The sequence below is a fragment of the Molossus molossus genome, unplaced genomic scaffold, assembly GCF_014108415.1.
Source record: "Molossus molossus isolate mMolMol1 unplaced genomic scaffold, mMolMol1.p scaffold_m16_p_4, whole genome shotgun sequence".
In the NCBI taxonomy this organism is placed as follows: domain Eukaryota; kingdom Metazoa; phylum Chordata; class Mammalia; order Chiroptera; family Molossidae; genus Molossus; species Molossus molossus.
The window spans coordinates 38,525,276-38,597,364 of NW_023425377.1; the positions used below are offsets into that span (position 1 = coordinate 38,525,276).

At 40.4% G+C, this 72,089-nt stretch overlaps 1 protein-coding gene, 1 non-coding gene and 1 pseudogene across 2 annotated transcripts; 2 read left to right on the forward strand and 1 right to left on the reverse strand.

The window, feature by feature from the left end:
* The first annotated feature begins 1,733 nt into the window (after window positions 1-1,733).
* On the forward strand, window positions 1,734-1,897 carry LOC118616613. Its single transcript, XR_004956609.1, has one exon. It is a non-coding gene; the product is annotated as a U1 spliceosomal RNA (small nuclear RNA).
* A 35,846-nt stretch (window positions 1,898-37,743) lies between these two features.
* On the reverse strand, window positions 37,744-49,541 carry LOC118615945 (F-box/LRR-repeat protein 21-like). Its single transcript, XM_036241255.1, has 6 exons — window positions 49,516-49,541; window positions 48,893-49,171; window positions 42,787-43,153; window positions 42,218-42,340; window positions 38,697-38,868; window positions 37,744-38,391 (listed from the first exon to the last, which is right to left on the reverse strand). The coding sequence occupies exons 2-6, from the start codon at window positions 48,904-48,906 to the stop codon at window positions 37,748-37,750; spliced, it is 1,320 nt and encodes a 439-aa protein (XP_036097148.1). The 5' UTR covers window positions 48,907-49,171; window positions 49,516-49,541; the 3' UTR covers window positions 37,744-37,747.
* Window positions 49,542-54,323: 4,782 nt separating this feature from the next.
* Window positions 54,324-55,325, forward strand: LOC118643739 (annotated as a pseudogene).
* Window positions 55,326-72,089: the final 16,764 nt, after the last annotated feature.

Genomic DNA, 72,089 nt, shown 5'->3' on the forward strand with positions numbered 1-72,089 from the left:
GTTATAAGACAAGGTAGAAAAAAATCACTCAATCAGAGAAGTGGAAAGAAAAGATAATTAAAAATATGAGGATAGTTTAAGGGAGCTGTGGGACAACATGAAACATAACAATATCCTCATCATAGGAGTACCAGGGTGAGCATTTTGTGAGCAATGGGTAGACAATCTTTTTGAAGAAATAATGACAGGAAACTTCCCTAACTGGGTAATGGAAAAGTCACATTAGTTCAGGAAGCACAGAGAGTCCCAATCAAGATGAACCCAAAGAGATCCGCACCAAGACACATCATCATCAAAATGCCAAAGGTTAAAGCCAAAGAGAGAATCTTAAAGGCAGCAAGAGAGAGACAGTTACCTACAAGAGGGTTCCCATAAAGCTGTCAGCTGATTTCTCAACAGAAAGACTACAGGCAAAAATAAATGGCATGAAGTATTCAAAGTAATGAAAAGCAGAGATCTGAAACCAAGATTACTCTATCCAGCAAGGCTCTCATTTAAAATGAAGTGGAAATAAAGAGCTTCCCAGGCCAAAAAGAAAAAAAAAAGTCTAAAGGGGTTTATTATCACCAAGCCAGCATCGCAAGAAATGCTAAAGGGACTCCTGTAAAAAGGAGAGAGAGAGAGAGAGAGAGAGAGAGAGAGAGAGAGAGAGAGAGAGAAACATAGGCATAAAGGATTAAAATGGTACCTATCAATAATAAACTTAAATGTAAATGGAATAAATGCTCCAATAAAAGACATAGGGTAGCTGAATGGATAAGAAAACATGATCCATGTATATGCTGTTTACAAGAAACCAACTTCAGAACAAAAGACTCACACAGGATAAAAGTGAAGGTATGAAAAAAAAATTCCATGCAAATAGAAATGAAAAAAAAAAAAAAATGCAGGAGTAGCAATACTTATATCTGACAAAAGACATTTCAAAACAAAGGCCATAACAAGAGACAAAGAAGGCCACTGCATAGTACCAAAAGGATTGATCCAACAAGAGGATATAACCCTGGTAAAAATATATGCACCCAATATAGGAGGATCTAATACTATATAAAAAAACTCTTGGTGAACTTTAAGGGAGATATAGCAATACAGCCATAGTAGGAAACTTTAACATTCCACTGACATCACAGGATAGATATTCCAGATAAAAAATAAACAAGGAAAAAGTGACCTCAAATGACACACTAGATAAGATGGATTTAATTGATACTTATATAAGATATCATCCCAAAGCAGCAGAATATACATTCTTTTCAAGTGCACATGGAACATTCTCAAAGACAGACCACATATTATGACAAAAAATAAGTCTTAACAAATTTTAAAAGATTGAAATCATATCAAGCACCTTCTCAGATCAAAATGGCATGAATCTAGAAATCAACTACAATCAAATAATTCAAATACATTTAAAAAACATGGAGGCTAAATAGTATGTTATTAAACAATGAACGGGTTACCAATGAGATCAAGAAGAAAATAAAAAACTTCCTGGGAACAAATGAAAATGAATACACAACAACCTCAAATCCATTGGGACACAGCAAAAGCAGTCCTGAGAGGGAAGTTTATAGCATTATAGGCTTACTTCAAGAAGCAAGAAAAATCTCAAATACACAATCTAACTTTCCAACTAAAAGAATAATTAGAAAAGCTGAGAGTAAGTAGAAGGAAGGAAATAATAAAGATCAGAGTGGAAATAAATGACATAGAGAATAAAAAATACACACACAATGCCTACCTGGCAGGGGAGATACCATGATCACGAAGGTGTTTTTCCCAGGGTGAGTCTTATCCATTGCACTCCAGATGTGCTGACCCCTGTGATTTCCCCAAATGTGAGAAACTCGACTGCATAATTTGTGGTAGTGGGGGACTGTGTTCATGCTCTCCCCTGACATCAAAAACAAAACAAAACAAAACAAAATACACACACACACACACACAAGATTAATACAGCCAGCCCTCGTTTACCGCGGTTACTCAGTTCCAGACTCTACCACAATAAATGAATTTCCGCGAAATAGGATTCCTTATTTACTATACAGTCGTCCCCCGCCACTTTGCGATTCAACTTTTGTGGCTTCACAGTTTATTTGTAAAAACTGCAATAGAGTGAAGCCAAGAAAATCGAAGTGCAAAGTGGCAAGGGACAACTGTAAACCAAGAGCTGGTTCTTTGAAAAGATAAACAAGATTGTTGAACCTTTAGCCAGGCTCATCAAGAAACAAAGAGAGAATAAATAAAATTAGAAATGAGAGAGGAGAAGTAACAACTGACACCATAAACATACAAAGGATTGTAAGAAAAAACTATGAATGACTACATGCCAACAAATTGGACAATATGGACAAAAGGGACAAATTCCTAAAAACATAAAATTATCAAAAACTCAATTAGAGGATCGAAAAATGGCGGCGGAGTGAACGGAGCTACACAGACCGTCTCCCAGAACCAAACTGGAATTACAACTATAACACAGACAAATCGACGGGAAAAACCAACAGAAAAGCAGCTTGCGAGGACCATACAACGAGGGACACCGACTCGATCCCGGTAGGCTTGCGAAGGCGCGAGACGGGGCTGGGAGCCCACAGTCGGCAGCTCGGCAGCGGCCTCAGCTGTAAGCGGCGCCCTCGGGTCACACTCCCAGGCGGCCCCACAGCGCAGAGCCGGGACAGAGGCTGAAACAGCCACAGCCACTCACCTTGGGCTCCGGCAGAGGAAGGGCAGACTGGACTGGAACTGTGTCGGGACACTCGGGGTTTGGAGGGCGCTCAGAGCTTTGGCTGAGTGCAGCCACTCAGGACAGTGGCCACATTGCTCCTTCCCAGGGCTCTGAGGAGAGGCAGCAGCCCCTCCCTCAGAGATCCAACCCCACCCTGTGGGCCATTGAAGTGCTAATTGAGGCTCACTAACAACCAGCATCTGCCCCACCCTCGTGAAAGCCCCTTGTGCTGAGCACCTGAGGGAGTTTTTCAATCAACTGACAACCCAAAACTCATCAAGTAACCTAGACTGCTAGCCTCCAGGCAAAAAGCTAGAGGATAACAGTACGTTTCCTGGGCTGGCAACTTTAACCAGGAAAGTAAGACTTGACAGTGGTGTTCAACGTGGGTCCTCCCTCGCTCATCTAAACACAGGAGAGGGAGCCACAAACAGCAGAACACAACCCACAGGGAGAACTTGACAGGCTCCAAAGCCCACAGTGATAGCCAAAATGGTGAAACACAGAAACAGAAGCCAAATGAAAGAGCAAGACACCTCCACCGAAGATGAGATCAATGTGGAGCAATTAGGCATGTTAACAGAGCTAGAATTCAGAGCCATGATCTTGAGGAAGCTGAACAGCATGAGTAAGGACATAGAGACACTGAAAATAAGCCAATTGGAAATTAAAAACCAACAAGAAGAGATAAAAAATGACATATCCGAAATGAAAAACACATTGGAAGGTTTAAAAAGCAGAGTAGGGGAAGCTGAGGACCGGATCAGTGAATTAGAAGACAGGGTAGAAAAAATCAACCAATCAGAAAAACAAAAGGAAAAACCTATTAAAAAACAGGAAGACAGCTTAAGAGAACTATGGGACAACTGGAAACGTAATAATATTCGCATCATAGGAGTCCCCGAAGAAGAAGAAAATGAGCAAGGGATAGAGAATATATTCAAAAAAATAGTGAGAGAAAACTTCCCTAATTTGGTGAAGGAAGAAGGCATTCAACTTCAAGAAGCACAGAGAGTCCCAAGTAAGAAGAACCCAAACAGGCCCACACCAAGACACATAGTAATTAAAATGCCACAAATTAAAGACAAAGAGAGAATCCTAAAAGCAGCAAGAGAGAAGCAAAAGGTTACCTACAAAGGGAACCCCATAAGGCTCTCAGCTGACTTCTCACAGGAAACACTACAGGCCAGAAGAGAATGGCATGAAGTAATCAAAGTCATGAAAAACAAGAATCTGAATCCAAGTCTACTCTACCCAGCAAGGCTATCATTCAAAATAGAAGATCAAATAAAGAGCTTCCCAGACAAAAAAAAAAGGCTAAGGGAATACATTAGCACCAAACCAGCACTGCAAGAAATGTTAAAAGGACTGCTGTAATTAGCAGGAGAAATGGGAAGAAAAATAGAACCACACTAAACAAAAATGGCAATAAATAAGTACATATCAATAATCACCTTAAACGTTAATGGATTGAATGCTCCCATAAAGAGACACAGAGTAGCTGATTGGATAAGAAAGCATGACTCATCTATATGTTGTTTACAAGAGACCCACCTCTCAACAAAAGACTCACATAGGTTGAAAGTGAAGGGATGGAAAAAAATTTTCCAAGCAAATGGAAAGCAAAAAAAAGCTGGGCTAGCAATTCTCATATCTGATAAAATAGATTTCAAAATGAAGACCATAACTAGAGACAAAGACGGCCACTACATAATATTGAAAGGATCTATCCAACAGGAAGATATAACCTTGATAAACATATATGCACCCAATATAGGAGCACCAAAATATATTAAAAATCTTCTGGAGGACTTCCAAGGAGAAATCGACAACAATACAATCATAGCATGGGACTTCAACACCCCTTTGACAGCACTGGATAGATCCTCTAGGCAAAAAATTAGCAAGGAAACAGAGACTCTAAATGAAGCACTAGACCAAATGGATTTAATAGATATCTACAGAGAATTACACCCCAAAACTACAGAATACACATTCTTCTCAAGTGCACATGGGACATTCTCAAAGATAGACCACATGATAGGACACAAACTAAATCTCTACAAGTTCAAGAAGATTGAAATCATATCAAGCATCTTCTCAGATCACAATGGCATGAAACTAGAAATCAATTGCAACAAGAACATGCAAAGACATTTCAACACATGGAGGCTAAATAGCATGTTATTAAACAATGAATGGGTCACCGACGAGATCAAGGAAGATATTAAAAACTTCTTGGAAACCAATGAAAATGAAGACACAACAACACAAAATCTATGGGATGCAGCAAAGGCAGATCTGAGAGGGAAGTTCATAGCACTACAGGCCTACCTCAAAAAACAAGAAAAATTTCTAATTGACTGTCTAACCTCACAACTTAAAGAATTAGAAAGCAAACAAAAAGAAAACCCCAGAGCAAGTAGAAGGAAGGAAATAGTAAAGATCAGAGCTGAAATAAATGACATAGAGACCAAAAAAACAATTCAAAGGATCAATGAAACAAAGAGCTGGTTTTTCGACAAGATAAACAAGATTGATGGACCCTTAGCTAGACTCACCAAGAAACAAAGAGAGAGAACCCAAATACACAAAATCAGAAATGAAAGAGGAGAAGTAACAACCAACACCACGGAAATACAAAAGATCGTTAACAACTACTATGAACAACTATATGGCAACAAATTCGACAACCTAAGTGAAATGGACAAATTTCTAGAAACACACAGTCTCCCAAAACTATTCCCGGAAGAGATAGAAAACTTGAACAGAACAATAACAACTAAGGAAATTGAAGATGTAATCAAGACTCTCCCAGCAAACAAAAGCCCAGGCCCAGATGGTTTCACGGGGGAGTTTTACCGAACATTCAAAAAAGAACTAACACCCATTCTCCTCAAACTATTTCAAAAAATTCAAGAAGAAGGAAGACTTCCAAACACGTTCTATGAGGCCAGCATAATTCTAATTCCAAAACCAGAAAAAGACACTACGAAGAAAGAAAACTACAGGCCAATATCCCTGATGAACATAGACGCCAAAATCCTGAACAAAATATTAGCAAATCGGATCCAGAAATACATCAAAAAAATTATTCACCATGACCAAGTGGGATTCATTCCAGGGATGCAAGGCTGGTACAATATTCGCAAATCAATAAACGTGATACACCACATCAACAAAATGAAGAATAAAAACCACATGATCATATCAATAGATGCTGAAAAAGCATTCGACAAAATCCAGCATCCATTTCTGATAAAAACGCTCAGCAATGTAGGAATAGAGGGATCATATCTCGACATAATAAAGGCCATATATGAAAGACCTACAGCCAACATCATACTCAATGGGCAGAAACTAAAAACATTTCCATTAAGAATAGGAACAAGACAGGGATGTCCACTTTCGCCACTCTTATTTAACATTGTACTGGAAGTCTTAGCCACAGCAATCAGACGTGAAGAAAAAATAAAAGGGATCCAAATTGGAAAGGAGGAAGTGAAACTGTCATTATTTGCAGATGACATGATATTGTACATAGAAAACCCTAAAGACTCCATCAAAAATCTATTAGACTTAATAAATGAATTTGGCAAAGTAGCAGGATACAAAATTAACGTTAAGAAATCGACGGCATTCTTGTACATCAATGATGAACTCACAGAAAGAGAAACTGAAAAAACAATCCCATTTACCATAGCTCCAAAAAAATTACGATACCTAGGAATAAACTTAACCAAAGAAGTAAAAGATCTATTTGCAGAAAACTACAGGTCATTTAAAAAAGAAATAGAGGAAGATATAAAAAAGTGGAAGCACATACCCTGTTCATGGATTGGAAGAATTAACATCATTAAAATGTCCATACTACCCAAAGCAATCTATAGATTCAATGCAATCCCCATCAAAATACCAACGACATATTTCATAGAACTAGAACAAATACTTCAAAAGTTCATATAGAACCAAAAAAGACCCCGAATAGCCACAGCAATCTTGAAAAAGAAGAACAAAGTAGGGGGGATCACAATACCAGATATCACGTTATACTACAAAGCGACTGTAACCAAAATAGCCTGGTACTGGCACAAGAACAGGCATATAGACCAGTGGAACAGAACTAAAAACCCAGAAATGGACCCAAGGCAATACGCTCAATTAATATTTGACAAAGGCGGCAAGAGCATACAGTGGAGTAAAGACAGCCTCTTTAATAAATGGTGTTGGGAAAATTGGACAGCTACATGCAAAAAAATGAAACTAGACCATCAACTTACACCTTACACAAAAATAAACTCAAAATGGATAAAAGACTTAAATGTGACCCGTGAATCCATAAAAATTCTAGAAGAAAATGTAGGCAACAAAATTTCGGACATCATACGGAGCAGAATTTTCACTGATACATCACCTAAGGCAACAGAAATAAAGGAGAAAATGAACACATGGGACTGCATCAAACTAAAAAGCTTCTGCACAGCAAAAGAAACAATCATCAAAATGGAAAGGCAACCCACTGTATGGGAGAACATCATTGCCAATGATGTATCAGATAAGGGTTTAATTTCCAATATATATAGAGTGCTCATACAACTCCACAAAAGGAAGACAAAGAACCCAATTAAAAAATGGGCAGAGGAGCTGAATAGACACCTCTCCAAACAGGACATACAAATGGCCAAGAGACATATGAAGAAATGCTCAACATCACTAATCATCAGAGAGATGCAAATTAAAACAACAATGAGGTATCACCTGACACCTGTCAGAATGGCCGCCATCAACAAATCATCAAACAACAAGTGTTGGCGAGGGTGTGGAGAAAAGGGGACTAGTACACTGCTGGTGGGAATGCAGACTGGTGCAGCCGCTATGGAAAACAATATGGTGCTACCTCAAAAAATTAAAAATTGAACTTCCATTTGACCCAGTGATCCCACTGCTGGGAATATACCCTAAGAAGCCTGAAACACCAATCAGGAAGAATATATGTACCCCCATGTTCATAGCAGCACTATTTACAATAGCTAAGATCTGGAAACAGCCCAAGTGTCCACCAGTAGACGAATGGATAAAAAAGCTGTGGTACATATACACAATGGAGTACTATGCAGCGGTAAGAAAGAAAGATCTCTTATTCTTTGAGACGACATGGAGGAACCTGGAAAGTATTATCCTAAGTGAAAGAAGCCAAGCAGAAAAAGACAAATACCACATGATCTCACTTATATACGGAATATAATGAACATAACAGTCTGAGGAATACAGTAGACCCAGACACATGGAAGTAGGGCACAGACTGACATCCCTCAGAAGAGGAGATGGAGGGTGGGGGGGTGGGAAGAGATAAACCACAGAACTTATATGCATGTATGCATGACCAATGGACATGGACAACTAAGCCGGGGACAGGGTGGAGGTTGGGTGGGGTGGGGGTGCCAATGGGGTAAAAAGGTAAAATATCTGTAACAAAAAAATAAATAAAAATTCATATATAAAAAAAAAAAAAACTCAATTAGAAAAAAATCAGAAAACCTAAATAGACTGATAACAACTAATGAAATAGAAGCAGTAATAAAACTCTCAGCAAACAAAAGTCCTGGACTGGATGGCTTCACAGGGGAGTTCTACCAAACATGCAAAGAAGAACTAACACCTATCCTCCTCAAACTATTTCAAAAAATTCAAGAGGAAGGAAGACTTCTAAGCTTTTTACAAGGCCAGCATTATCTTAATTCCAACCCAGATAAAGACACTACACAGAAAGAAAATTATAGGCCAGTATCCCTGATGAACATAGATGCTACAATCATCAACAAAATATTAGCAAATAGGATCCAGCAATACATTAAAAAGATCATACACTATAACAAAGTGGGATTTATTCCATGGAAGCAAGGTTGGTACAATATTCACAAAATAAATGTGATACATCACATAAACAAAATGAAGGATAAAAATCACATGATTATATCAACATTCAGAAAAAGAATTAGAGAAAACCCAGCAATTATTTATAATAAAAACTCTCAACAAAGTGGGAATAGAGGGTACATACCTCAAGACAATAAAGGTCTTATATGAAACATAGGAACAAACTTAACCAAGGAGGTAAAAGACCTGTGCTTGAAAATTTATAGGACACTAAAAAAAGAAATAGAGGAAAATACAAACCAGTGGAAGCATATACCATGTTCATGAATTGAAAAAAATTAATATCATTAAAATGTCTATACTACCTAGAGCAATCTATAGACTCAACACAGTCCTATTAAAATACCATGACATATTTCACAGATCTAGAACAAATATTCCAAAAATTTATATGAAACCAAAAATGACCCTGAATAGCCCCAGCAGTCTTAAGAAAGAACAACAAAGTTGGAGGGATCACAATACCAGATATCAGACTATACTACAAAACCACTGTAATCAGAACAGCCTGGTGCTGGCACAAGAACAGGCATATAGATCAATGGAACAGAACAGCCCAAAAATCAACCCATGCCATATGGTCAATTAATATTTGACAAAAGACTCAAGAGCATACAATGAAGTAAAGACAGTCTCTTCAATAAGTGCTACTGGGAAAATTGGACTGGTACATGCAAAGAAAGGAAACTAGATCACCAACTTACATCATACACAAGAATAAACTCAAAATGGATAAAAGACTTAAATGTAAGTTGTGAAACTATAAAAATCCAGAAGAAAACATAGGCAGTAAAATCTCAGACATCTCATATAGCAGCATAATTACCTATATGTCTCCTAGGGCAAGGAAACAAAGGAAAAAATAAACAAATGGGACTACATCAAACCAAAAAACTTCTGCACATCAAAAGAAACCATCAACAAAATGAAAAGGAAACCCACTGCATGGAAGAACATATTGCCAATGATATATTGAATAAGGAGTTAATTTCCAAAATATATAGAGAACTTACACAACTCTACACCAGGAAGACAAACAATCCAATTAAGAAATGGGAAAAGAACCTGAATATACACTTCTCCAAAGAGGACATACAGATGGCCAAGATACATATAAAAAAATACTCAATGTCACTAGTCATCAGAGAGATATTAATTAAAACTACAATGAGGCATCATCTCACACCTGCCTGAATGGCTACCATCAATAAATCAACAAACAATAAGTGCTGTCAAGGATGTGGAGCAAAGGGAATGCTAGTACACTATTAGTGGGAATGCAGACTGATGCAGCCCATATGCAACACAGTATGGAGTTTCATCAAAAATTTTAAGAATAAAACTGCCCCAGTAATCCCACTTCTAGAAAAATATCCTAAGAATCCTTAAACACCAATCAGAAGAAATATATGCACCCTTACGTTCATAGCAGCATTACTTAAAATAACTAAGATCTGGAAACAGCCCAAGTGCCCATCAGAAGATGAGTGGATAAAAAAAGCAACAGCCCCTCCCTCAGGAATTTAACACCACCCAGCTGGAGAAATACAAATTGAGGCTCATTAACAGCTAAAGACTACCAGCAAGCAAGAGGAAAGAAAAAAAAAAAAAAAGCCTCCAAGACATCTGAAATTTGGACCATCTCTCAGTGTTAGGGGTCCTGTCAGTGTTGGGGGTCCTGGCTCTGAGGACTGAGCAGTGAAGGCTGAAGCCTGAAGCCTGAGTTCCTATGCTGAGTCCCTCCCCCGTGGCTTCAGTAGCCATCTCTGTCAAATAGTCTTCTGTTTTAGCCTGGGGGAGAAGCAAAAGAAGCAACTGCTTCTCCCAAGGGAATTTAGCACCACCCTGTGGCTCTAGGAACTGAGTTGTGAAGGCAGAGGCCAACAATAGAAACCACACCATAGAAACCACTTTCTTTTTTTTTTAGTCCTCACCCAAGGACATTTTCTTTTTATTTATTTTTTGTTCAGATAGAGTGGGAGGGAGAGAGGTGAAGAGAGAGAGAGAGAGAGAAAAAAAACATCTATGTGAAAGGGACACATCGAGTGGTCGTCACCCACACGACCTAACCAGGGCTGGGGACAAACTGCAACCGAGGCACATGCCCTTAGCGGGAACCGAACCTGGGTCTCTCTGGACCACAGGCCGATGCTCTAACTGCTGAGCCAAACGGGCCAGGGCAGAAAGCACTTTCTTATAAAAGCAATTTTAACCCAGGGGAAAGCAATTGCCCCACCCATTAGAAATCCTCTTACCTTACACACCTGAGAAATTTTTCATTCAGCTGAGGGCTACAACCCAAGGCTCATGAAGTAACTGAGACTAATACCCACAGTCAAAAGCTAGATGATAACTGAATCTTTGTTTGAGCTGCCAATCTACCCAGAAAAGTAAGACTTGACAGTGGTGTTTAATGTGGGTCCTTTCACATTCATCCAAACCCAGTAGAGGGAGCCACAATCAGCAGAATGCCAACACCCACAGGGAAAACTTGGCAGGCTCCAAAACCCACTGAGGCAGCCAAAATGGTGAAACAAAGAAACAAATCCCAGATAAAAGAACAAGAAAATTCTACGGAAGAAGAAATAAATGAAATGGAATTAAATAAGTTATCAGAGGTAGAGTTCAGAGTAATGATTATGAGGAAGCTCAACAGCATGAGTAAAGATAAAGAAACAATGAAAAATCAACTAATTGGAAATAAAAACCCACCAAGTAGAAATGAAGAATGACATAGCAGAAATAAAGAACACATTGTAAGGAATAACCATCAGAGTAGAAGAAGCTGAGGACCGAATCAGTGAATTGGAAAACAGGTTAGAAACAAATCACCCAATCAGAGAACCAAAAACAAAAACAATTGAAAAACAGGAAGACAGCTTAAGAGAACTGTGGGACAACATGATATGTAACATCTGCATCATAGGAGTTCCAGAAGAAGAAGAAAATGAGCTAGGGTTAGAGAATATATTTGAAGAAATCGTGACAAAAAGCTTTCCTAACTTGGTGAAGAAAAAAAGTATACAAGTTCAAGAAGCACAGAGAGCCCTAAGTAAGAAGAACCCAAACAGACCCACACCAAAACACATAATAATTAAAATGCCAAAAATTAAAGACAAAGAGAGAATCCTAAAGCCAGCAAGAGATGAGCAAAAGATTACCTACAAAGGAACCCCTATAAAGCTATCAGCTGACTTCTCAACAAAAACACTATAAGCCAAAAGGGAATGGCATGAAGTAATCAAGGTAATGAAAAACAAGGAACTGAATCCAAGACTACTCTATCCAGCAAGGCTATCGTTCAAAATAGAAGGTGAAATAAAGAGTTTCCCAGACAAAAAAAAAGGCTAAGGGAATATATTAGCACCAAACCAGCACTGCAAGAAATGTTAAAAGAACCACTGTAATAAGCAGAAGAAATAGGCAGAGAAACATAACCATAATAAACAAAAATGACAATAAACAAGTACATATTAGTAATAACCTTAAATGTAATAAATGGATTAAACAGTCTAATCAAAAGATACAGAATATCTTTTGGATAAGAAAGCATGACTCATATATATGTTATTTATAAGAGACCCATCTCAAAACAGAAGATTCACATGGTTGAAAGTGAAGGGATGGAAAAAAAAACTTCCAAGCAAATGGAAAAGGAAAAAAAGCTGGGGTAGCTATACTCATATCCAATAAAATAGACTTTAAATGAAAGCCATAACTAGAGACAAAGAAGACCACTACTAATATTGAAAGGATCTATCCAACAGGAGGATATAACCTTGGTAAACATGTATGTACCCAATATAGGAGTACTAAAATACATTTAAAAACTTCTGGAGGACTTCAAAGGATAAATCGACAGCAATACAATCTTAGCAGGGGACTTCAACACCCCGCTGACATCACTGGATAGATCTTCCAGACAAAAAATTAACAAGGAAACACCGACTCTAGATGATCCACTAGATTAAATGAATTTAATAGATATATACAGAAAATTACACCTCAAAACTGCAGATTTCACATTCTTCTCAAGTGCACATGGAACATTCTCAAAGATAGACCACATGTTAGGACACAAACTAAGTCTCTACAAGTTTAAGAAGACTGAAATCATATCAAGCATCTTCTCAGATCACAATGGCATGAAACTAGAAATCAATTACAATGAAAACACTCAAAAACCTAAAAGCTAAATAGCATGTTATTAAACAATGAATGGGTTACCAAGAAGATCAAGGAAAAAAATGAAAAACTTCTTGGAAACCAATAAAAATGAATACACAACAATACAAAATCTATGGGACATAGCAAAAGCTGCCCTGAGAGGGAAGTTCATAGAAATATAGGCCTACCTCAAGAAACAAGAAAAATTTCCAATCGACTATCTAACCATACAACTTACAGAACTAGACAATAAACAAAAAGAAAAACCCAGAGCAAGTAGAAGGAAAAAAATAGTAAAGGTCAGAGCAGAAAAAAATGACATAAAGACTAAAAAAACAATTCAAAAGATCAATGAAACAAAGAATGGGGTCTTTCAGAAGATAAACTAGATTGATGGACCCTTAGCCAGACTCACCAAGAAACAAAGAGAGAGAACCTAATTTTAAAAAATAAGAAATAAAAGAGGAGAACTAACAACTGACACTACAGAAATACAAAGAATCATTAAAAAATACTATGAACAATTATACGCCAACAATTCGGACAATTTAGGTGAAATGGAAAAGTTTCTAGAATCACACAGTCTCCCAAAACTGAACTGGGAAGAGATAGAAAACTTGAACAGACCAATAACAACTAAGGAAATTGAAGAAGTAATTAAGAAACTCCCAGTAAACAAAAGCCCAGGCCCGGACAGCTTCATAAGGGAGTTTTACCAAACATCAGAGAAGAACTAACACCCATACTCCTCAAACTATTACAAAGAATTCAAAAAAAAGAAGACTTTCAAACTCATTTTATGAAACCAGCATAATTCTAGTTCCAGAACCAAATAAAGAAAACTACAAGCCAATATCCCTGATGAACATAGAGGCCAAAATCCTTAACAAAATATTAGCAAATTGGATCTAGCAATACATTACAAAAATTACTCATTATGACCAAGTGGGACTCATCCCAGGGATTCAAGGATGGTACAATATTCTCAAATCAAAAATGTGATACACCACATAAACAAAATGAAAGATAAAAATTATATAATCATATAAATAGATGCGGAAAAGGCATTCAACAAAACCCAGCACCCATTTCTGATAAAAATGCTCAGCAATGTGGAAATAGAGAGGTCATATCTTGACATAATAAAGGTCATGTATGAAAAACCTACAGTCAACATCATACTTAATGGGCAAAAACTAAAAGCATTTTCCTTAAAAAGAGGAACAAGACAGGGATGCCCACTTTTGCCACTCTTATATAACATAGTATTGAAAGTCTTAGCCACAGCAATTAGAAAAGAAGAAAATATAAAAGGAATCCAAATTGGAAAGGAGGATGTGAAACTATCATTGTTTGCAGATGACATGATATTGTACACAGAGAACCCTAAAGACTCCATCAAAAATCTACTAAATTTAATAAATGAATTTGGCAAAGTAGCAGGATATAAAATTAACATCCAGAAATCGACTGCATTCTTATACACCAATAATAAACTCACAGAAAGAAAAACTAAAAAAAAAAAAAAAAATCCCATTTACCATTATGGCAAGAAAATTAAGATACCTGGGAATAAACTTAACCAAAGAAATAAAGGACCTGTTCACCACAAACTATAGGACATTTAAAAAAGAAACAGAGGAAGATATAAGAAGGTGGAAGCATATACCTTGTTCATGAATTGAAAGCATTAACATCATTAAAATGTCCATACTACCCAAAGCAATCTACAGATTCAATGCAATCCCCATTAAAATGCCAACAATATATTTCACAGAACGGGAACAAGTACTTCTAAAATTTATATGGAACCAAAGAAGACCCCAAATAGCCACAGCAATATTGAAAAAGAATAAAAAAGTAGGAGGAACCACAATACTGGATATCAGGTTATACTACAAAGCCACTGTAATCAAAATAGCCTGGTACTGGCACAAGAACAAGCATATAGATCAATGGAACAGAACAGAGAATCCAGAAATGGACTCAAGACATTATGCTCAATTAATATTTGACAAAGGTGGCAAGAGCACATAGTGGAGTAAAGACACCCTCTTTAATAAATGGTGTTGGGCAAATTGGACAGCTACATGCAAAAAATGAAGCTAGACCACCAACTTATACCATACATAAGAATAAACTCAAAATGGATAAAAGACTTAAATGTGACTTGTGAACCCATAAAAATCTTAGAAGAAAATATAGGCAACAAAATTTCAGACATGACATGTAGCAAAATTTTCATTGATACAATGTCTAAGGCAAGAGAAACAAAAGAAATAATTAATGCATGGGACTATATGGAACTCAAAAGCTTCTGCACAGCAAAAGAAACAAGCATCAAAATGGAAAGGGAAGCCACTATATGGGAGAGCATAATTGCCAACGATACATCAGATAAGGGGTTAATTCCAAAATATATAGAGAGTACTCATACAACTCAACAAAAAGAAGACAAAGAATCCAATTAAAAAATGGGCAGAGGACTGGCCAGTTTGGCTCAGCAGCAGAGCATTGGCCTGCGGACCAATGAGTCACAGGTTCTTTTCCAGCCAAGGGCACGTACCTCAGCTGCGGTTTGTCTCCAGCCTTGATCGGGGTCGTGCAGGAGGCAACCAGTTGCTGTGTTCCTCTCACACTGATGTTTCTGTCTTTCTCCCTTTCTCTCCCTCTCTCCCACCCACTTTATCTGAAGATAAAGAAAAGTATATTCTTGGGTGAGGATTAAAAAAAAAAAAAATGTGCAGAGGACCTAAACAGACACCTTTCCAAATAGAATATACAAATGGTCAAGAAACATATAAAAAAATGCTCAACGTCACTAATCACCAGAGAGATGCCAATTAAAACAACTATGAGGTATTACCTCACACCTGCCAGAATGGCCGCCATCAACAAATCATCAAACAAGTGCTGGCAAGGGTGTGGAGAAAAGGGGACTCTAGCACATTGCTGGTGGGAATGCCAACTAGTACAGCCACTATAAAAAAAACACCTTGATGTTTCCTCAAAAAATTAAAAATTGAACAGACATTTTGTTATAATGTGTCAGCGAGATAACCAGAGACGCACAGCCAAATTGTAAAGGAGCACTTTATTCTTGCCGGAGGGCTGCGGAGGGCATAGTCTCCCCTCAGATTAGCAGCCATGATTCTTCTTGCTCCTCTGATTTTAAAGACAGAAGTCCCATCCTCCTTTTCCCCCCTCCCTCCAAGGACTGGTACAATAATGGGTGTGACAGTGATTACAGAAGTCAAAATTAGCATTACTCACCGGGCTCACGAATACCTGCAAATTCCTGCAAATACCGATACTGGAAACTGCAAATGCCTCCCAACACGTGGGGCAACTATAATCTTAGGCAAAATTCCTTTACCTCTAGGGGTAATTAAGCTATTATTGGAAAAATGTTGAAGAAGGTCCACTGATGATAAAAATGGAGTTATTTAGTCGCCTTAGCCTCAGGGCCCAGGTCATTCCCCACTTGTTTTCCTGACAAGTCAAATCATTGACTTGACTTTGTTTTTATGAGGCCGTTTATTAGACATGGCCCAAAGGCTAGGAGTAAGCATAGTATAGGAGTAGCCTAAACCTGATACTCCCTTTACTCCATCCCAGACTGTTATCCCACCACCAGGGACAAGCTCCCCCCTCGCAGTGTCCTATTTTCTTTCCTTCTTGAGGATTCCTCCAATGTCCTGTCTTCTTGTAATATGTATGTCCCTTTATTTTATTTTTCATTTCCTCTGCATAATCCTTCTCTTTTTATTTCTTGCATAGACCCTCTGCAACTTTCCTAGTCCCTCCCCTGACATGAACCTGAGAGCTTGCTCAGTCCACCTTCTGTCTGCACAACCCCTAGCTTTCCTTCTCCTCCTCCCTACTCAGACCCACACATACCTGCTTCCCTCTGCCTTCTCCCTTTCCCTGTGACCTTACTGGACATTACCTGCCTCTCAGGAGTTCAGTAAGCTTGTGTAACCTAAGTGGGTAGTCTGGCAGCTAGTTGACTAATGTCCAACCTAGAACCTCTGGGACTAACAACCTCCCATCAGGCAGTGTCCACCATCCACTGATTTCCCTTATGGCTTGTTTCTGCTTGGCTAGGTCATTTTCTGACCTAGTGTAAGGAGTCAAGGGCAAACTTGGATTTGGAATGGGCAACTAATATCTGGAGAGTCCCCACTGGTTTTAGGGCTACTTCTCGAGCTTCCTGGTGCAACAGATTTCCCTGTGCCTCTAAGAAGTTCCCTCCTGGATGCCCTTCCCAGCCGAGGTTAATAACCCTTGTTCCCTGTAAATGGCGCTATGCATGTGCACTGTGGCAAAGGCATATCTGCTGTCAGTGTAGATAGTTATTGATTTATTCTTTCCCCAGCGTAGGGCCTGAGGGATCAGGGCTATGAGTTCAACCCTTTGGGCTGAAGTTCCCCTACTTAATGCCTGAGACCAAATGACATGGTCCAGAGTTATTACTACTGCCCCAGCATACCTGATTCTTTCTTGGATATAGCTGCTCCCATCTGTGAACAACACCTCGTCTGGTGATGGCAGTGGGACATCCTTGAGGTCTGGCCAGACTGTCTGCACTATGTCGCTTACCTCCAGGCAGTCATCTAGAGGTTCCTCCGGGTCATCGTCAGGGAGCAGGCTGGCAGGATTGATGGCCAGCTTTCTGTGGAATTTCAGGAGGTGTTGATCCAGGAGGAGCGCCTGAAGCTGGGTGACTCAGGAGTTTGACATCCAGTGCTCCAGAGCACTCCAGAGAAGGGCTTCAACCACATGGGGTGCAGTTAAAGCTAACTCTTGCCCTGGAGTTAACTTGTCTGCCTCCTGTACTAGGGGTACAGTAGCTGCCATTGCTCTGAGGCAGGCAGGCCATCCAGTTGCTACAGGATCTAGTCCTTTGGATAAGTAGGCTACCGGTCTCTTCCAGGGTCCCAAGTTTTGAGTGAGAACTCCCTCTGCTATGCCTCTAGCCTTGCTTGCATACAGATGGAAGGGTTTTGTGACATCCAGTAGGGCAAGAGCGGGTGCTGAAATTAGGGCCCTTTTTAAAGTCTTGAAGGTCTTCTGTTCTGTTTCAGTCCAAGTCAAAGGTGGTGATCCTCCTGTACATGTACACAGTGGCTTAGCAATGGCTGCAAATCCTAGGTTCCATTAGGCAGCAGTATGCTACTGCCTCTAGAAATTCCTGGACCTGTTTCTTGGTTTTGGGGGCCGGGATCTGCAAAATTGCCTCTATGTGGCTAGAGGATACAGTCTGTTGGCCCTTGCTGATCTTATATCCTAGGTAAGTAACCTCCAGGGAACATAGTGGAGCCTTTTTGGCCGAGACTCGGTACCCCAATGCCTGTAAAGAGGAACTCAGTACCTCTCTGGCAGTTCTCCTTGTCTTTTGCTGCTAGGAGAATGTCATCTGCATATTGGAGTAGGGTACATTCAGGGTGCTCCTGTCTGAAGGCCTGTAAGTCAGAACTGAGAGCCTCACCAAATAGAGTTGGAGAGTTCTTAAAGCACTGGGGCAGCCTTGTCCAGGTTAATTGCCCCCAAAACCCCTTTTCAGAGGCTGTCCACTCAAATGCAAAGATAGACGGCTAACAGGAGCTAAAGGGATGCTAAAGAAGGCATCCTTTAAATTCAGAACTGTATAGAACAGGTGTTCTGGTGGAAGCTCAATGAAATATAGGGGTTTGGGACCATCGGGTGTATGGTCTCAACTCGTTTACTTCCCTCAAATCTTGCACCGGCCTAAAGTTTTGGTGCCAGGTTTTAACACTGAAAGTAAGGGTGTATTCCAGGATGATTGACAGGGAACCAGAATCCCAGCCTCCCGAAGCTGACAAATATGAGGAACAATGCCTTTCTTTGCTTTGTGGTTCATGGGGTATGGTCTTACCCTGACTGGAGTTGCCGTGTCAAGCAGTTGAATCAAAATTGGTGGCTATTGGCAAGCTAGTCCGGGAGGATTTTCAGCCCAGACAGAAGGGAAGAGATGTTGTAATTCCTTCATGTAAGCCAATGTATCAGGATCTGTTACTGGAGGATCTGGGGTTTCTTCCTGTAAAAGATATTCCTCCAACGAAGGGCAGGTTACACGTATTTTTGAAGGGGAAATTAGAAGTCGATCCTGATGTTCCGGGTTCACAGTAAAGTGTGCTTCTTCTCCAATAAATGATATTGTAGCCTGTAACTTTCGGAGGAGAAGCCCCAACAGTGCATACAGACATTCAGTTATAACTATGAAAGAGTATGTAAGGTGCCCTTTCCAAGATTTACAGTTATCGGTCTAAGGATAGAGGGCAGTGTGACCTGTTGCTCTTGAACTGAGGTCTTCTTAGTTGTTAGTGGGCCCAGAGGCTCAGTTAGGACTGAACGTGTGGCCCCCTATCTATTAAGAAACTAACTGGCTTGCCCCCTACCTGTGCAATGACCCTGGGCTCCCGGGGGCTGAGCTGAAAGGAGCCCTGGCCCGTCGTTCTTCTAAGTTAAGGACGGCTGGGGTGTTTCTATTTGGGCTCTCTTCCTTCCAATGTCCTTTCTTTTTCTTTTTCTTTTTTTTTTTTTTTTTTGCAGTAGGCACATTGGTTCTTCCCTAGCTGGGTCCTAGGCCTCCCATCCTGACCCTTCCTCATGTTTCCCTTCCTAAGGTGATCTTTCCCTGTGGGCACTGTTTCCCTTAAGGCTGATACTACCTACCACCTTTGCTATTCTTTTATCTTGTTTTTCCCCAGGAGAGTCCCTATTATTATATACCTTTTGAGCAAGCTCAACCAATTGGGAGCAATTCATTCCTTCAAACCCTCTAGCTTTTGGAGCTTTTTTCTAATATGTTGGGCCAACTGGGTACCAAAGGCCACGTTTATTGCTCGCTGGTTTTCTGGAGCTGTTGTAGACCAATGAGACAGAACAGACTCAGACTCTGAACTGGGTTTAAATTAAGAGAGCTTTATTAGCTGCGTGGCTACTGTCCCATCCTACACAGAGGAGAGAGCAGCCCCGAGCTCAGGGGTTGGGTTGCTTATATAGTTGTCTTAGCCCGTTAAGGAATTTGGGTTAAGGGTATGCGAGCAAGCAAGCCCATACAGAAGCAGATATTTGCAGTTAGCTGTTATGCCTGAGGGAACAATCAGTTTCTGTGTACACAAAGCAGTGGTTATCTATACAATGCAGTGGTTATCTATTAGCAGATAGTTCTTGCCATTCCCTTAAAATCCAGGGGGCAAGGTCATGTGTTTGTCCTTTACATTCCCCACTGGTCTTAGGGTTAAATCAAATCTTTGATTCTAAAGTGTCTTCAATTTCTTCCATTGTGGCTAGCCTCTGATAGGGAGTGCTAAGAACCATGAGCTTAACAGCCTGTACTTTTTCGCTAAAAAATTGCCTTGTGATTAATTAGGATTGGACTACAAGTTAATATTAATAGGAGGAGAATTAAGGGGCTCGCAAGGCCAGTGATAAGAGTAGTGAACCATGAGGGACCAATTAAAGAGGTTCTCATACCAATTCTTAGAGGTGGATAGAGCCTGTTCTCGTTCATCTAGTCACTGTCTAACTAATTTTATGCTTTCTCTAATAATACCAGATTGGTTAGCATAAAAGCAACAGGTTTCTCTTAAGGCTAAACAGAGAAGAAATAAACCTGTGGAATAATGTTAGCAAGAATACATAAGTCTGAGAAGAGAAAATATAGCGGCGGAGTGAATGGAAGCTACACAGACCATCTCCCAGGACCAAACTGGATTTACAATGAAAATAAAAACAAATCGTCAGGAAGGGGCAACCAAAAGACACCTTGGAGGACCACATAAACAGGGACACCGACTCACTCCTGGTAGGCTTGCGAGGACGCGAGAGGGGGCCGGGAGTCCATAGTCCGCAGCGGCCTGGGCTGGGACCAGAGGACTTGGCCGAGACCAGGGGACTCGGCTGGAAGCAGCTGCAGCCTCGGCTGTATCTGGCTACTGTGGCTAAGTCCTGCGAACTCGGCTGGGTGCAAGCCCTCGGCTCGTGCCACACAAACTCGGCTGGGACCAGAGGACTCAGCTGGAAGCTGCTGCCGCCTCGGCTGCATCCCGCTACCACAGCTGAGTCCTGCAAACTTGGCTGGTGCCACGCCCTCGGCTGGTGCCACGCCCTCGGCTGGTGCCACACGGACTTGGCTGAAACCAGGGGACTTGGCTGAAAGCTGCTGCCAAATCAGCTGCGTCCGGCGACCGTGGCTGGGTCCTGTGGCTTCGGCTGTGTGCTACACCCTCGGCTGAGTCCTGCAAACTTGGCTGGGTGCCACGCCCTCGGCTGGTGCCACAGCCTCAGCTGCCCTTGGCTGGAAGCAGCGCCCTCAGGTTAAAAGTGCCAGGAGGCTCCACAACGCAGAGTCGGGACAGAGGCTAAATTGGCAGCAGCCACTCATTTTGGGCTCCGGCAGAGGGAAGGCAGACTGGACTGGAACTGTGTGGGGACACTCGGATTTTGGAGGGTGCTCAGAGCTTTTGCTGAGTGCAGCCACACAGAACTGTGATCATCTTACTCCTTCCTAGGGCCCTGGGAAGAGGCAGTGGCCCCTCCCTCGAAGATTCAACCCCACCTGGTGGCCATTGAAATGCTAATTGAGGCCCATTAACAACCAGCATCAGCCCCACCCTCAGGAAATCCTCTTACACTGAGCACCTCAGGGAGTTTTTCAGGCAACTCAGAAACCAAGGTTCTTCAAGTGACCTCTACTAATAGCCTCTAGGCAAAAAAAAAACTAGAGGATAAATACCATTCCCTGGGCTAGCAACACTAACCAGGAAAGCTAAGACTTGACAGTGGTGTTTAAAGTACATCCTTCCAGCCTCATCCAAACCCAGGAGAACACCAACACCCACAGGGAAAATTTGGCAGGCTCCAAAGCCCACTGTGATAGCCAAAATGGTGAAACACTGAAACAAAAGTCAAATGAAAGAACAAGAGACCTCTACCGAAGAGGAGATAAATGAGGTGTAGTTAAGCAAGTTAACAAAACTAGAATTCAGAGCCATGATCTTGAGGAAGCTCAACAGCATGCGTAAGGACATGAGCACTATGAGTAAAGACATAGGAATGTTGAAAATCAACCAGTTGGAAATTAAAAACCACCAAGAAGAAATGAAGAATGACATATCAGAAATAAAGAACACATTGGAAAGTCTAAATAGCAGAGTAGAGGAAGCTGAGGACCGGATCAGTGAATTAGAAGACAGGTAGAAAAAATCAACCAATCAGAAAACCAAAAGGAAAAAATGATTAAAAAACAGGCAGACAGCTTAAGAGAACTGTGGGACAACTGACAACGTAATAATATTCGCATCATAGGAGTCCCCGAAGAAGAAGAAAATGAGCAAGGGTTAGAGAATATATTTAAAGAAATAGTGACAGAAAACTTCCCTAATTTGGTGAAGGAAGAAGGCATTCAAGTTCAAGAAGCACAGAGAGCCCCAAGTAAGAAGAACCCAAACAGACCCACACCAAGACACATAGAATCAAACTGCCAAAAATTAAAAACAAAGAGAGAATCCTAAAAGCAGGAAGAGATAATCAACAGGTTGCCTACAAAGGAAACCCAATAAGGCTCTCAGCTGACTTCTCACAAGAAACACAACAGGCCAGAAGGGAATGGCATTAAGTAACCAAGGTCATGAAAAATAAGGATCTGAATCCAAGACGACTCTACCCAGCAAGGCTGTCATTCAAAATAGAAGGTCAAATAAAGAGCTTCCCAGACAAAAAAAAGGCTAAGAAAATACATTAGCACCAAACCAGCACTGCAAGAAATGTTAAAAGGACTGCTGTAATTAGCAGGAGAAATGGGAAGAAAAATAGAACCACACTAAACAAAAATGGCAATAAATAAGTACGTATCAATAATCACCTTAAATGTAAATGGATTGAATGCTCCCATAAAAAGACACAAGGTAGCTGATTAGATAAGAAAGCATGACTCATCTATATGTTGTTTACAAGAGACCCACCTCTCAACAAAAGACTCACATAGGTTGAAAGTGAAGGGATGGAAAAAAAACTTCCAAGCAAATGGAAAGGAAAAAAAAGCTGGGGTAGCAATACTCATATCTGATAAAATAGATTTCAAAATGAAGGCCATAACTAGAGACAAAGAAGGCGATTACATAATATTGAAAGGATCTATCCAACAGGAAGATATAACCTTGATAAACATATATGCACCCAATATAGGAGCACCAAAATATATTAAAAATCTTCTGGAGGACTTCAGAGGAGAAATCGATAGCAATACAATCATAGCAGGGGACTTCAACACCCCGCTGACATTAATGGATAGATCCTCTAAAAAAAAAAAATTAGCAAGGAAACAGAGACTCTAAATGAAGCACTAAACCAAATGAATTTAATAGATATCTACAGAGAATTACACTCCAAAACTACAGAATTCACATTCTTCTCAAGTGCACATGGGACATTCTCAAAGATAGACCACATGTTAGGGCACAAACTAAGTCTCTACAAGTTCAAAAAGACTATAATCATATCAAGAATCTTCTCAGATCACAATGGCATGAAACTACAAATCAATTGCAAAAAGAACACACAAAGACATTTGAACACATGGAAGCTAAATAGCATGTTATTAAACAATGAATGGGTCACGAAGGAGATCAAGGAAGAAATCAAAAACTTCCTGTAAATCAATGAAAATGAAGAGACAACAACACAAAATCTATGCAGCGAAAGCAGTTCTGAGAGGGAAGTTCATAGCACTATAGGCCTACCTCAAAAAACAAGAAAAATCTCTAATAGACTATTTAACCTCACAACTTAAAGAAGTAGAGAGCAAACAAAAAGAAAACCCCGGAGCAAGTAGAAGGAAGAAAATATTAAAGATCAGAGCAGAAATAAATAACATAGAGACCAAAAAAACAATTCAAAGGATCAATGAAACAAAGAGCTGGTTTTTCAAAAAGATAAACAAGATTAATGGACCCTTAGCCAGACTCACCAAGAAACAAAGAGAGAGAACTCATACACAAAATCAGAAATGAAAGAGGAGAAGTAACAACTGACACCACAGAAATACAAAAGATCGTTAACAACTACTATGAACAATTATATGGCAACAAATTCGACAATCTAAGGAAATGGACAAATTTCTAGAAACATATAGTCTCCCAAAACTGGACCAGGAAAAGATAGAAAACTTGAACAAACCAATAACAACAGAAGAAATTGAAGATGTAATCAAGACTCTCTCAGCAAACAAAAAGCCCAGGCCCAGATGGCTTCACAGGGGAGTTTTACCGAACATTCAAAAAAGAGTTAACACCCATTCTCCTCAAACTATTTCAAAAATTTCAAGATGAAGGAAGACTTCCAAACTCGTTTTATGAAGCCAGCATAATTCTAATTCCAAAACCAGAAAAAGACACTACAAAGAAAGAAAACTATAGGCCAATATCCCTGATGAACATAGACGCCAAAATCCTGAACAAAATACTAGCAAATCGGATCCAGCAATACATCAAAAAAATTATCCACCGTGACCAAGTGGGATTCATCCCAGGGATGCAAGGCTGGTACAATATTCACAAATCAAAAAACATGATACACCACATTAATAAAATGAAGAATAAAAACCACATGATCATATCAATAGATGCCAAAAAAGCCTTCAACAAAATCCAGCATCCATTTCTGATAAAAACGCTCAGAAATGTGGGAATAGAGAGATCATATCTTGACATAATAAAGGCCATATATGAAAGACCTACAGCCAACATCATACTCAATGGGAAAAAAGTAAAAACATTTCCCTTAAGAACAACAACAAGGCAAGGATGCCCACTTTCACCACTCTTATTTAACATAGCACTGGAAGTCTTAGCCACAGCAATCAGACAGGAAGAAAAAATAAAAGAGATCCAAATTGGAAAGGAGCAAGTGAAACTGTCATTATTTGCAGATGACACGATACTATACATAGAAAACCCCAAAGGCTCCATCAAAAGTTTACTAGACTTAATAAATGAATTTGGCAAAGTAGCAAGATACAAAATTAACGTCAAGAAATCGATGGCATTCCTATACACCAATGATGAACTCACGGAAAGAGAAACCAAGAAAACAATCCCATTTACAATTGCGGCAAGAAAATTAAGATACCTAGGAATAATCTTAACCAAAAAAATAAAGGACCTATTTGCAGAAAACTACATGTCACTGAAAAAAAAAATAGAGGAAGATATAAAAAAGTGAAAGCACATACTGTGTTCATGGATTGGGAGAATTAACATCATTAAAATGTCCATATTACCCAAAGCAATCTATAGATTCAATGCAATCCCCATCAAAATACCAATGGCATACTTCACAGAATTAGAACAAGTACTTCAAAAGTTCATATGGAACTAAAAAAGACCTCGAATAGCCACAGCAATCTTGAAAAGGAAGAACAAAGTTGGCGGGATCACATTACCAGATTTCAGGTTATACTACAAAGCAACTGTAATCAAAACAGCTTGGTACTGGCACAAGAGCAAGCATATAGACCAGTGGAACAGAACAGAGAACCCAGAAATGGACCCAAGGCAATATGCTTGATTAATATTTGACAAAGGTGGCAAAAGCATACAGTGGAGTAAGGACAGCCTCTTTAATAAATGGTGCTGGGAAAATTGGACAGCTACATGCAGAAAAATGAAACTAGACCATCAACTTACACCCTACACAAGAATAAACTCAAAATGGATCAAAGACTTAAATGTGACTCATGAATCCATAAAAATCCTAGAAGAAACTGTAGGCAACAAAATTTCAGACATCATACATAAGCAGCAGAATTTTCAGTGACACATCACCTAAGGCAACAGAAACAAAGAAGAAAATGAACACATGGGACTACATCAAACTCAAAAGCTTCTGCACAGCAAAAGATACAATCATCAAAACAGAAAGGCTACCCACTGTATGGGAGAGCATAATTGCCAATGATATATCAGATGAGGGGTTAATTTCCAATATATATAGAGTGTTCATACAACTCCACAAAAGGAAGACAAAGAACCCAATTTAAAAATGGGCAGAGGAACTAAATAGACACCTCTCCAAACAGGACATACAAATGGCTAAGAGACATATGAAGAAATGCTCATCATCACTAGTCATCCGAGAGATGCAAATTAAAACAACAATGAGGTATCACCTCACACCTGTCAGAATGGCTGCCATCAACAAATCATCAAACAACAAGTGTTGGTGAGGATGTGGAGAGAAGGAGACTCTAGTGCACTGCTGGTGGGAATGCAGACTGGTGCAGCCACTATGGAAAACGATATGGTGTTACCTCAAAAAATTAAAAATTGAACTTCCATTTGACCCAGTGATCCCACTTCTAGGAATATACCCTAAGAAGCCCGAAACACCAATCAGAAAGAATATATGTACCCCCATGTTTGTAGCAGCAGTATTTACAATAGCTAAGATCTGGAAAGAGCCCAAGTGTCCATCAGTAGACTAATGGATAAAAAAGCAGTGGTACATATACACAATGGAGTACTACGCAGCTGTAAGAAAGAAAGAACTCTTATCCTTTGAGACAACATGGAGGGACCTGGAAAGTATCATCCTAAGTGAAACAAGCCAGAGGAAGACAAGTTTCATATGATCTCACTTATTTGTGGAATATAATGAACATAACAGTGTGAGGAATGGGGCAGTCCCAGAGACGTGGAAGTGGGGTACAGACTGACAATTCCCAGAAGAGGGGGTGGTGGAGGAGAGATAAACCACAGAACTTATATGCATCTATGCATGAACTATGGACATGGACAACAAACTGGGGACAGGGCAGGGAGGGAGTGGGAGGGGGGAATCAGTGGGGGAAAATGAAGAAACATCTGTAACAAAAATTAATTAATAAAAAAAAAATACATAAGTCTTTGGTTCCAATGGGAAAGACGCAGGGAGTCAGTCCTGAGGAGCAAGCAAACCACGTCCCGGGGGGTGCAGTTTGGACCCAAGTCTCTTGTGATGAGGGGCTTAATGGGGTTAGGGTGGTAGTGTCCCCTCATGAGTCCGCATAAGGGGAAGAGCTTAGGTCATAGTTGCCGATGACGAAGCATATCCCCTGTCCTTGTAGGACTCCGAGTGTCAGGCGGGGGCCCGTACCTTCATAGCAGTGGTCCCCTTGAGTGCATCTGAATTGAGTAGGTGGTTTACTGGCAATCAGTGTCAGGAAAGAGACTAGGAGGAAACCCTGGAGAGCTTTATCTTCAGGGGATCCTCGGTCCGCTGTAAGGCCCATTGTTCAGGTATTTGCTCAGGGTGTGCTTCCTTTACCTGAGTGTGGTGAATCCAAAATATCCATCCTGCTATGTTCAAAGCAGTGGGTGTAGTCAGGATAACAGGAAAAGGGCCAGTCCAGCGAGGCTCGAGGGAAGCATTCTGATGTTGCTTGACCCAGACCCAGTCACCAGGGGTGAAGTTGTGCAGTGGTATCTGGGGTGTCCCCGGTTGGGGTCTGGTGTCCTTGATTGGCTGTCGGGTCTGTTCTCTCAGCCTCTGGATTGCCTGCAAAGAGCTGAGGAGGTTATTGTTACCCAGGTTGGCTAAGACCTCGTTCCCAATTTTGGGTAGAATAGGGGGAGGTCGGCCAAACATGATTTCAAATGGGGTGAAAACCTTAAGATAAGGGGTACAGTGCACATAAAGGAGGGAAAAAGGAAGGAGCCTTACCCAGTTATCACCCATCTCAAGGTGGAGCTTAGTGAAAGTTTCCTTTAATGTCCTATTCATTCTTTCTACCTGTCCTGAACTCTGAGGCCTGTAGACACAATGCAATTTCCAGGTAACTCCTAAAGCTTTAGCTAACAATTTTCTGGTTTTAGCAATGAATGCCAGGCCACTGTCGGACTCCAGAGCTAGAGGGATGCCAAATCGGGGGACTATCTCATGGAGCAATAAACAGACTACTGTGGTTGCAGTGTCAGTCTTGGTAGGAAAAGCCTCATTCCAGCAGGAGTAGGTATCTATGAAAACAAGCAGATATTTATAGCCGTATTGGCCAGGGGCGACCTCAGTAAAGTTAATTTCCCAGTGGTCACCAGGAGCTGTGCCTCGTTCTCGGGTCCCAAGATCTGTTGTTTCCCGAGGGTGAGAGTTGACTTGGACACAGGCAGGGCATCTCCTTATTTCAGATTCTGTCCATCTGTTGAGGTTTGGGACATAAAAGTCCTGGGCTATGAGACTGGAAAGTTTAGTCTTGCCAAGGTGGGTGCCCTGATGGAGCTGAGAGATCAGTTCTCGGCCCAGGGCCACAGGCAAGAGGATCCTCCCATCGGAGAGAAGCCTCCAGCCATGTGGCCCCTGGTTGCAGCTGAGCCTCCGTCCAAGTTCTTTCTCCTCTTGGGTATAGGAGGGCTCTTTGGGGAGGCTTTTCCCTGGAAGGACTGGAAGAATCTCTAGTGGCCTCACTGGTCTTAGGGCAGCCTCCTTGGCTGTCTGATCGGTGAAGGCATTCCCCTTAGCTTCAGGGGTGCCGGAGTTCTGGTGGCTCCGACAGTGAATAATGGCCACTTTTGTTGGTAGCCAAATGACCTTTAGGAGGGCAAGAATTTCTTCTTTCTTTATTTATTTTTTAATCCTCACCAAGGACATTTTTTGATATTTTGTTCAGAGAGAGTGGGGGGGAGGGAGGGAGAGAGAGAGAGAGAGAGAGAGAAAGAAACATCGATGTGAAAGGGACACATTGAGTGGTCGCCACCCACACAACCCAACCAGGGCTGGGGACAAACTGCAACCGAGGTATGTGCCCTTAGCGGGAACCGGGTCTCTCCGGACCGCAGGATGACACTCTAACTGCTGAGCCAAACCCGCCAGGGCTCTTCTTTATTTTTTATCTGTTTCCCTCCTGAGGTTAGGAGTCCCCTTTCTTGGTAGAGGGCCCCGTGGACATGGGCTGTGGTGAAGGCATACCAGCTGTCAGTGTAGATGTTTACTGACTTGCCTTTTGCCCATCTTAAAGCCTGAGTTAGGGCAATTAGTTCAGCCTTCTGAGCTGTAGTCCCGTGCCCTAGTGCCTGGGCCCAGATGACCTTATGTTGCGTGACTACCGCCGCTCCTGCATATCGGATTCCTTCCCAGATGAAGCTGCTCCCATCTGTACAGAGAGCATGCTCTGGAGTTGGGAGAGGCTTGTCAGTTAGGTCAGACCTCAGGTTAGTTAGAGTCTCAGGTTAGTTAATGTCTGAGCAATCATGAAGGGGAGCCTGAGGGTCATCGTCAGGCAGCAGGGTAGCCGGGTTGAGGGCAGAGGTCTTCAGGAACTGGATTCGGGAGGAATCTAAGATGAGTACCTGGTATTTGGTGATCCGGGCGTTAGACATCCACCAGTCCGGAGGGCTCCTGAGGAGAGCCTCAACAGAGTGTGCCCCAATAATCTGGAGGTCTACCCTAGGGTTAGCTTGGATGCTTCTTTAACTAAAAGAGCAGTAGCTGCTATGGCTCGCAGGCAGCTGGGCCAGCAGGAGGCTACCCAAGTCTAATCTCTTACATAAGTAGGCAACTGGTCTCTTCCAGGGCCCTAATGATTGGGTTAGGACCCCTTTGGCAATGCCTCGAGTCTCAGAGACGAAGAGCTGAAAGGGTTTAGCGATATCAGGCAGAGCTAGGGCTGGCACAGACATTAAGGCCATTTTTAGTTTCTCAAAGGCCTGTTGTTCTATCTCAGTCCAGATTAAGGCATTGTCCTTTCCCCCTGTGCTGGTATAGAGAGGCTTAGTGATCTCGCAAAGCTAGGGATCCAGAGGCGGCAGAACCCTACAGCCCTAAGGAATTCCTGAACCTGTCTCTTGGTCGTGGGGGTAGGGATTTTCATGACCGCCTCTATCCTGCTATTGGAGAGTGACCGTTTTCCTTCTTTGAGTTCATAACCTAGGTAGGTCGCGGTGGTGGTGCATAATTGAGCTTTCTTGGCTGAGACCTGATATCCTAAGTGTTCTAGCTCTAGTAGGAGTGCTTTCGAGGCCTCCTCACATTCAGGAAGAGAAGCGGCTGCTAGAAGCAAATCATCTACATACTGTGACATGTTGGTACCTTTCCCGGAACAGTTGGAGGTCCTTGCTCAAGGCCTCATCGAAGATGGTGGGAGAGTTCTTGATTCCTTGAGGCAGTCGGGTCCAGGTCAGCTGTCCTGAGAATCTCCCTTCCAGATCAACCCATTCGAAGGCGAAGATGGGTTGGCTGAGAGGTGATAAGGGAATTGAAAAGAAGGAGTCCTTGAGGTCCAAGACAGTATAGTAAACACGGTTAGGCTGGATCAGGCTCAGAAGCGTGTAAGGGTTTGAAACCGTGGGGTGGATGGTTTCCACCCGAGTGTTTACTTCCCTTAAATCTTGGACCGGCCTAAAATCCTCAGTCCCAGGCTTCTTAAACGGCAAGAGGGGACTGTTCCAGGCCGATTGGCAAGGCTTTAAAATGCCAGCTTCTCTGAGTCTATTAATATGCGTAGTTATTCCTAGTTTGGCCTTTAGGGAGATCGGGTATTGGCAAATGAGGTTCTTAGGTTTCTGTTGGGCCCCCTCTTAGGGCAGTCCTTTTTCCAGTGACCATATTCTTTGCAGTAGGCACATGGGTTAGGGTCAAGAAGTGGCCGAGATCATTGCCTAGGTCTCCGGGGGGTTGGCCCTATGTTTTTAGGCCTATTTCCCCGATGCCCTTTTTGATTCTCTTGAAGAGCGGCTATGATTACTCTTGTGACTTTTTCGGTACTGGCCATTTCTGGGTCGTCCCGGTTGTTAAATACTCTCTGAGCTATTTCAACTAACTCACTAAGATTCTTTCCTTCAAAACCCTCTAATTTCTGGAGTTTCTTCCTAATGTCTGGGGCCGACTGGGTGACAAAAGCAATATTAATTGCCCATCTATTCGCAGAAGCCTCTGGGTCTATGGGAGTAAAGAGGCGATAAGCCTCCATGAGACGTTCAAGAAAGGCCGCTGGGGATTCCCCTAGAGTTTGAACAGTCTCGTTTACTTAGACAGATTAGTTGGCTTTTTGACTGTTCTGCGGAGGCCCTGAAGTAGAGATCAGCAATACTGGGTTAAAGGCTCCTTACCTTGATCAGTGTTTGGGTCCCAGTTGGGTCCGGTAATTGGGAGGTAGGCTCCTATTTGGGCCGGATCTGTGAGGGGTTGGTCATCTGGCCCGAGGACGGATTTTGCTGCCTCTCTGTGGACCCTGTCCCTCTCCTCGGAAGTGAACAGGACCTGCAACAATTGTTGACAGTCATCCCAAGTGAGCTGATGGGTGTGGAAGACTGTCTCTAGGAGAGAGATTAAACCTTGGGGTTTATCAGTCCAATTATACAGATCGCTAGTTGAGAAGGAGACATAAACCATGAAGGGCCAAGTCTGGTCTCCACCTGGTGGTGGAGCAACCTGACGGAGGAGCAGGATGGCAGCCGAGGAGTCTGGCGCCTGCGGAGGAGGGCTAGAAGGGGTGCCGCCCCATGTATAGGAAGGACTGAGCGGCTGAAGGGCTTCAGCCTCTCCGGCCACGGCAGCGGCAGGTGGCAGAGACCGATAAGGGGGTGGCTCCACAGGGTCAGTGAGGGGGTCTTCTGGGGGACCTGAAAGAACAGGGTAAAGCCTTTGGGAGGGAGCAGGAGCCGAGGGCTTCTGAGCCTTCCGCGGAAGCTGGGCAATTAAAATCTCCCTGTTAGGGCACAAACACTTCTTAATATAATTAGGCTTATCAGTAGCTATGTCAATCCAAACATCGATGTAAGGAGTTTGGTCTGGGTGTCCGGGAGTCCCATAGATGACGCCTCAAACTGCAAACAAAGAGCTTAAGTCAAAGTGCCCTGGGAGGGCCAATTGATCCAGAAAGTGGGCCACTCCAATTCACACAAAGTGTGCAAGAATCCAGGGTCTGCTGAGATGCTGTTAGCTGAGGCACTCTTGGAAACGTCTGAGAAGTTATTAAGGAGACACTGAAGAGGGGTCCTAGGTCCTGAAGTTCCCTGACCCATTTTGAAGGACACAGGCCGGCACAGCACAGAAACACAAAACACAAAAGGACAAACAAATAAGACAGACAAAAAACCAGACAAACTGAACTGGGGCCAAAAGCGACATCTCGCTATGGCCCTGGGGCTGGATCTATGTGCTGCATCCAGCAGATCCACTTCCCCTTACTCTGCAGAGTTTTCAGAAACAGACTTACCGAGAGACGTCCCATCTGCTGAACCAAACCTGGGCCCAGGGTTTCCAGATGCTCTCTCGATGGAATTTTGGAGTGGAGACAATTCCAGGGCAGAACAGCATCTGGGGCGGAAGAACATCTTCTCCGAGGCCTTCCCCTAGACCACCCATCCGCTCCTGGGATGGACCTGTCTCCCGGAGTCTGAGGAGGTCAACCTGCCGATGTGGGGGACCTTGTTTGTCTATCTCGCTGCGGTCTCCAAATGTTGTAGACCAATGAGACAGACCAGACTCAGACTCCGAATTGGGTTCAAATTAAGTGAGCTTTATTAGCTGCATGGCGACTGTCCCATCCTACACAGAGAGAGCAGCCCTGAACTCAGGGGGTGGGTTGCTTATATAGTTGTTTTAGCCCCTGTTAAGGAATTTGGATTAAGGGTATGTGAGCAAATAAGCATGTACAAAAGCAGATATTTTCAGTTAGCTGTTATGCCTGAGGGAACAATCAGTTTCTGTGTACACAAAGCAATGGTTATCTATACAATGCAGTGGTTATCTATCAGCAGACAGTTCTTGCCATTCCCTTAAAACCCAGGGGGCAAGGTCATGTGTTTGTCCTTTACAGAGCGTCTGGGTCTATTGGAGTGTGCACTCGGTATGCTTCACAAAGACACTTCAGAAAGGCAGCAGGAGATTCCTGCAGGCCCTGTATCACTTCTGACACCTTAGACAGATTAGTAGGCTTTCTAGCAGCCATTTGTAATCCTTTCAATAAGTACTGGTAAAAAGTGTCCAGTGAATTTTTTCCGCAGTGGTGTTGGGGTCCCAATCGGGCCTGAGGGTAGGAGACACACCCTCGATTTCATCCTTATTCTCCCCTAAGGATTCCCCACTAGGGCTCAAAACCACCTTTCTGGCCTCAGTTTAATTCTCTCCCTCTTCTGAGGTGAAGAGGCCGCCGTGAGCTGTGGGCAGTCGTCCCAATCTGGCCTGAGCATGAAAAACGGATTCCATCAGTCCAATAAGCACCTGTGGTTGTTCAGAAAAAGGGGCTTTTGGGCCTTCCAGTTATAAAGATCACTGGTGGAGAAGGGAACATAGACCAGAAAAGGGCAGCCCCCTGCATGTTCCCCTATCGGAGGTGCCTCCGTTAGGGGTAGTACTGCATCCCCCCTCCTCCTCTGGGGGATTCCCATATTTCAATCCATTCCTGGTATGGGGTGGTGAAGGGAGTGGCCCTGAATCCCCTGAAGGTGACTTTGCTCCTGGATTGCAAGTAGGTGAGAATTCAGGTTCCTCAGAGGAAGGGGAAGAATGGGATATTTGGCCTTTGGAGCAGTGGGGGTTTGAGGTCTTTGTTTTACGAGCAGTATTCTAGTGCCAGTCTGGAGTGCACAGGTCTTTAGCCATAGGGGTGGATATCTCACTAAATCAAGCCACTGATCAATATAGGGAAATTGATCTGGATGTCCAGGATCCCCTGCGACCTGATTCCAAACTGCCTGCACTAACTCAGGGTCAGAGAAGCCTGTACTAGGCCATCCTACTCTGAAAGTGGGCCATTCTAATTTGCAGAGTGTGTGCAATTTACTTTTTGAGAATTTAATCCCATACCCATGTTCTTCTTCAAAAGCTTCCCTAAAATGCCATAAGAGGCATCTGATGGGGGTCTTTTGAGAACTTTTCCCATTACCCATCCTCTCCAGGGACAAATAAATTGAGCCGCAAGCAAGACTCAGATTAAACAGAAAAAAAGGAGAAAACTGAAAATTCCCAAGGGCTAAAGAGCTGTAGGCTTCCTTGTAGTAGAAGGTCTGTGAGTCAGGATAAAATATCCTCAACCTCTAGTGAGATTGGCTGGAACCAAAGTATATCCTCAAGGGGACAACAAACAGGCTGAAGTGACAGAACAAGCATGTGGGCCACATATAAGGAACGGAGACAAGGGAAACACACAGACAGAAACTTTCGCTTTGTCCACCTGACTTCTCCCCTTGCGGGGATTTCAGATGCCTCTTGGCATGTGGCAGGTTAGAATAAGCCCCAACTCGGATCAGGTTCGCTGGTGGAACACCAGAGTGCTCCAAGAACCTGATACTGCCTTTTAGCCGTATGTGGCCATCACGGAACCACAGGATAGGACTCTTAACAAATGTCATGAAGCACAGTCACTCACACACAATTACATTCACACAGTCACACTCATACACCGTTTGAATTTCCTTCCAGAAAGTCCCTATCCTGAACGGCACCTATGCTGCTTGGGAGGTGATCAGTCTCCCTTTCCGCCCCAGTGGCAGGTCTGAATGAACAGAATTTGCCAGATTTGAACCCCACCTAACGTCTTAGGGGGATTCCCAGGAGAGGAGAGGCTGCGCCGCGTCCGGCCCTCTCACTCTCATCCAGATAGACTGGTCACTCAGAACTCACCTCCAGAGGCTTCTACCAGGTCTCCTTCAATCTTTTTGGGGACGTCTTGGCATCTCCTGGCAGCTCGTCGGAAACCCAAGTAGGATCTTTGGGGCCCTGGAACTCAGGGGGCGCCTCCCCTCAGATCTATAGGGGTCTGGTGGTGAGATCGAAAGAGGCTGCCCGTCCTAAGCGTCTAGTCCTTGGTGTAGCAAAACACCAGGGAATCTCGCTGGGGCCTCCAAATATTATAATGTGACAGCAAGATAACCAGAGACGCACAGCCAAATTGTAAAGGAGCACTTTATTCTCGCCAGCGGGCCGCGGAGGGCATAATCTCCCCTCAGATCAGCAGCCACGATTCTTCTTGCTCCTCCATTTTAATGACAGAAGCCCCATCCCCCCACCTCCTCTGAGGACTGGTACAATAGTGGGTGTGACAGTGATTACAGAAATCAAAATTAGCATTATTCACCGGGCTCACGAATACCTGCAAATACCAATACTGGAAACTGCAAATGCCTCCCAACACGTGGGGCAACTATAATCTTAGGCAAAATTCCTTTACCTCTAGGGGTAATTAACCTATTAGTGGGAAAATATTGAGGGAGGTCTGTTGATGATAAAAATGGAGTGATTTAGTCGCCTTAGCCTCGGGGACCACATAAGAATGGAATCTAGTTGCCTTAGCCTTGGTGCCCAGGTCAATTTGACCCATTGATTCCACTTCTAGGAATATATCCTAAGAAGCCTGAAACACCAATCCAAAAGAATATATGTACCCCTATGTTCATAGCAGCACTATTTACAATTGCTAAGATCTGGAAACAGCCCAAGTGTCCATCAATAGATGAGTCAATAAAAGAGCTCTGGTACATATATAGAATGGAACACTATGCAGTTATAAGAAAGAAATATCTCGCCCTGGCCGGTTTGGCTCAGCAGTTGGAGCATCAGCCTGCGACACAGAGAGACCCGGGTTCGGTTCCCGCTAAGGGCACGTACCTCGGTTGCAGTTTGTCCCCGGCCCTGGTTGGTCGTGCGGGTGGCAGCCACTCAATGTGTCCCTTCACATCGATGTTTCTCTCTCTTCCTCCCGCTCTATCTGAACAAAAAAAATGGAAAAATGTCCTCAGGTGAGGATAGAAAAAAAAAAGAAAGAAAGAAATATCTCTTATCATTTGAGATGACATGGAGAGACCTGGGGAGTATTATGCTAAGTGAAGTAAGCCAATCAGAGAAAGACAAATATCACCTGATCTCACTTATTTGTGGAATATAATGAACAAAACAAACTGATGAACAGAATGGACCCGAAGACATGAATGTGGGGTACAGACTGACAAACCTCAGAAGAGGGGGGCAGGAGGAGGGAAGAGATAAACCAAAAAATTTATATACATATATGCATAACCATTATTGACAATAATACTGGGGGTGGGGAGTCGGGAGGAGGGTGTCATTGGGGAGAAAAGGAGAAACATTTGTAACAAAAAAAAAATAATTAAATTTTAAAAAGCCGTGGTATATTTATACAATGGAATACTACGCAGCTATAAAAAAGAAGTAACTCTTACTCTTTGCAACTTCATGGATGGACCTGGAGATTATTATGCTAAGTGAAATAAGCCATACAGAGAAAGACAAATATCACATGATCTCACTTTTATGTGGAATCTAATGAACAAAATAAACTGATGAACAAAATGGGACCAGGGGCAAGAATACATGGAACAGACCTGACAGATCTTAAAGGAGAGAGGGAAGAGATTAACCAAAGAACATATATGCATATAAGCATAGCCAATGGATACGGACAATAATGTGAAGACCTGGGTGTGGTGGGGACTGGGTGGAGGGGGACAAATAGGAGAAAAATGGGGGGCATCTGTAATAGTGTCAACAATAAAAAAATATATTTTTCTAATTAAAAAATATTCAAAACTAGAAAATAATAAACATATTTTCTAATTTTCTTTTTAATTTTAAATTGATTTCTTAGAAAGAAATGTAAAATATTGGAGAACATGTTGGACAAAGAAAGTACTTAAGATTAAAAAAAAAAAGAAAGTATTTAAGTAAAATTTAGAGTGCCTATGATGGTGCTAACTATTTTGCTAGATGCTGGGAACATAACAGTGAGTAGAACCCAACAGTGATCTTACACTGTGCAATTGAATAAGCAGATAATCATACAAATAAATGGCAAATTACAATAGTGATAAGCACCACAAAGGGAAGCCAGAGTGCTGAGAGTCATGGAGGCTTCCCTGAAGAAAAGACATCTAAAGGAAAGATCTGAGGGAGCAAAAAGAGTAATCAAAGTAGAAAGGATAATATGTACAAATGCCTCCTGACTAGAGGCTGCATGGCAGTTGTAAGGATCTGAAACAGAATGGGAGCAAAAGGGCAAGGGGCAGATTGGTGGGAAGAAATGAGAGCAAAATATGGAGAAGTCAGATCTTATAGGATATTGTGGGTCATTTTAAAGATACATCTTCATCCTAAAGTCAATACATAGCCATTAAGGAATTTTGCTGTGTTACTGAGTAATCTACTAGATCACTCTGCAAAGGATTGGGCATCGTTCCAGATGCGTATTTATAGGTCAGTAAGCACTGATTCCCTCCCAGGTACTCTGCAAAATTTACTTTTTTTTATCTCAGTAGTTTAATCAATGAACAATCACAGTATCTTCATAGAATGTATTGGCATTATTTAGTTTTAGTCTAATGTCAATTTTCTCCCAAGTTAATGTAATAAAGTAGAATTCCAAGTGTACTGAAAATTAAGTTGTTTATTAAATCATAATATGATCTTACATAGTGCTGAAAATGAAGCATAATTAAGTCAGCCTCTGTATCTATATTTTTATTTTACTCTTAGTTTTTAATACTAAATATTTGATAAAATATATTAATACTAAGATTAAACAGAAACAATTAAAACAATATAAAGTTGTAAATGGCACAATTTAAGAAATCCAAAGTTCAATATAGATGTATTTAGCAAGGTAAAGTATTCCTCCAAGGAAGTTACTAAGGAGCTTATCTAGAAACTCTGTAGTTTTTAGAATATCAACTATCTAACCACAACATAGTCTCTGTGTCCTATTTATGAAAATTTCTGGCTTTTCAAATTTCTCATATTTTTCTGAAATGTTTCTGCTACAACCTATTAAGACAGTTTGCAAATGATGAAATATTTTAGGTAAAATATTTCAGCAATGCATCTTAAAATTTACATTTGTATAGACTGAAAGAAGCTAATCTTATTGATTTTTTTTTAAAAAAATTAAGGATCTTTGATAGTTGATTACCAGATAGGCATGACATCAGGGAACCATATTCTTCCCAGATATTTGGAGACTTCAGTGTGAACTTCATCTAGACTACAATTGTCATCAGGAATCAAAACTTCCTCCATTATAGATAGTTGGGTTAGTCTTTTCCCACATAGTCTTACAAACTCAATGAATGCACTGCAACTAACTTCACATTCACTGAGGCCCAATGCTGTTAAATTTTTACAGTGTTTAGCAATACAAATAAGTTCATTATCAAGAGTCTGAAGACCATTGGCACATACCACTAACTCGATTAGTCTTGGACAGTTAAGACCTATTCGTCCTAGAACTGCTTTGCTTACTGAACGACCAAAATAAAGGTGAGTAACAGGGGTTTCTTCTTTGAAGAATGTCTCAAATTCCTCTTCATATAAAAAGAAGTACATAACAATATTAACTCCAGGGGAGTGTTTAATAAATGCATCCCAACTTTGTTTTTTAATAGAATAAAATTCAATTTGTCCAGGATTTTCACTCACAACATCAATTCGAAGATGTTCAAGGTTAACATGAGTCTCACTTGAAAGTGCCAGGAGAAGCTCATCACTTAGCATGTAGTAATTCAATGCCAGTTCTCTAAGGCCTTGACAATGGTCAGCCACACAGAGGATTCCTGTGGGAAGTGGGGGAAAATTCTTAACAACAAAGATCAGATTAATATAACACTTTGTTAATTTACATTTGATATTAGTCATTCATTATTTACTAAAATAGCCAAGATACACACATATATATGTAAATATATATGTAAAAGTAAAATACTCTTAGGAGAAGCAATTTAAACTATCACTAGCTTATAAATTAAGACTTCTTTTGGAAAACAGTTAATAAATTATGTAGTTTTCAATAAGAAATTGCATTGTTACTATTACTATAGTATAAAAAAATATCATGCAAGCTTAAAAAAATATAACCTACCATCAGATGAAACATGAGGACAGCTACTCATTTTTAGGAGTCTTAGAGTATCACTATTATTGGCCACGAGAATCTTCAGTGAGGGATCATCCACTGGTGTGTCTTCGATTTTGATTGATGACAATGATTTTGAGTTGACAAAAACAACTGTAAGTGCTGACACAAAATGAGACTTGCAGGGCAATAGGAAAAAAATTATAAAAACATTATTTGAAGACCTACAGCTTCAATCAAATAATTCATTCAAACTATTATATCAACATATACTTACAATACCATAGTATAAGCCATCAACATATTTCTGTTTTTCGTAACACTATTAGCCAGTAGAAGACGTTTTTATAACAAAGTGTAGTTTTTAAAAATACTTTTACAATTCATAAATGGAATGGTGAGAAAGGGAGAAGTTTCAAAGATTTCATAAATATGTCTTTCAATTATTTTCGATCTTAAGGATTTTGTTTTCAATATTAAAAGGATATACTTATATTTATTTCCTAGAAGTTGGCAAGTGATGGTCTGCCAGCCAAAAACCTAGTCCACAGTCTGTTATTATATAGCTCATGAGTTAAGAATGGTTTTTACATTTTTAAATAATTGCAAAAATGGTTTGGAGACTATTTCGTGACATGTGAAAATGACATAGGAAACTCTTTCAGTGTCCTTTAGAGTTACTAGCATGTGCTTCAAGCAGGCATCGTCTGTGTCGGTTTTCCCCGGTGCTCCGTGGAGCTGACGGCACTGCAGCAGAAGAGTTTCAGCAAAACTGCTTGAGCCGCAAAGCCTAAGATATTTACTATCTGTACCTATTCAACTCTTTTTATCTGGTTTATTCACTCCTGTATTTCCAGCATCTAAAATAGTATCTGGCATATGGTAGAAGGTTAATAAATACTTGTTGATGAATAAATATGGGATTCTTCAGTGACATGCTTTTTGCTAGCAAATTAAACAAAAGTATACTTTGAAAACTTTCTGTTTTGAATATTGACAAACTAAAGCTTATTTTATAGTTTGAACTCAGAATGGGTGGAGTTTCACAAGTTTTCAGATCCAGTATTTTTGGACACAGATTGGAAGTCTGGAAACCAAGCCTATGCATGATCATTTTTCCTTATTTCAAAGTCAATTTGGATTCTACCTATTGTCCCTATTAGAATGATCAAATTGGTTATAAATCTTAATTCATTTATTAGAAAGCTTATTGGCTTATACTAATTAACTGATTTACACAAATTTGTAAATAGTGGATAACTAGACCTTGTCACTAAATTTTATGATGCCCAAAATTGCTAGAGAAATATAAATACATCACTCTTTTTTGTTAAGAAATATAAGGCTTTTTTTAAAATCAACTCTCAGTGGACTCTTTTAGTCCTGAAGGACACAGTTAAGCACGAGAGTGTAAGTATCCCCTGCTTTTTGAAAATTTGCTTTACACCACTTGGGTTTTACAAAAAGACCTACATTAGTACCAGATTTCATAAACCAAAAGAAATCCAAAAAGGATTTCACTTTTACAAAAAAAGGCAAAACGCAAAAACAGTGTTCAGCATCTGTTAGGCAGCGAGCCGCTGAGGAGGACGTGTGCACCTCGAGCAGCGAAAGTGGCCCTGCCAACCTCCGCCAGCAGCCACGCTCAGCGTCTCAGCATCAGGCTCCACGGCTCTGAACTGTCTGTGAGCATCTGTGCGCGCTTCACCCTAATTTGTGTTACATAAGATGTTCATAAGATGTGTCCTAAGACAATGGCTTCTTCGTTTTATGCCATTTCAGCTTTTAAAAGGTTTTATAGAAAAGCTCTGCTTTTGGATAGTAGGCGAAACCTGTACAAAATTTTACTAGAGTGACAATATATTCCTTTAGCACTTTTTATGCCTAGCAAAATGCTGTACTTTTATCTTATTTTCCTTTAGTTTACAAATGAAAAAACTGAGGCTTAGAGAGATGCACAAATTCCCCAGAAGCCACAGCGCTCATTTTACTGTGGAGGCAGAGCTTGAAATGAAGCCTACTAATCGCTGTTGCCTCACTCAGGTGTCTGCATCAACTAACCTAGAAGTTGGCTCTCAAAGCTGATGTACAACATGAGAAGCAGCTTAAAATACAAGAATTTTAGGTAATCTGATTCCACAGTTTATAAACAAGGAAATACCTGTTTAGAAGTAGCAAGATTTCCTCTGATTAATTATATTACTCTAATCTCCAAATGACCCATTTTTTCAGTGCATCTTTTAAACAGATAAGCTAGTAGAAATGCTTGCTAAAAGAGAGCCATGACCCAGTTTATGAGAGAGATGTTACTATTCCTCTATCCTCTTCTATAGAGAGTTTCTATTAGCCAGTCTTACTGACAACCATGATTTAGTGCTTATTATATATTAGGCATTAATATATTATAATTCTGGGTTTATAATGGTAAACAAACAAATTAGAATCTCTGTCGTCAAGAAGTTTATGATTTGGTTCTGTTGAGAAGAGAATAAACATGTTAAATAACTAAGGTATTTTCAAGTACTGATGAATGATATAAAGAAAATAAAATATTGTAATAGAATAGAGAGTAATTGGAGGAGTTTGGTGTGGTTTAGCAAAAGTGGTTGAGGAAGGCCTCTCTGAGGAGATGGCATTCAAGTTGAATGAAGAGAAGACAGTTATTAGTTTCTGTGGCAGAGATTGCTGGTTGCTTCTGAACAACCATTCACCCTTTCTTTTTTGGTAATCGAGTCCCATACATCGCTGGATACATTGCCACGAAGCTAAAAGACTCCCCTAGCCTCCCAGAAATATGGTGTGGCCATAGGGTAAATTTTGGCCAAAACAAACAGAAAAGCCTTACGCAATACTTATGGCTAGTCTCCTTGAAAAGGAGAGGGCACACCCTTCTTCCCCTATTGCTTCCACCCAGCTGTCTAGAATAAGGACATGAAGGCTGGAGCTAAGGAAGCCATCTTCGACACTGAAAATGAAGAAAATGCCTTGGAGAGAACAGAGTGCCCACAGGAAGCCTGGGTTCCAAACCATTTCATACTAGTCATGGACTGTTTCACCTAGGGATTTCTTTAATGTAAGAGAAATAAACTTCAGTCATGTGTTTTAGTCACTGTTGTTTTGGAATGTCTACTACATGGACTCAAACATCATCCTAAAAAATATAGTTTATTTAGTTAAATATTATGCTGTTCTACCTCCAATGGAGAGACTCTATAATTACAGGAACAACATCCATTTACTGGCCCTACACACCCTATATTAAAAGTAACTAAGTAAACTAGCTCTCAAAAATTGTACATCTAAATTTTATATTAATGATATTTACTGGGGAAACAATTACTAAAGTATATCTAAATAATAAAACCACACATAAGCTATTTCAGCAAAAATAAGTGCTAGTCAACAGAAAACTGCTTTAAATAATTCTTTGAATACAAGTAGATTATTGTCTATTTTTAAGAAAAGAATCTTTTCTGCTAGAAAAGAATTTCAGTATATCTCACACAAAAAAAACACAGCATCTTTACCTTTGACATATTCATAAAACTTGATTTGGCTGTTGAAATTAAGCCCAAGGTCTGGATAGAACAATTTACCAGCTGGGAAAGTATATCACAGGCAGCTTCTGCTGATTCAGTACTACTATCAACCTAAAAAGATAATATTAAATCTTAATTTCATGAAGGTAACTTATTAGAAAGTTACTGGCAAATACATATTTAATAGAATTTATTTGCAAAATTGTATTCACCCCTTCAAGCTATAAAATAAATATTGTTTTTTCTTTATACAAAATGTCTCAGGTAAAAAAGTAAGAAGTAGAAATGATGACAAATTAACTTTCTAAACACTTCATACTTTCAAATATTCTACAATTACCTGAATTTTAATAATAGTTTTCAGGTGAAGGAAACTGAAAATTAAGTTATTCAATTATAGCCCAAGTTCTACATCTCAATCTATGCAAATAACTACAGAAAATAGTTTGGGATAAAAATCCTGCAAAATTCATTGACTGCTTCAACATAGAATCTAGATATTAAAAATATTATTACAATATAAGTCACAGTTTCTATTTAATGTTTACTTTTCTTACCTTAAAGCTAACATACTGGAGATGGGCAGCGTGCTTTTTAATAATCTGCTGAATGAGATCAGGATGAGTGGACTTAAAATAAGAAGTAGCTGGCTGGTTCAGTTCAAATTCAAACTTTCTCCAAAGGTCAGGAATATGAAAAACTTCATTCCATCTCCTACATACAGAAGATGCCCGTGCCCGATCTATTAAAGGAAGATACTGAAAAATGCGTAACACTACATGATGAGGCAAACTCCCCCAGTCTAGAAGAACAGTATACATATGAGTCTGGTTGAGAGAAGAGTAGAATCCAAGTTTTGGCTGTTTCATTACTGGTGAAGACTGGACAATTTTATTCACAACAGATAATTTGTTCCTCTTCATTCTGAAACCATTAGAAAATGTTAAGTGATCATTTTTTCCACATTTCTATCATATATTTGTGTTCTAATTGTATAGAATAACATTAGACAGTGAAAAGCAGTTTAAGACAATTTTAAAAGTAATCTTCCACTTTCATGCATTGCTAAGTACTGCTATGTGCTGGGGGTACAGAGATCAATAAGAAGGAAGCTGTTCTCAAAGAGCTGTGGCCAAATGGTGAAATGCAATGATAAATGCCATCACTGAAATTAGGACAAGTTGCAACGGAAAAATAAAGCAATGCTACATAATTGAGTTTGTGAGAGTGAGTAGTTGGGGAGGCTTCCAACAGAAAATGTCCAAGAAAGCTGTGTATGTCCCAGGTTTATTCCTGGTCCATTATTGTGTTCTTACTATCTCCTACACAGAAGGAAGCATCACACTGCAACTGTGCTAAGAACTCCTGGGGGACGTGAGGGACAGTAAACACAATTAAAAGCACAGGTCTCAAGGAGTCCCAGCTCTGCCCTTTACTGACCATGTCTGAGCAAATTAATTTAAGCCTCAGTTTCCTCATTTGAAAAGCCAGGAGAACAGCAGTACCATCTCATAAGGCTTGTGAGAATTAAAGTACACTAAATGCCAGCACATAGTAAGTGCTCAATAAATGTTGCAGTTATTTTTTTAAAAATATGTTTTCATTAATTTTTAGAGAGAGAGAGAAACATCAATGTGAGAGGGATACATCGATCGGCTGCCTCCTGCACACCCCCACTGGGGATCGAGCCTGAAACCCAGGCAGGTGCCCTGACCAGGAATTGAACTGGTACCTCTCAGTCCATGGGACAAAGCTCAATACACTGAGTCACACCGGCCGGGCACAGTTACTATTATTTTCAATTGTCCAGTGCATTTTTCTGAACAAATTTCATTAAGTTGAAGCACAATTCTAACAAAAAGTCAAATGATCTGTTACAATTTTCAGATGATACCCAACACACAGGAGCTCCAGAGAAACTGGATATGGCAGGGACAAAGCCAGTGTAAGCCACACAGCTGACCATTATCCGCCAATGTAAAATAGCAAAGGAAAGAGCATTCTTCCCCAACAGAAAGAAGTGATAAATCTCCAGGTATTAGTCAGCTTAAAATACAACTAAGTTCCAACAAATTTCAGGTCCAGATATACCCAAGTATTTTGGATTATCTTGTATATATTCGTACATAACAATACAAAATATTTTAAGTATATAGTTATTTGAGAGGCAAAATAATGGTAAGAGTAGTTCTGAACTTTAACTTTGGTTGGCTATTCAATCCTCTTTTTCACCCCAAATGCTAGAAATGTATATGTAGAAGACTCAGTGTCATATAATTAAAACATACCTTTAAATCTAATGAAATATTTATTTAATATGTAATTATCTGTGTCTTGTGAGTTACTCTGTCTGATGTGAAACATTTCTTAATCACAACATAGAGCTGGATCCCAGAAGCAGGACTGACCTAGTCACTGAACAAAATGAAAGGTCATCTTTTCTGTTTGGAAAACTGAAATGGAAAGCAAAAATAGTTGCAAAGCTGTGTCTCAGGCATCAAGCAAAAGAGCTACCATATACATTTTAGTCTGACTAAAATTACATGCGTGGTAGAGACCTGGACCAGAAGTACAATGTAGAATATATGAAAATGCTGACATCAACAATTCAAAGTATATGCTATTTTGAAAGGGCTATTCTTTAATGCAAATTCCCTAAAATGAAATTTGATAGCCCAGGGAAGGTAAAGGAATGGACACTAAGGTAAAGCCCTAATGTGGAGCATATTTATTGACATTTTGCTTGTAACTGTTTTATTTGGTAACCTATAGAATTTCACTAAGATATTACCAAAAAAGTTACCCTGAATATAATCCCTCACTAGAAAAGTAATGAAGCCAAAAATAAAGCAAAGACTTTTTCCAAATGCCAGGTTTAAAAAACTGCCTTGCAATTCTAAACAAAGCAATTGTGCTATATATTATATCTGACTGTGTGTAATTTGAATTGATTGTTAAAATTGTTAATTTAGTAAAATCATTAAATTGCCAATTCACTGATAGAATCACCATAACTAAAGGATATTATGTACCAATAATTCTATTAAAAATAACACTTTAAATTCCTTTTTCCATGTGTACAGAGCATAAAACTCATCCACAAATCATCAATTTCATATATAATAATTTTATAGCAATGAGAATCAGTAAACTACATTTTAGAATGCGAGACAAATTGATCTTTCTTAGCTTCAAAATGATATAAAAATTCCACCCTAAACATGATCATTTTTAGAAATTGATCATTCTTTTTCAAATTACCGACTTTCTTACCTAAAAAAGGCTTGCAGCTCTAGTCAGCGTGGTTCAGTGGTTAGGGTGCCGGCCTGCACACCGAAGGGTCATGGGTTCAATTCCCAGTCACGGGCGTCTGCCTGGGTTGCAGGTTCACTCCCTGTCCCAGTAGGGGCACGAGTGAGAGGCAACTAATTGATGTGTGTCTCTCACATAGATGTTTCTCTCTCCCCACCATCCCCCCTCCTTTCCATTCTCTCTATTAATCAATGGGAAAAAAAATATCCTCAGGTGGAAGATTAACCAAAAAAAGAAGGCTTGCAAGTTCCAGTTCACTCTGAATGAATGAAATGAAGTAACTGCTGCCATGGAGTACTCACCAACATCCATTTGATTTCCTTTCCTAGGTTGGCAAAATACCACAAAAACACATTCATCAGAATATATAAGTAAAAATCCAATAATTTTGATACTTAGGATATTTATATATCATTGTATATGGTTGCAAGTTTTTATTAGGAAATTATTGATTACCAAGCTATTTTTTTTTTCCTACTCAGAAGAAAACCTGTCCATAAAAAAATAAAAAATACTAGCCTGTTTAGTGGAAATATTGCAACACTTGCCAGGAATTACACTTGAAGATCTACTAAAATAGAATGCAGTAGATCAAACAGTCAAGTGGCTCTAATGAACATGTATGGAGGGATACTACAAAAAAATTCAAGGTAATCCATGATTACATTTATTTGTTAATAGGCTTTGTAAATCACTCAAGTCCAGTTTTTAGCAGCACATAATACTTCTACAGTTGTAATAATTAAATAAGTAGACATAACTTTTATTACTTATTGTTCCCATATAAATGTAGTTTGACTAGTCTGCTATTAATGGAACATATACTTCTGTGGTGTTTAAATTCTTCACTTTATTGATACATATGATTAATTCATTACTTTTTTAAAATATGTTTTTATTTATTTTTAGAGAGAGGGGAAGATTAAAAGGGAGAGAGAAACATTGGAGGCCTCCTGCACACCCCCTACTGGGGATCAAGCCCGCAACCCAGGCATGTGCCCTGACCAGGAATCCAACCGGTGACCTGTTGGTTCATGGGACAAGGCTCAACCACTGAACCATACTGGCTGGTCTAATTAATTTATTCTTACTTGATTCATTCATAGTCTCTTTGAGGTTTGGCTGATTTCAGGCACAGTAACTTGTTAGAGTTAGGAGCAGTTTATGGACATGGAAAAAAAATAACTGGTCTACACTATGATAAAATGATAAAACTCATTCCTTGGCATCATGAATAAATGTCATAAAGTAAAGAAATAAATAAATGAATTCCACTACTTTTGTAAGCCAAATTAAACTACACAGAGGAGGAAGAGGAAGAAACCTATTAAGTAACTGAAAACTTCTCTTAAATCTCTACTGCCTACCACCTGCCAACTCTCAACCTCTCTCTGAATACATATTCGGAGAATGTATTAGAGACCATTATAAATTTGATTTCCCCCAATTACCATCTGTTCTACTATTATCCAAACCACTATTTTTCAGATAATAGCAAGATTGGCTCTCTCTCTTTTACAGTCCACTCCAGAAGCAGGCAGAAAGGAGCTATCAGGCACACATTTAGAGGAACACCACAAATATGAGAAAGACAAGTCAAGTGACTTGTAGTCCTCTAACAAGATGATACACAATTTTATTTACTGCAGAAACTTTCCTACTGAGTTATCAATATGGCCACTTTTGTGCTTTCACACCATTCTTTATGCTAGAAAATAATAAAGTAATCTGGTGATAGTATATAAATAGAAAATCACTACCTAAGACCCATAAGAAGATGGTATGCAAGTACCTATCTCACATCAGTCCCTTGGAGTCTTCAGGATCAGATGAATTACTTACCTGTTTGCTGAAGGAACTTGACTGCTGTTCAGTCACTATCTGGAATTGTGAGGGCTAGTAAAAGACAAAACCAGAATACAGGATCCTATCAAGTGATAAGCCATACTTCCAAAAAGGAAGAGATGAGCAACTTGACAGTGATCTTTAGCACAATTCTAGAGTACAAAACAGGTTTATTCCCATTTGGAAAAGAGTGTAATGATGACTCAAAGTCCACTTAGAGGCTTCACTAACCACCCTAACACAATTTCCTTTTTTGATATGTTTAGTAATTTGGTGAATCAAGTGACCATGTGAATTGGATCTTCTAAAAGTAAGAAATCTCCCAAAGTATTCTTGAGGGAAAGACAGAAGAAGACATTAGATGAAAAACTAAACATCCAAAGCCAAGCTGGTGGCAGTAATGGAAGAAACTGTCTTCTGCACCATCACCAGGTTCTTCCAGATTGGTTAAATGAATACAAAGAAGAACTTTTAACTTTCAAATTTTCAATAATCACAACATTAAAAATGTATGAATACTACAGATAATAAATATGCAAAATTATCTAAAAGGCTAGATAAATCTGTTGGAAGCAGCAAGATGAAAATGAATAGGAAGTAATAAGCAAATGCCCTTTAAGTTACTTCCTAAAGTGGCCACTGCAAAATTAGATTACTGCCACCACAGGCTGAAGGTCTCTGCTTTGGGGTCTGAAATCCAAGTTATTTGGTTCAAGGGAGATATGGCTTTCTAATATACTTCCTCCCACTAAATATAACCCAAGCAGAAAACAAAACAATTTTTTAGGGATATTGTCAAAAATATTTACATTCTTTGCAGCCCACATCACCTCTAATTAATTACCCTTCTAAATCTAAAAATCTACAATTTTTTTAAATGTGTCAGTCAAATGATAATATCATCAAGGTTTCAACAAGACAAAAGATAAGTATTTATGTCAAATAAATATTTCCTAAAACAGTGATTGACAGGTTTTTGGTGTTCTCACTTTTTATCAGTGATTTAGCAATTTTCTATACTCTCTCAAAAGTCTCTCTGTGATAGTAAGACATATTTATTTTTTTAATCCTTCATTTTTAGAATAGGTATGTTTGCTTTTAAATGACTCATATAAAAAACTGAAGTTTTCAAAATATATGTAGATTCCAAACACCTTTTGAGAGGCAAGGGAGAGGTACAGAACTTGAATTGGGCAATGTGTTAAAATCCCTGGACGGCAGCTGTTTCCCTCTCCTCCCAGACTCTGGAAGATGGAGAGGAGTGAGGACAGCAAGCCAGGCCCTGGACAGGGAAACCTTCTAAGTGGGGAGAGTTCCCACCTTAGCAAAGGGTAGTCTAAGGGAACTAACAATTAGTACAAATGACTCAGGAAAGCATTCTGCAACATTTTTCTGAGAGAAAATAATCATAATTTATTCCACTTCATATTTTGGGGAACATTTCTGGGCCCACGTGCCAAAGACAAAACCAGTACATCTTAAAGAGTATAGATTCTTCCAACTCACAGGCAAGGCTTCATGTACTTCCTCTTGGACACTTATTTCTCTGTGGCAAGTATAGTCTCTCACACTGTCGTCCTGCAAACTGGAGCACTTCGAGGTGTAGAGCTAAAGCCACCGCGTGTCTCAGTTATCATCTTAGCATGTCCAGCAACAACGCATACTCCAAACATCACCGGATGCACGTCCGAGAAAGGAGTTAGGATGCAGACAATCTTTTCGGAGCTTACCCTCCAAAGATGAGCGAAATGACTGAATCCTGGGACCCCGGATGCCGTGCTCGTCCTCCAGAAAAAATATCCGGGAGGAAGAAAAGAATTGAGGCTGTAAACCCCCCACAGACCGCCTGACCGTGGGGCAAATCAAACGCGGGGGGTGGGAAGTTTGCAGGGCGGCCCTGGCCTGGAGCCCGGGTGGGGTTTCTCCCGACCCACCTCACGCCTCGGGTGGCTAAGGACGCCAGGTCACGCCTCCTTAGTCCCCGAGAAAGCGCGCGCTGACCACGGGCACCTCCGCGCCCCAGAATCACCACCGGCCCGAGGCAGGACCCGGTTCCGGGCCGCAGCTTCCTCGAAGTCAGCTGAGTCGCACTCCTCCAAGACCACCGCGACCCCAGAAGGAAATGCTACCTTTAAACATACGACTGTGGGTGTTTCGGCGCCTCCCTGGGCATTCACGGGCCGGCCTGGGGCGGCCGCAGCCGGCCGCCCGGTCCAAGTACGGGGTGCCTGCCCTGCAGTTAGCGGTGGTTGGCCCGCAGCGAGGACCCCCGGGGCTGCAGGCGTCCAACAGGCCGGCCCCGCCCCGGCCCCGCCCCGGCCCCGGCCCCGGCCCCGGCCCCGGCCCCGGCCCCGCCCCGCCCCCGCCCCGGCCCCGCCCCGGCCCCGCCCCGGCCCCGCCCCGGCCCCCGCCGCCACGCAGGCGCGCAGCTCCATTTTTCGCGGGAGGTCTGGGCGCAGGCTCACACCTGCTAGGGAGTTCTGGGGACCTCCTTTACGGAGTGAGTGGACGGTTTGATGTCAAATCTAAGAAATCGGCCTAAGCTATGTTTACAAATATTTTCTCCTATATGGTTTATAAGTTTAGATGTTACATGTAGGTGTAAATTCATTTAACTTTTGTGTATGGTTTAAGGTATGAATCAAAGTTCACTTTTTGGGGGTAAATGTATATCCAATTATTCTATCACCAGTTTTTGAAGAGATTATTTTTTTTCACCACTGAACTGCCTTTGCACCTTTGTGAAAAATCAGTTGTCCTTGTATGTGTGGCCCTATTTTTAAACTTTCTATTCTGTTTGATTGATATATTTGCCCATTTTTATGCCAACAGCACGGTCTTGATTTCTGTAACTTTATAATAATTATTAAAATCAGGTACTTTTAGCCTTTCAACTTGTTCTTTTTCAAAGCTGTTTTGGCTATTTTATATTCTTTGCATTTTTATATGAATTTGAAATTGCCTTAAATCTAGAAATCAATATGGGGAGAATTCTTATCTTAAAATAATGATTTTCCAAACTCAAGAACACAGTGTAGCTCTCCATTTATTTAGGTCTTTAATTTCTCTCAGCAATGTTTGAGTTTTTATACAGGTCTTGCACACATGCACCCCCCCACCACCAAGATATACCTCATAGTTTTAAAAATAGTATTGCTTTTCAAATTCTAATTTCTAATTATTTGTTGCCAGCATATAGAAATACAATTACTTTTTGCATATTGAAATTGTATCTTTCAACCTTGATAGAATCATGTATTATTTCCAGGAACTTCCACTGGAGTCTAGTACATTCCATTGGATTTTCTGCATGGACAATCACGTTACTTGTGAAGAAAGTATTCGATCTTTAACCAGGATGTCGTTACCTATAAGCTTTTCATAGATGCCTGTAGTTGTGTACAAGAACTTCCTCTCTATTCCTACTTTGCTGAGAGCTTTTTTTTTTTTTTTTTTTTTTTAAGAATAGTTGTTAGATTTTGTCAAATGCTTTTCTGTATCTATGAGACGGCCTTATGTTTTTATTTCTTAGTTTGTTAAAATGGTGAATTACATTGACTGTTTTTCAAATGCTAAACTAATTTTGCATTCCTGGGATAAACCTCAATTTTTTATCTTTTTACCTATTGTTAATTCAATTTGCTAAAATTTTGTTTAGAATTTCTGCATCTATGTTCATGGAGATATTGGTTTGTAATTTTCTTTTCTTGTAATAGCCTTGTGAGATTTTGGTATCAAGTAATGCTGGCCTCATAGACTATGTTGGGAAGTACTTTCTTCTCATCAATATTCTAGGAAAGTATAAATTTTACGCATTTTTGTATAAAAATAGTATTATTTATTAGTTAAATGTTTGGTAGAATTCACCAATGAAGTCGTCTGGACCTGGAGTTTATTTCGTGGGAAGGTTTTTGTCTACAAATTCAATCACTTTAGTAGATACTACTTTACTGAATGAGCTTTGGAAGTTTGCCTTTCAAGAAATGTGTCCATTTCATCTAAGTTGTTAAATTGATTTGCATAATATGGTTCATAATATTCTCTTATTATTATTTTAATGTTTTTAATATCTATAATAATGTCACCTTTCTTCTTCCTGATATTGGTAATTTGTGTCTACACTCTTTTTTGCCTGATCAGTCTGGTAAAGGTTATCAATTTTATTGGTCTTCTCCAAGAACCAGCTTTTGGTTTCACTGATTTTCTGAATTGATTTTTTAAATATCTCATTGATTTCTGTCCTGATATTTATTTCCTTCCTTTTGTTTACTTTGGGTTTAATTTGATATTTTTCTCTAGTTTCTCAAGGCTGGAGTGGAATTCATTGATTTGAGACCTTTCATTTAGTGATATAAGTATCCTCCTAAGTACCGCCTTAGTGACACTAAATTTAGGGCATCCACTAAATTTAGTACGTGTTCCCCCTTCTTCTAGAGCAGTTGAGAAATTCTCTCAAGGCAGTGAAATGTGGGCATTCATAAAACTTCTGTCTTGTGTCTTAAAAGCTGTTGTTTCATATGTTTTATTCTTTATTGGGGTGGGGGGTATTGTCTCTGCAGATGTACATTCTGTTCCTGTTTCTCTATCTTGCTTGGAATGAGAGATCTCATACTTTGTAATGGCTGAATGAGAAGTTTCCCTTATATGGAAACAAGTTCTTTAGCTATTCTCCTATTACTAGACATTGAATTTATACTATCAGAAGTATACTATGAAAATCTTCTATTTGGTGCACTTCCATGAATATTACTGAAGAATAGTCCTAGAACTGCAATTGCTGGTTCAAATATTTTAGATTTTAATAGCTATGGTCATAATCTTAAATAAATGTTAGTCATACAATTGTAATATACTTGATTTCAAACTAAGGAGCACACAATTATGCCAATAATAACTTTTTTTTAAAAGCATCTCTGTATAGTTCTTTTGCAGAGACTATCATTGTCATGCTTTGAGCAAATAGTGATTCTAGTTGTTAGAATCAGGATGGTCTATGCTATGCAGCAGTACCATACTGAAATTTCAGTGATTTAACATACAAAGGTTTATTTCTCAGTCATACTCTATTTCTCTCACAATTCAGCTAGGCGCTCTGGTCCCTGTTGTCTTCATTCTGGGACCAAAGATGATGGAACAGTTTTATATAAAATGTTGTCAGTCTGCCCAGCTGGTGTGGCTCAGTGGTTGGCCCATGGACCAAGAGGTTGCCAGTTCGATTCCCAGTCAGGGCACATGCCCAGATTATGGGCCCAATCCCCAATGGGGGGGCATGCAGGAGGCGGCCAATTGATGTCCTCTCTCATTGATGTCTCTCTCTCTCTCTCTCTTATTTCCTCTCTCTCTAAAAATTAATAAATAAAAAACATTTTTTTAAATAAAATAAATAAATAAAACTTTGTCAGTCTGTGCCAGAGGGAAAGAGTCAGTGGGACACATACACTGCATCTTATGCTTCTAAGCATATGTCAATCCCATCCTCATTCCACTGGTCAGAGCTAGTCAAATGGCCACACCTAACTTTAAGTGAGATAATCTAATCTTACCATATGCCTAGAAGAAGAAACCTGGAATGTTTGGAAACAACCGTAATAACTGTCACATTAGTAAAACTGTGCAATCAAAATTTCACACAAAACATTTTTAAGCATAAAAAATGTCTCACTTCTATGAAGTTTGGGGAAGGGAAGTCCTCAAGACTGCAGTCACTCTGATACCAACTGCAGATCTCAGGGATCCTCAAGACTACCCTGCTTCTAACAACAATTGTAAGTTTGGGGATCTCCAAGACCACCCTCAGATTGATAATTCTATAGGAGGACTCACTGAAAACTGTTATATTCATGGCTATGCTTTATTACAATAGAGGAATACAGATTAAAATCAGCCAACGGAAGCGATGCATGGGATGGAATCGAGGAAAGTTCCACATGGGAGCTACCAGTTGTCATCTCCCAGGGGAGTCACGGAGAGCACTAAATTCTCCCAGCAGTAACGCACGGCAATATACATGGAGTATTGCCAACTGGGGAAGCTCACTGGAGCCTTGGTGTCCAGAGTTTTTACTGAGGCTCGATCACATAGACAAGGTTAGCTGCCTTTGTGGCTGACCTTTAGTCTTCAGTCCCCCCACAGGTCCAGTTGATAAATGCGTGGCCCAAAGCCCTCACCATAAATCACATCGCTACACTGTTTGGTGTGGCTCAAAGCCCCACACAAACAAATACAGTCTGTCTTATCAAGCAAAACATTCCAAGGCCTTAGAGATCACACTACAGGAGTTGAGGGTGAAGACCAGACCTCTCTTTGGGTAAGATTAATTCTTTACTACACGGGAGTTAAATCATAATTGATTTAACAGCATTTCAGAATGCTACAATTAAATTGTCTATGGATCCTATTTGAGATAAAAATACATTTAAACTGTATCAGTAATATTTGCTACCTAGTATAAGTCTTTATTTTTTACTTTTTACTAGGTAGCAAATGATGTGAAAACTCACTGCCATAATTGCTTTAATGTATAAACTGTTCTTTTCCCAAAGAAAAATGGAGGTACATTTTCCACTTTTTTACTTTGCACGTTACCAAACGCATCACGTACATAAAAAGACACTCAGATATTTGTCGTGTTATCATTTGTTCCATGTGAATTTACTTGTTCTCTGCAGATCTCTCCTGTTTTCCTTTTAAAATGTTGGTTTTTCATATTTAAAAAGGTATATGATCTATTTTCTGAATAGGTTGTTTGTTTTTGTTTTTGTTTTTGTTTTGTTTTTTGCCTACTCAAGAGATTTTTGAGATTCAACCTTCACTGCATATTTTTTTCTAGATTAAGCTTTCCACAAAGGAAATTAGTAAAGGAACAATGTGCTCTCTGCTCCTCCTATTTGACAGATTGTGTCTTCCTGCACAGTGCCAGCCGCAACCCTGAGACACCATGGTGGTGGCTGGAATGAAGGGATTTGGCTGTATTGGGCACCTGGTCACAAGGGCTGCTTTTAACTCTGGCAAAGTGGATATTGTTGCCATCAGTAATCCCTTCACTTACCTCAGCTACATGTTTACATGTTCCGGTGTGATTCTACTCATGGCAAGTTCAAAGGCACAGTCAAGGCTGACAACAGGAAGCTTGTCGTCAGTGGAAAGTCCACCTTCATCTTCCAGGAGTGAGATCCTGCCAACATCAAATGGGGTGATGATGCTGGTACTGAATGTGTTGTGAGTCCACTGGTATCTTCACTGCCTTGAAGAAGGCGGGGGCTCACTTGAAGTTCAGAGCCAAATAGGTCATCGTCTCTGCCCCTTCTGCAGATGCCCCCATGTTTGTGATGGATGTGAACCATGACAAGTATGACAACTCCTTCAAGATAGTCAGCAATGCCTCCTGCACCACCAACTGTTTAGCCCCCCTGGTCAAGGTCATCCATGACAACTTTGGTATCATGGAGGGACTCATTACCACGGTCTATGCCATCACACCCAGTAGCCTGTGAATGGCCCTCTGGGAAGCTGTGACGTGATGGCCAAGGGGCTGCCCATAACATCATTCCTGCTTCTACTGGCCCTGCCAGTGGGCAAAGTCATCCCTGAGCTGAATGGGAAGCTCATTGGCATGGCCTTCCATGTCCCTACCCCCAGTGTGTCAGCTATGAATCTGACCTGCCGCCTGGAGAAAGCTGCCAAATACAAGGACATCAAGAAGGTTGTGAAGCAGGCATCAGAGGGTCCCCTCAGGGACATCCTGGGCTATACTGAGGACCAGGTTGTCTCCTGCGACTTTAACAGTGACGCCCACTCCTCCACCCTCAAAGACCACTTTGTCAAGCCCATTTCCTGGTATAACAATGAATTTGGCTACAGTAACCAGGTGGTGGACCTTATGCTTATGGCCTCATGGCTTCCAAGGAGTAAGAGCCCTCTGGACCACCATCCCCAGTGAGAGGAAGAGAGGCCCTCAGCTGCTGGGGAGTCCTGGCCCCAAATCAATGCCCCAACACACTGAGAACCTTCTGGCCTCCACAGTTTTCACCCCAGACCCCTTGAAGAAGGGGAGGGGCTTAGGGAACCCTACCTTGTCATGCATCATCCATAAAGTCCACTGTACCCAGCCATTTAAACAAAACAAAACAAAAAAACAAAAAACAAAAAACTAACTTAACTAAAAATTAAGGCTATTCATTTAAAAATCACAAATGCCAACTACTACGTCTCTATATGTGGAAGAACGTACTGCTGTTTGAACCATATTCAAGCACAGTATGAGGCCCTGTAAACAGAGGATTATGAAATAAACATTTCTAAATGGGTCAGGGTTAGTCATCACTGACAACGTTGATTCAAAGCCATTACCCTGTTTTGAAGAGTGAATAAAGTCAAGGGGATTGCATAGAGCTCAAGATTTTATTAACACTGTGTTCTAGAGAAGAAAAATGATTTTAATCTGTTGCTTTTCACTTATGCTTTTCTAATCAAGCCTTTAGAGGGCAAAGTCATTAATAAAATGTAACATTGTATTATGTTTTCCAATTTTGTAGATTACCTGGTTTTAAAAGCTGTAATTCAAATAAAATAATTCTGCAAATACACTTTGTTTAAAAAAAAATGAATTTATTCTCATGTTTAAGCATTTCATAGAAATACGCTGTTAATATAGAGATAATTTTCTACAGTCGTTTTATTTATGAAAGGCAAAACCCTGTGTTACTTGATTGTCAGCACAAGTCTGGGATCATTGAGAGAAACAAGGTCAGTCATTCTAAATCATTTAATGAAACTAGGTTAGTAAGTTGTATTTTTTTTTCCAATTTTCTTTTTTTTTTAAATTATTTTTCTTAATTTGTTTTTGTTACAGATGTTTCTCCTTTTTCCCCCATTGACACCCTACTCCCCATCCCCTTCACCCCATTTCCAGCTTTGTTGTCTATGTCCATGGTTACGCATACATGCATATGAGTTCTGTGGTTTACCTCTCCCCCCCCCGCCCCAACACCCTCTCTTCTGGGGCTTGTCGGTCTGTACCCTACCTCTATGTATCTGGGTCAATTTTGTTCATTAGTTTGTTTAGTTCATTATATTCCACAAATAAGTGAGACCATGTGATTTTTTTTATCATTTGAGATGACATGGAGAGACCTGGAGAGTATTATGCTAAGCAAAACAAACCAAGTCGGTTGTATTTTTAAGGGTAAAAATGACAATTTCTTAATTTTTTTTAACAAAATGAAAAACTTAACACTGAAAAATATTTTATTTATAAAGAGCAATAAATTCTTTTGTTACTAAATTTTGGTTTCCTTGTTTATGGCAAATTTTCCTATGTTAATTCCAAATCTTTGAAAAATGACACATCTTACATTGCAAATTGGGTACACAGTAGTTTAACTTAACATATTAGATTTAGAGATCCAAAGGGAGTTTTTTTTAATGGTTATTATTCATCAACTTAAGAAATATGTTATATTGCCATTCAGTATGCTGAGACCACAAAGTAGAACAACTGTCAGAGGAAACAGAAAAAAATACTATAATAGTTAATGGAAGTAATATTTAATATGCCACATCATAACAATAGAATGCCAGCAAACACGCCAATCTAGTACCCAAACAGAAATAGGGCAGCTCTGTGTTACAAGTTATTAAGGAGACATTGGAAAAACAAGCTCACAGACATCAGCAAGGTTTGCCAGCCAATGACAACTGTGACCAGTGCAGGGCAAAGAACAGTGAAAATGTACATCTGTGCCACACAACTAGGTACTTGTGACAATAATGTTCACTACAGCTCACATTGCTGCTGAACACACACACACACACACCTGCAGTGAGGCTCCTGGATGGTGGTGTTAATTAAACTTACTACGACAGCAGAAATTAACACAGAGCATAGTATGTCTGGTTTTTACATTTTTCTGTATCGACTCCATGTATTGAGTAAAATTATAAAGCTCAACATTTACTTTTGGAAGAGTTACATCTTCATATATTTCCTATACGAGTCTTATTTGAGCCTTATAGAAAAATGGGGTGAGGTATGCAAAACATATACAAATAAAAATCTAAATAAAATCACTTTCCTGACCATATGCACATCCAGTACTTGAAGTGCTTTGGGCTCTAAGATGGGCTTTGAGGAAAAGTCCAGACTTTTGAGAATGCAGAAAGCTCTGGATTTAGGAGTGATGGTTTTCCTCCAGAAGAAGGGATCAGATCTCATGTGTGAGAGTTGGAGCTATTTTCTTTCATGATTTGCAGCCAATATATTCAGTTTGGGTTGCATCATAGTAAAAGAGTATATTTTAGATTACCAAATTCTTGTTGAGCATTTTTGCCCTTATGTTAAAAAAAAGAGGTTTTCTTTTCAGAGAAAATGTTGTTACTCATTTCCCTTTATCAACATCGATCACACCTTCTTACCTTTAGGGAAGTTTTCAAATCTCTGAAAGGAAATCACAACACCATCCACTACTGAATGTCGTGTGTTTCATTAAGAGCAGATTGCTGTTGAGTCATATCCTGAAAGTGAGGCGTTACTTTTGGCAGAATAATTACATGAGTGCTTCAGAAGAGAACCCAGTCAAACTCATTACCTTGATGTATTTCCCTGTGGAACAGAGCTTTCATTTTCAATCCAGAAAAATGAACTAGTATTAAACTTGGAGAATTAAATACATAGGTTGCCGTTAATAAGCAGCATTGGTGATGGGCAACTACTTCATTGACTTCTGAGTATAATTTTGTTGCATTTCCTTGAATTAACTACCTGAAAAACTGTGCTAAAAACATTAATTAATAAATCACAGCATTTCTTATACAACATTTATAGCATCCCTAGCACTTTTCCCAATTGTTCTCAGTATAGAGTTTGAACATTATCCAACATAAAAGGTAATGGATTTGAGCAAGTTTCTTTTCACAAACTCAGATTCTTTCATACTGTGGAAGTGATATAAAATCTATTTTCAAATAGCCTAAATTTAATTTAGACTTATTTTTGCTATTATTTCATAGATCTATGTTGAATATTATAATGACTATACTCCTGAATTATCCAAAAATATCTCCAAATAGTTTTAAAATTAAATGCTTTAGATTTTAAACTTCAGTGTATAGCCTCTTGTCAAACAGGGGAGACAAAGGGAAGGCATCCTCAGTTAGATTTCTCTGACCAGATGAAATCCTGTTATTCTATTCTCTTAGCTTTGGTTTGTCCGACTCACAGCCCCAATCACAGACATATTTCTAGACATAGGACATAATGTAAAATGATTTTTCGAATACTCTGTTCAATTACGTCCTCTTCCATGTTGAAAGGCTATGGATGTAGTCTCTAGTTTTCCCCGGTTGCTCTGGGTACTCCTCTTTGGCTGGTTCGCCGTCATTTCCTCTCAACATTAGAGAGTCCACGGCCCGTTCTAAGAATACTTCTCTTCTGTATCTATGTTGATTCACTTGGTGAAGTTAGCCTTTCTCGTGGTTTTAAGCTCAATCTATATGTTATTGACTCCCAAATCTGTATTTCTAGTCTTCACCTCTCTCTTGAACTCCAGATTTTTATATCCAATTCCCTATTTGACTTCCCTTGGATTTCCAATAGTCATCTCAAATGTATGTCCAGAGTAATATAATATTGCATGTTAAGTTTAACTTAAAAATAAATATAAAAAAAAAAACACACACAAAAAAATACCCCAAAACAAAGTAACTTCCAGATCTTCTCCTTTAAAACCTGCTTCTCTTGTTTCCCGCTCTCAGGATACAGCAATACCGCTTTCAGCTGCTCAGGCCCCAGACGCTGGATCACCTTTGACTCCTCTGTATTGTTTCACATTCTACATATAATCTGTCAGCATATCTTCTGAGCTCTACCTTCAAAACATGTCCAGAATCTGAATTCTCCTCACACCCAGACTACCACCATCCTGGTTCAAGCCACCATTATCTCTCACCTGGAATGTGCGTGGCCTCCTAACTGGCCTCCCTGCCTCTACTCTTGCTTCTACGATTATTCTAAAGTATAGTTGGCATACAATATTGTATTAGTTTCAGGTGCATAATGTAATAACTTAACATCTTTATATCTTACAATGTGACCACCATGATAAGTCTATTACCCACTATGGCCATGCCTACAATGTATTCTTTTTTTGTTTTAATTCATTTTTGTTACAGATGTACCCCCCCCCCATTTACTCCCTCCTCCAGATGTATTCTTAATGTAGTAGCCAGAGTAGTTCATTTAGAATATTAGCTCATCTCTCCTCTGCTAGAAACGCTCCAAATGTGTCCTTACTCTGAGTAAAGGCCACTCTTTATAAGGACCTATGAAACCTCTCCTCTGTCTTTTTATCCCCAACTCCATTTCTTTGTACTGTACTTATTTTTCCCTCTACCTAGAATGCTCTTTGCATAGGTATCTACAAGGTTTACTCTGTATTCTCCCTCAGGGCTTTACTCAAATGCCACCTGCTTTTTTCTCCTTAGTACTAACCACTATATACAATGTATTTTGCTTCTCTCCCACTAGAATATAGGCTCCAGACAGGCAGAGCTTTTATTCCATTACATTCACTGCTATATCCTCATTACTTAGAAAAGTACCTGGCAAATAGTGGGTACTCAATGCATAATTATAGAAGGAATGAGTAAATGAATGCCTTGTCAGCTCACAGAATTGGTCCAGAAAGCAGAAGATGGATGGATGGATGGATATGGATGGATGGATGGATGGATGGATGGATGGATGGACGGACAGACAGATAGATAGAAAGAAAAGGCCTATAGAAAGCTGTTATAACTTGTCACTCTCTCTCTCCCACCCCTCCTCCAGGGGAAGCAGCCCAAGTACCAATAGAGAATTGCAGATAGAATTCTTCCATTTCAAGCTGAGGACAGCATATAATCATTATGCATTTTATATTTCTCAGAAATTAAGTATTAAATAATACCTTTCATTTGAACATCTTAAAATGTTTTAAAAAAGGAATACCATAATTACATGTAGTTATACATCACTATTATACAGCAGTTAGCAGTAGAAGGCTTGATGGATTTAAGATCTCACTGGCTTTTGACACCTTTGTGTTGGAACAGAAAATGCAAGAGGAGGCCAACCAGCAGTTTGACATTTACAGCATGCCATTTAAACCTTAGAAAGTCTATTATTGCCTGGCTTATTAGCATGAGAAAAATGTGAAATGTCAACAGAGTGTCGTGGTGTCCTTGGGCTGGCGTTACCTCAGTTAGCTTCGCTTGGTTCTTCCTGTCTACTCAGCGTATCATGGTTGAGCGTATTACTCAGGAAGGCTCTGAAAAGGAAGTGGGGCTCATTCTTGGCGGTTAACCAACTGTTTTCCTGAGGTCAAAGTGTGAGTGACACATGTGCTCTGTGTTGATCACACAAGCGTTCTTTCTGAGACTGAGCTCCTACAAAGTTGCCAAATGTTTAGAGTGTGGCTTTGGTGCCCTAGTCTCCTAATGGCATGCCCCTTAGCACTTTGAACTCCCTCTTCAAATGCCTAGAACCCTCATTCTTCTTCCTTTCAAAACTGGCACACAGGAAAGCCTCTGATTACAGCTTAAACAAGCTGCTTCTTCCAAGGTTGTTATATGTCCTTTTGGAGAGAACAAAACCAGAGGCAAAACAATTGAAGTGTCAGTGATAAAGTTTCAGGAATCCATAAGCCTGTGTGTCTTAAGGAGCAGGACTCTGACGGCCAATACCCTGGAGATAAAGTCAAGTAGGACAGGCACTCACAACTCCATACCCCAAGTATATCCAGCACCTACATGCTCTACTTATTAAAATAAACTGCCCCATGAGACATAAAGTCTGAAAGAAACTCCAACAGGTCTTAAGTCATGTATTTACCATCTTCTAGAGGATCTCAGAAGTCATTTAGTCTAACTCTCATATTTTATAGGTGAGAAAATTGAGGTTCCAAAAGTTAACTGCTATCCTGTGAGCTCCTCGGTGCACATTCCATGTCTTGCTTTTGTGTATGCTTGGGAATGACCAGAGTGCACTTCCTGCAAAAGGTCTTGTCATTCAGCATAGTCCTCTTAGTCTAAAGCAGTGATATTTGACTGACTTTTGTCAACCAGAATGCTCTAAAAATGTCCATGTTCTAGTAATACAATTAATATAAACTACTAAGGAGATTTTTGAGTTGGGCCCAGGAGGAAGGACCTAACTTATTATCTGCCTCTAAACTGGAGTAATGCCATGATCATAGGCACCATGTGGTAAATCAGTGTTATCTGCTTGACCAAAGAAATCATGGTGGTCTGGAGAGGACACTGGTTAAGAGAAGGTAGGTACGAGTTATAGCTCAGGCTTTATCACAATCTAGCCATTTTACTTGGGGCAAACACTTCTTCTCTTTGGGATATAGAAACCCTCCTAGTAAGTAACCAAACTTTCTATCATCTGCCAGGACAGAACAAATAGATGAGCATAGCAAATGGGCAATAGTTTTGCTTTAAGGTAAAATGCCTCTTGGGCTCAGTGTCTCCTCATCTGCCAGAGGCTTGGAGAAATAGATGTCTGGAAAGGCTGAGAGCACACTTGCACTCTCCCTAGTCTTTCTCGCTTCTTTCTGTAGCCAGAAAAATAGACACCAGGGCAGGAACCAAGAAAATTGCTCCTGCAAAACAATTTCAGTAGTAGACATGTGATCCATACTTGGCCAATGATAGTACCTATTCCCCAAGCAACAGAAATAGGTCCAAAGGATATCCACGTGACCAAAGCAGACTCAATCTAAGTTCTTCCTTCAGATTGGTATACAGATCTTGGAAAACAAAAGTCCTTTTCTGTAAAGTTAATAAGCTAAGATGATGCAAGCTTGAAGTTACAGAGGCTATTTTCCTTGGGCCCATAGTAGAAGTCCACCTATAGGAGGAGAGAGAAGGACAACACAGAGATAATCAGAGCTAAAAGACAGTGGTCTAGTGATACTATCTGATTCCTGGATCCAGCCATGACTGAAGATGGTTGAGTTGAAAAACTTTATTTTTTGCCTGAGCTAGCTTTAGTTGAATTTGTCATTTTTGATTAAAAGAATCCTGAGTAGCCCGGTTGGTGTGGCTCTGTGGATTGAGCATTGTCCCTTGGACTGAGAGGTCCTGGTTCAATTCCCAGTCAGGGCACATGCCTGGGTTGCAGGCTTGATCCTCAGTAGAGGGAGTGCAGGAGGCAGCCAAGTGATGTTTTTCTCTCATATCAATGTTTCTCTCTTTCCCTTCCTTTCTCTCTAAAACACACACACACTCACACATACACACACACACACACACACACACACACACACAAAATAACAGCATATTTATAAATAAAGTAAAAGAATCCCGAGTAATCATTCTCTAATTTTTCAAATGAGGAAAATGAGGCTCATATAGAGGGAGAGACTGACTCAAGGTTACACAGCGCATTGGGGACAAAATTTGAACTTGAAATCAAATCTACTGATTTCTATTTTGATTAATTTTCTTCTATACTGAGCTTTTTATACAATACCTTATAAATTATTCAATATATATATATATATATATATATATATATATATATATATATATATTTTTATCCTCACCCGAGGACATCATTTTTCCTTTTTGTTCTGGTAGAGTGGGAGGGAGAGACAGGAACAGAGAGAGAGAGAGAGAGAGAGAGAAACATAGATGTGAAAGGGACACATCGAGTGGCTGCCACCTGCATGACCAACCAGGGCTGGGGACAAACTGCAACCGAGGTAGGCGCCCTTAGCGGGAACCAAACCCGGGCCTCTCGGGACCGCAGGTCGATGCTCTAACCGCTGACCCAAACCGGCCAGGGCTATTCAATATTTTCTGAATGATAATACAGGTATTCTCTCCTACTATGTTGCATCAGGGCAAAATCTGTTCATTTAAGCAAAAGATGGAGGACCATTTATTAAGGATTTTGTGATATAATAAGAGAACTTAGACTAATTGATTTATGTCTAGGTAAGTACAAATAAAAGATTCAATTATGGCTGAATCCAAGGTAGAAACCACATACTTGATTCTGTGTATGGTGTGTGTGTGTGCCAGTGAAATGTCTAATGTGTCCTAGACACAGCAATAGGGTCGTTCATAAATGTAATCATATATAGTTGCCTCACACTGGGCTTTATGCATAGTTGAAACTCAATGGATGAAGGAAAGAAGGAAGACAAGAAGGGAGAGAAAGAAGAAAAAGAAAAGTAGAGTGGGTTTCAAGTAAAAATTAATTGCTTTTTCTACTGTTCAATAGTTTATATAAATAACCAGTATCTTCTAGTGATCTTAAAATATGTCCATGAAATAGTCTACTCTGAAACTTCTACTTTTCCTAAATTGAACAGAAGAAACTGTGAGAAGAGAAACTTCAAGTCAGAGCCTCAGACCACATGCCTGTCTAAGTAGGACTGAACATTAGGAACAAATGACTTAACAGAAGATGATGACAAATGATAATGTCATAATTGCTGTAGTTCCATGAACTGTTTTCAACAGAGCTCAGTCGTGATCAGTACTATTCATTTATAAGGGCTGACGACTAGAGTAAATTGTGTGAAAGTGGGCAGTTCCTGGATTTAGTAACATAATGAATAATAATGTTTTAGAAAACTTGAACACTTGATGATGAATAGATGTTAAGATTACTCTATTTGAATTATTGTTTAGTATATATTATATCATTCTCTGTGATCAGAATTTTTAAACCACAAACAGGATTTAGACAGTGGGAAAAAAAGGTTCGGAGTCAGAAAATAAGATGGTCATCAAGAGAATTTGCTTGCACTGGTTTGTAAAAGGACTCACCACTTTACAACTTACTCTTTTCTAGTTTTAAATTCAGTAATAAAAGACAACATCCCAAAAGATTTCTTAGTATCATAATCACACAAATAAAGGGCATCATTTACCATGCTATATTTAGTTAAAATTTAGATATTAAAAAAGAAAATGGGCAGATAATTCACTACCATCCTCATTGAATTAGCAAAATATAGTATACAATGGGAATTACTGAATAAGGTTTTCTGTAGGTAAGAAATTTTTAGACTAACTCATATGGCAATTTAGACAATCTAGTTTCAGTTATAGATGGTTTCCATCAACAGTTTTATATTTCAAGCACAGTACTTTATAGCAACTATTTTTGAACTTCTGAAACACTTAGAAAATTTATGATGTTTGGCCCTGGCCGGTTTGGCTCAGCGGTTGGAGCGTCGGCCTGCGGTCCAGAGAGACCCGGGTTCGGTTCCCGCTAAGGGCATGTACCTTGGTTGCAGTTTGTCCCCGGCCCTGGTTGGTCGTGCGGGTGGCAGCCACTCGATGTGTCCCTTCACATCGATGTTTCTCTCTCTCTCTCTCCCTCTCTCTCCCTCCCACTCTATCTGAACAAAAAATGGAAAAATGTCCTCGGGTGAGGATAAAAAAAAAACTTATGATGTTTGGTAAGACTCCCTGATGGCACTGACATTAACTTGCCGTGTTATTTATTATTGAAAGTTATGTATGTGCATAGCTTACCATCAGCACACTGTTCATTGGTTTCTTGTGTTTATTCTTCCATCTGCATGTTTCTGGGGTCATGCCACTGTCTCTTGGAGAAATACCAAAGTCTCGGCTCTTCCAGTCAGCAATTCGCAGTCTTTTTACGAAACACCTACAATAGCACCACAGGCAATTTTTACTATTGATTCTTTAATCCAAGGTTCATTCAACAGATATGTGCCATTCACTGTTCAAGATTCTGAAAACAGAGGTGGGCCAGACAGAAATGGTCCCTGTTTTTGGAACTGTTATTCTTGTCTGAGACAGAGGAGACCAGGAACAAATACATAACTGAAAAAGATGATTTTAGAAATCGATAAATGCTATCAAGAAAATAAAACAAGTAATATGACAGAGGGTGTGACAGGCAGGCAATATGAATAGGGACATTTAGGAAAATCCTTACTGAGAAGGTGACATTTGACCCCAAACCTGAATGACAAGAAGTCGCCAGCATGCATTTTCCAGTCCGAGAGAACGGCAAGAGCACAAAGAATGGACTGACAGTGTGTAGGAGGTAAAAAAAGAAAGTGACTGTGAGGGAGTGTGATGAGGCTGGGAAGGAAGCAGGGGTCTCAGCACCATAGGCCATGGCGGGAGGTTGAAACTTTGTTCTAAGGGTTTAGGCAAGACATTGAGGGTCTTCAAGCAGGGCAGTGATAGATGATTCACGTTTTTTAAAAGGCTACTCTGAATTCTGGTAAATAATGGGTCATAGGAAGAAACACAGAGTGAGGAGGCTGCTGACTGTTATTGTAGGCTGGACACCACACAAGGGTACCAGGCAGAACAGGTGAGTGGGGGCGGAAATCCAGCCTTTGTGCTATTCACTAAGCCCTATGTCCAGCATGGATCTGAGTTCACCTGTAGAAAGGGGTATCTTTCCATCACACACAATGTACCATACGAGCAGGAAGCAGCCTCAGGAGTGAGAACAGGGGGGAGGACATCTTTGCAAGGATAACAGTCATAATGGAGAAGGAGAGAAGTGGTTTTAGGATATGTCTAAAGGTAGAGCTGATAGGATTTACAATTTGATTAGATGTAAATGAGGGGTGAGGGGATAGGAGAAATCAGCTGTGAGCCATAAACCCATGGGGTATGGTGCTGTCACTGACTGAGGTAGGGAAAGTTGGGAGTGGATCAAGTTTGTTTGTTTGTTTGCTTGCTTGCTTGTTTGTTTAGGAGAGGGGTCAAGAATTTAGTTTGTCCAGGTTTAATATAAGATATATGTTAAATGTCCAACAGTCAGATTTATGAGTTGAGGAAATTTATGATGCCATGAAGTGTAGCTCAGAAGTGTGAAGAAGTCAGCCTCTTCTTAGGTCTTTCTCATGATACTTGATCCATGGGGGGATGGAGGCAGGCAGAGAGAGGGAACTAAAATTAGTCCAGTCTGGTATTCTTCATCTGAAGGAAGAACTCAAACACGTTGACAATCTTTCAGATTTCCTCCCCATCGCTCATCTCTCCCTGAAGGAGGTAGGAGCCCAGGGTGCCCTCCCCACTGTGCCAGGAGGAGTCCTTAATCCTTCAGGGGTCGGCTGCCTCCCCTGCGCTCTACAGCAGTGCACCTGTTCACCTGTCTCTGGTCACTGCTTGCCCTGCTGGTGGTCACCTCTGACGCCGGCAGCCAGTGTGGCTGGTGAAAGCTGGGTGAAGGCTCTGGCACTCCCTGGCTGACTTGGCCTCGTGTCAGCTGGCCCTGCACCCCTGTGAGTATCTGCCATATTCTCCACCCAGCTCCTGGCCCAAAGACCCACCTTGGACCTGTGGATGTTTATCAGCTCTCTACTCAGCCTTGGTCCATGGACACTTTGGGAACTTGTGGGAATTTCTGAGTCCCATCCTTACCACATGAACACTGGCGATAGCGTTAGAAACCGACCATCTAGCCCTGCCTCTGCCTGATCATGCTGTGCCACTGCCTTTACTCTGATATGTCCCCTGTCTACTCCCTGCCACCAAGGTTGGCATAAGGGTCAGCTGGGTGATGATCTCTTGTTAAAGCCTCCAAAGTAAATTGGGAAAAACTCTCAGCATTGCCCTCAAGAGCTGGGACACACTTCCCCTGCTAGGCGCAGTTCAGAGAGGGAAGATCAGCTCCACATGGCTCGGGCTGCTTCCCCTGCCCCACCTCCTTCCGCCACAGTCCCTTGGCACCAACTTTCATTCCTCCCCATCCACTCTTCTCCTGGCCTGGGGCAGCAACTCTCACAGTGCAGCCAGCAGAGTCGGGAGGGCAATCTCTTTACATATTGAGTCTTAGTGTATTGAAAGATGTAAAAATTCTTTTCAGTCTCACTGCTACAGCTTGATGGCTGAGGGAGTATGGGAAATGTTGATATGATTCTTTATAAGAGAAACAAAATCTGGACATATTTAAACATATTACACTTATAACATGAGTTTTTAGCTCAGTGAAGCTGTCACTGCTGGAGATACAATTTGAGAGTCTTCAGCATGTGGATGGGGAAAAACCAGGATAGAATAAGACTGTATAGTTTATGATAGAGAAATCTGAGTGAACAGAACAGAGTCCTGGGGCAATCCAGCTGAGAGAGGCTGGACAGTGGGGAGGAGCAGCGAGTGACACTGAGAGACAGTGTGTGTAATAGGAACAAAGTTAAGAGCATATGTGGTATCACTAGGGCCATGAGAGGAGCCAGTTTCCAGAGGAAGGGAGCACTCGATGGAATCAAATGTTCCCAAGAGGTCAAGCCTATAAAAGGATCCTAACCCACACTCTGATTCTGACCCTGACCCTGACCCTCAGTTCTTTCTTAGAAGGATAATGAGGACATGTTGAAATGAATACCTTATCTAAAAGGACCATTGGTAACAAAACTTCATCAAACCACGTCACCATATTTAATTAAGATGAAGTTCTAGACACTGAATGCTGTTCTCTTTGAGCCAAACTGAAACCCCATCAGGATGACTGAAGTAATGAACATTGGCCATTGGAGATCCCCCACTGTTACTGAGAACCTTTAGAGGTACTCCACAGGACCCTCCAATTTGCCTCTGATGAAGCATCATGACTGTTTCTTTTCTTTACTTATCTTTATCTGAAATCAACCTGGAAAACACATTAGTCTGTCATTTTTTCAAGCAGATACTAAAGCACATGGTTTTGTGTGTGAAGCCTCTAATGAGACCCTATGCTTGGTGTCCCAGGTGTTCTGCAGATGGTAGAAATATAACCAGAGGTGGATCCTCCTTTCCCACCAAAAAGAACTGTGAAGCCAAACCTTGGGTGTGCATGGTGCTTATGTCCTGCTGCCTCTCCCCACCATTGCTCTGAGCTCCTGGTGCCTACCACCCCTGCACTGACCTTCACATTGTTCTCCTTTTCTCTATTCTATTTTACCTATTTAATCAAAATAATATGATCTGAATAATAGTCTATGAATAGTATGGTTCAGAATTTGAATTATTTGTTCACTTTAATGGTCAACCTGGGAGGCAAAATGTGATAATACAAAGAGAATAGGTTGAATCCTAGTTCTGCTTCTCACTAGCTGAATGAACTTTCAGGCCCAAGTCATCCAGTAGGTTGGGGCATGGGCACTGAGAAATCTGGCCTCTATGTTGGGCTGTGTTTCTAGGACCTGTCACTAGCCATGAAGGAGGAACAGGGTTTGCCATGATTGTGAGAGGACTGAACCAGAAACTAAGGACAGGGTCAATTTTATGTATTCCATCCAAGAGAACAGGACAGAGAGGTGGAAATAAAGACAGAGGCCAATAGTTTGCATTTGGAGCCAACTAGATAAAGTTAACAGATCTGAGTGGGTAGATAGGAAGTAGAACCTACTACAATCCTAAATTGCTGACACATAGGACCCTGTCCCCTTTGAGATAGACATTATAACTGAGCTAAGGTAAGATTCCACCCAAGTAGCTCTCAGCATTCCTGTGCTGAACAAAGTATTGGATCTCTAAGCTGCTCAAGAAAAAGGTTTAAATCTTAATCTGTCTTCTATTTTTGTTAAGAATGAAAAGAAATTATATTGGCTTATACAGACTCTGTTGGAACTCATCTCTGCTACCAGTCCTGATTATCTTTCTGAGCAACTATTCAAATGCATCAGCAAAGCAAAAAATTAGCAGACATATAAAAATACTCAATAGTTTAAATGGAACATTCAGAGCAAATAATCCTGAGTGAAAAAGCACTTAAAGAGTTTTTTTTATTATTATTCTCACACTGCATTGATAAAATAAGAGCAGGTTGTTATAAAAAGAAAGCAATATTTAACACTTCTTGAAGATAAAAAATATAACTGCACAACTGAATAAAATAGAACCCTGGTAGCAATAAGAACAGCTAGCTTTCATCTTGCCTTCTAATGCCATTCTCCAATAAAAGGAATAAGTACTCTTTGGAGAAAAGGATGATTCTAGGACCAGCACAGGAAATAGACAAGATGAGCCTGGAGCATCTCGTAGTGCCAGAAAGTAATACAGTGCTCAAAAAACAAAGACAAAAAATCCACAGTGATTTGTCAAAGGGGACACAGGAGACCATGGAAACAACTCCCAAATGGCCAAAGCTGGAACAATTTGAGCAACAAGAATATAGCAGTGTTGGATTGCAACCCAAAGTGTAAAATAAATATCATTGAGTCCAAATTAATACAAACAAATAATCAAAATAAATAAATAAATGGGCAGTGGGGGAAACCACTGAATAGGCCCAAGGGCACCGATGCCTTCAGACTTGCCTATGACCTCAGTTTGACCAGCAGTAAATTTGGGAGTTGAAGCAGTCCATCCATCCTGAAATTCCTCTTAGGTTCATGCCTTTCCAGCAGTGTGACCTGCTCTTCCTTTTCAGTCCCTTCAGGGTCTCTGTAGAAGTACCGACACTGTGGGACTCCCGCAGGTGCTCATGGGAGATGGTGCCAGGTGTGCGCAGAGGTTCCCGGTGAGCATCAGCACATTGACCCCTGGAGCCAGCTCCCTTGTAGCATAGGATGGTAATGCCCACGTGACACAGAGGAGAGGCTGTTACACTGAGCAGTGGTAGACAGGTTAACACAAGACTGAGAGACTGGCGGTCAGCCCTGAGACCAGTGACCACCAGACATCACTCTCCCAGGAGGCTGCCTGCATCTGGTCAGTGAAGGTTCTCAGAGTGAAGCGGCCAGCAATAGGAGTAGCTCCAGTGGCAGCAACAAACTTCAGCACAGTCCACTGGCCACTTATTCCTGGACAATGTGGCAGAGTGACATCAGCCAGATTTTCAATAGCATCACTGACCAGCTGCCATCAGAAGCTTCTCCCAGGTTCTCTTCAGATTTATGATGTAGATGCCATCACTTTTCCTTTAATAGATGGACTGTTCCATTTGGAAGTCAAGGTTGGTACCACCGACATGGGTTCCTGTTGCAAGGAATTTGAGGACGTTCTCCCCCTTCATCTGCAGGACATCAAGGGCTCTGGATACCATGAAATTTCCCTTTAAGTTACAACAGGAATTCAGAACAACACCATATGGACCCCTCTCTGAGTAGCGCAGAAAGGCAGATGATGTGTTAGTGATTGTTACTGTCACGTGCCATCAAGGAATGTGGTTGTTGGTTACACAGTAGAAACTCACTATTTTATCTGTACACCAGTGATAACCTGTTAGAAAATATAACCTGTACACAGTAGCTATTAAAATAGAAAACACCTCACTTCTCTTTTTACTATACACTTTTATATCCAACTGCCTGCTCAACATGTCCCATTGATGCTCAAACTAAACATGTCCAAAACAAAATTCACCCGCCTCAACTCCTTCACTCCAATACCTGTCTCTCCTGCAGTCTTCCTTGTCTCAGTTAATGATCACTCCATTGTATCGATTGCCTGGGCCAAAAACCCTTGAGTTTTATTGATTCCTGCCTTTCTCTCACATCATTTATCTATCCCATCAGCATATGTATTGGCTCCACCTTAAAAACATATGTGGATTCTGTTTACTCCTCACTACCACTATTGATACAACCTTGGTCCAAGCCACCATCAGCTCCTACACAGACTATCTCAATAGCATCTTAACTGATCTCCTAAATGTAAGGGGGAATCAAATCTCCCACTCTTGTGCCCCATCTATTGTCCAAAGCAATCCTCCTAATCACTCATGTTATTCCTCAGCTCAAAGTCTCCCACTAGCTCCCACCTTACTTAGAGTAAAATCTTAAGTCCTCCTCATTGCCTGCAAGGCTCTATATGATTTTCCTTCTTGCCCTTCTCTGGCTTCAACATTTCCATTCTTTTATTCAATCACTGTGTTATGTAAATACTAACCTCCTTGCTATTCCTCCTGCATGGTAGATATATTCTAGTCTCAGGGTCTTTGTACTTTTTATTCCCTCTTCCTGAAATGTTCTTCCCTGAGATATTTTCCTGACCCACTCACTTACTGTCTTTGCACTTCTACTCAAATAACCATATCAGAGAGGCCTTCATTGCCACCTTAAAGAAAACCCTCCACCATTCACTGTTTCTTCAGCTGCTCTTGGTTTTTAAGGCATTTATCACTATCTGACATACTGCCAATATATTTATTTGTTTATTGTCTTTCTCTACTTTCTAGAATATAGGTTTCATAAGACCAGGGATTTTGTTATATTCACTGTGTTATCCCAAGAGTCTAGAACAATAGCCAGGCTACAATAAATTCTCAATAAATATTGTTGAAGAAATAGTTAAATCTAGGAATAAATTGCATGCAACTATGTAAAACTTGAATTTTAAAAAAGAACTACCAAACTGAATTGAGGGAAGTAAAAACGTCTTGAATATATATAGCCATATCATCATCCTAAATGGAGAGAGTCAATTTTTAAAGATATCAATTTTTCCCAAATTCAATTTCAATTGAACACAATCACAATGAATATTTCAATAGGATTTTTGGGGGGAACTTATCAAAAGGATTCTAAAGACAGTCTAGACCTACAAATGTTTGAAATTATCTAAGACACTTTTGAAAATGATAAGTAATAAGAGGCAGGCAGACATTCCCCACCATATATAGTTAGGCACACAAAAGAGCTATAGAAACTAAAGATCATGATATCATAACACCAGTATAAATAGACAACTCACTGAGACTAATCAGAGAGTCCAAAAGCATACCCAAGTA

What these genes read in the sequence shown, in the direction of transcription:
- LOC118615945 (XM_036241255.1), bottom strand. An exon ending in TCCAGTATGTTAGCTTTAAG is followed by an intron (nt 42,341 to 42,786) that starts GTAAGAAAAGTA and finishes TTATCTTTTTAG; the next exon opens with GTTGATAGTAGTACTGAATC. An exon ending in GTTTTATGAATATGTCAAAG is followed by an intron (nt 38,869 to 42,217) that starts GTAAAGATGCTG and finishes TTGCCCTGCAAG; the next exon opens with TCTCATTTTGTGTCAGCACT.